This window comes from Callorhinus ursinus, unplaced genomic scaffold (genome assembly GCF_003265705.2).
Source record: "Callorhinus ursinus isolate GAN/ISIS: 27379988/994484 unplaced genomic scaffold, GSC_fseal_2.0 scaffold23, whole genome shotgun sequence".
NCBI lineage: Eukaryota > Metazoa > Chordata > Mammalia > Carnivora > Otariidae > Callorhinus > Callorhinus ursinus.
In genome coordinates, this window is record NW_027397085.1 from 390,520 (window position 1) to 447,755 (window position 57,236).

At 44.8% G+C, this 57,236-nt stretch overlaps 1 protein-coding gene across 2 annotated transcripts; it reads right to left on the bottom strand.

The window, feature by feature from the left end:
- Positions 1-4,141: 4,141 nt before the first annotated feature.
- Positions 4,142-48,866, bottom strand: THBS4 (thrombospondin 4). Of its 2 annotated transcripts, XM_025892537.2 has the most exons (22): positions 48,679-48,866; positions 43,711-43,914; positions 30,066-30,313; positions 27,669-27,777; positions 27,203-27,285; positions 26,819-26,870; positions 26,405-26,607; positions 24,781-24,918; positions 22,405-22,473; positions 20,476-20,628; positions 16,761-16,865; positions 15,877-15,984; positions 15,475-15,634; positions 13,398-13,516; positions 12,472-12,524; positions 9,795-9,988; positions 8,642-8,820; positions 7,967-8,015; positions 7,673-7,869; positions 6,879-7,051; positions 4,990-5,129; positions 4,142-4,460 (listed from the first exon to the last, which is right to left on the bottom strand). In XM_025892537.2, exons 1-22 carry the CDS (start codon positions 48,764-48,766, stop codon positions 4,399-4,401), a joined length of 2,886 nt encoding a protein of 961 aa, XP_025748322.2. In that variant the 5' UTR covers positions 48,767-48,866; the 3' UTR covers positions 4,142-4,398. The 2 variants fall into 2 exon arrangements, with proteins under 2 accessions (XP_025748322.2, XP_073761379.1); XM_073905278.1 differs by lacking the exons at positions 26,405-26,607; positions 26,819-26,870.
- Positions 48,867-57,236: the final 8,370 nt, after the last annotated feature.

A 57,236-nucleotide genomic window follows, 5' to 3' on the forward strand; every position in this document is an offset into this window, starting at 1 on the left:
TATATATATATATATATATATATATAGCACATCTTCTTTATCCATTCATCTGTTGATGGACATCTTGGCTCTTTCCGTAGTTTGGCTATTGTGGACATTGCTGCTATAAACATCGGGGTGCATGTACCCCTTCGGATCCCTACATTTGTATCTTTGTGGTAAATACCCAGTAGTGCAGTTGCTGGGTCGTATGGTAGCTCTATTTTCAACTTTTTGAGGAACCTCCATATTGTTTTCCAGAGTGGCTGCACCAGCTTGCATTCCCACCAACAGTGTAGGAGGGTTCCCCTTTCTCCGCATCCCTGCCAACATCTGTCGTTTCCTGACTTGTTAATTTTAGCCCTTCTGACTGGTGTGAGGTTGTATCTCATTGTTTTGATTTGGATTTCCCTGATGCTGAGCGATGTTGAGCACTTTCTCATGTGTCTCTTGGCCATTTGGATGTCTTCTTTGGAAAAATGTTCATGTTTTCTGCCATTTCTTGATTGGATCATTTGTTCTTTGGGTGTTGAGTTTGATAAGTTCTTTATAGATTTTGGATACTAGCCCTTTATCTGATATGTCATTTGCAAGTGTCTTCTCCCATTCTGTCAGTTGTCTTTTGGTTTTGTTGACTTTCTTTTGCTGTGCAAAAACTTTTTATCTTGTTGAAGTTCCAATAGTTCATTTTTGCCCTTGCTTCCCTTGCCTTTGGCGATATTTCTAGGAAGAAGTTGCTGCAGCTGAGGTCGAAGAGGTTGCTCCCTGTGTTCTCCTTTAGGATTTTGATGGACTCCTGTCTCACATTTAGGTCTTTCAACCAAAATACCATCAATCTTACCCTGCCCACCCCCATCCTCTGGTAAGTACCATTTTACTCTGTTTTTTAGGAGTTTGACTTTTTTCGGTTCCACATATAAGTGATATCATACATAAGTACTTAACTTTCTCTGACTTATTTTGCTTAGAATATCATGCTCAAGGTCCATCGTGTTGTTGCAAATGACAGGATATCCTCCTTTCTCATGGCTGAACAACATTCCATCATGTATATTTACCACATCTTTTTTATCCTTTCATCCATTGATGGGCATTCAGGTTGTTTCCATATCTTGGCCATTGTGAATAATGCTGCAATAAACATGGGGGCACAAGTATCAGGTTGAACTCCCGTTTTCCTTTCCTTTGGGTATATGCCCAGAAGTGGAATTGCTGGATGGTGTGGTAGATCTATTTTTAATTTTTTGAGGAAACTCGATATTGGTTTTCATAGTGATTGGAACAATTTGCTTTCTCACCAACAGTGTAAAAATGTTCCCTTTTCACCAGATCCTCACCAGGCCTTGTTGTTTCTTGTCTTGATGACAGCCATTCTAACAGGTGTGAGGTGATAGCTCCTTATAGCTTTGGTTTGCATTTCCCTGATGCTTGGTGATGTTGCCTATCTTTCCATGCCTATTGGCCATTTTGATGTCCTCTTTGGAAAAATGTCTATTTAGTTCTGTCCATTTTAAAATCAGATTTTTTGTTATTGAGTAGTATGATTCTTTATATATATTGAATATTAACCCCTTATGGATGGTTTGCAAAATTTTTCTCTCATTCTGTAGGTTGTCTTTTCATTTAGTTTCTTTTTCTGTGCAGAAGTTTTTGAGATTGATGTAGTTCCATTGCTGACTTTTGCTTTTGCAGTTTGTGCTCTTGGCATCATATTAAAAAATAATTATCACCGGGGCACCTGTGTGGCTCAGTCGTTAAGTGTCTGCCTTCAGCTCAGGTCATGATCCCAGGGTCCTGGGATCGAGCCCCGCATCAGGCTCCCTGCTCCGCGGGAGGCCTGCTTCTCCCTCTCCCACTGCCCCTGCTTGTGTTCCCTCTCTCGCTGTGTCTCTCTCTGTGAAATAAATAAAATCTTTAAAAAAAAATCATCATCAAGACCAATGTCAAAAAGCTTTTCCTATATTTTTTTTTGGTACTTCTCCATTTAAAAAAAATTATTTATTTTAGAGCGAGAGCGTGTGTAGGGGGGAGAGGGGCAGGAGGAGAGGGGAAGCAGACTCCCTGCTGAGCTCAGAGCCTGTCGTGGGGCTCGATTTCAAGACCCTGAGATCATGATGTGAGCTGAAATCAAGAGTTGGCCCCTTGACCAACTGAGGCACCCAGGTGCGCCCCACTACTTCTCCATTTAAACAAGAAGTTTTCTGAAAGTTTCAGGCTTTCTACACCAGTTCCAAAGATACGGAGGAGGGGTGACTAGACGTGAGACAAGATAGCGTGCCCAGCCAGTTGTGTGCTGGTAAATGTTTGACAGTCAGCTCTCCGGTGCCCTGCTTTGTAGTGTTTGCCGATTTCTGTGGTATAAATATTTCCACCATGGCTAATCTCAAACTATCAACAGCTTGACAACTAGCTCAAAAAGTTCCTCAAAACTCAATGGTTGGCTCTCATGAGCTGGTGAGTGCTGGCTTCAGCACATCACTGGATCTATTTGCTCTCTGTATGTAATGACTTTTGTCTTCCCAACAATGTAATAAGCTCCTTAAGGGATGCAATTAGATTCTTGATCTCCAGCAGGCTGATGGTACTGTCATGGTTATAGACATAAAAATACCGATTAAGGAGACTTTCCTGTGGATATAGTGCTTTCTCAGAACAATGACACAGCGAATAGCAGGGAGACTTGGGGGTAGGGGAGGGCACAGGAAGCCTGGCTCCTCTTTCCACCAGCCTCAGGAAGGCAGTGGAAGAGAGAACATGGGAGCCACAGGATGGTTTCGCTAAGGAAACCAGGCTCACCGAAAGTCAGATCAAGATACTGTAAGAATTCATCTCAGATTCACGTCCAGATCTGGTCAACACACCTTTCCCTTAGAGATTAGTGTATTTCCTGTCCAGGATCTGGTATGTACTTTGATGATGAGAATGGAATCTCTCAAGAAGTGGGTCTGTGGTTTTCATCACAGACTGCCTAGGAAAGTGCCAAAGACTCAGTAAAAGGGCATTAGAATGACTATAAAAGTCTCACCTAACTGTACTGTTGATAAAATGGGTAGAAGAGCTCCTAGAGTCCCTAAGGGCTCAGGAAATAATCACCTTTCACTGAGATACAAAAAGTGAGGAAAAAGGGTAAGATCGAAAGAGGATAATCTCTAACCATGTGAACTTGGCCTTCTGAGGTTTTTCGGGACTGGGAAAGGTTTATAGGTGTAGAACCACAGACTGGATAAAGCCCGTGACTGCAGCATGGCACAGAAATCCTTGGAAGGCAGCTCCTGGAGCAAAATCCCCCTGGGAGACGAAAAGTGTCAGCAGAGGGAACAGTTGGTAGACAGGCCTGAGTTCCGTCCACTCACTGACAATCTCGAGGTAGGAGACCCAGCGTTCTGCGGGACGAGGCAACATCTGTCTCTAGGCTTTACATGTGTGGGCAGATACCTCGAAATCCTCCATATCTCATACTGGTCATGCATATGCCATTGTATTTTCTGCCTCCTGAAATCATGCTCAAATTGTGGCGACTGTGTCTTTCCTTATTTAGGATTTAAGAGACCTCCAGGAATTTGAAACAGAATTCTTGGGGAATTTATAAAAAACTTGCCAGGATCTTTGCCTTACAAATGGAATGGTGAAAAGGCTAGTGTAGAGATGAGGCACATCTCTGCCCTGCACTGATGTGATGTCACGGATACCATCATAGCTGAAGCTGTTTCAGTTGTAGTAGGGCTTATAGGATCCATCTACACTACTGTCCATGTTACTTAAGAGGCAGCCAGCCCGCAAACACGTACTGCATATTTACTGTAGCCAGGTACAATGCTGGGCATGGGGGAGACGATGATAGTTAAGACAGGGTCCTTTAGCTCAATAAGCTTACATTCCACTAGGGGGAGCCAAATCTATTAAATAAGCGTAACAAGACGTTGAAGGTGCGGGTGTGGACGGTGTGTGGTGTGGGAGAGGGGGTCAGAAAGGATTGGACAAATTTGCTCCAGTATTGGTCAGGAAAAGTCGTGTTTTTGAGGCTCCTATGCCAGAAGAGGAAGGCTGCTGATGGCACTGTTAGGCTTTTCTGTGAAGCTAAGCTGGAGTGACCAAAGAGACCTCTGGCCTGAGCCTTCTGCCTCACGCACTTGCTCAATCTCACTGACCCCATCTGAGCAAAAAGGATGTCCCTGCAAGTTCAACATGCATCCCTCAGAGAACGGCACACACACCATCAAAGCCTGAGCCACACGTAAGCAATGTCTGAGTAACGTGCTTTTTAGAAATTATCTCTTCTTTATTGCCCCATTCATATAAAAAGTTTGATATATCTGGACTGGTAAAAGAAAGCCACAGTGTATATGAAAATAGTTGTACGAAGTTAAAAAATATATGGCTTTAGTGCTTGGAAAAGCAGTTACGGATTGCTTCCTTGGTTTAATTCTCCAGGTGATCGAAATTCTGGGTTTGAAACTCTTGGAAGTCCTCTGGGATGGTGTCTGCAAACAAAAACAGGCACGAAGGGGTTAGGAAGGCTCTTTCCCCTGGAATTCTGGTCCGGCTTGTGCTGTGCAAGCGTCCTGTAGGGGTCACTGCCAGCCCGAGCAACAGGCCCCAGAAGGCTCCACAGCCATTTTCTACCTCAGGCTGCTTTGCAAATTGTTGGCTTAAAGCCCAGGAGTGCTCATTCACACAGGCCTAAAGGAAATTAGCAGGCAGAATGGATTTTGAGTGTGATTATGTTTGAGCCATAAGAAAATAAAGGCTGCCCGTAAATTAAATCTGAATTTCTCACTGAACCCCCAAATCCTCAGCCAAGCAGTTAAATTCAATGAGTCTCAATTTCCTCATCTATCAAATAGGGGGAAGAAAAGATCTATAATTTACTTCAGTTACACAGAGATGGTTACATTTTAATGAATATGGGGCTTGAGCTTTGGGCTTCTGGGAGGAAAATGTGCTATAAAAATAAGGTGGTATTATTTAATTCTAGTAATAATATTGTATAGTAACAAGAAGGTATGTTACCATTGCAGCGATACTTGAGGTTGGACCAAATGATGTTTTCTTGGGAGAAGCAGAACACGCCAAGCCGGCCTCCACGCATGGTGGTGTCTATGGTGACCCCGGAGTCAGCCACCAACTCGGAGCCTTCATAAAATCGCACTCTGTAGACAACACAGCCCAAGCTGGTCACCATGAAACTCAAACCAAGGTCAAGGTCAGACCCACTTCTTTGCGGTTTCATGATCCATTTTTCACAGGCCTGGACTGTGCTCTAGCTGTTGCCCCTTCCCTACTAGATTGGGAGCTCCATGTGGTCAGGGACTGTATGTTCACGCCCTCCCATATTCTCTCTCTCCAAAGGCCCAACATGATGTTGGGCACAGAGTCCAACTTGATGGGTACCTGCTGAGGAGTTAAAGAGAAATCACAGTATGACCCAAGACCAAGACCCTTGGTGACCTCACTGTCCTCTGGGTTACCTTGTCTAGACATCATGCTTAAAAACCACTGCTTTTCCTTTGGTCTGAATGATTGATAGACTCTGGTAGAATCTCAGAATAGTGATCCCCATCAGGAGCAGTAGTGCTCTGTAAAGAAGGCTTTTAGAAATTTGTGGGGACATTTCTGGCTGTTTCTCTGGCATTTTATGACAGAAGCCAGGGATACTGAATGGCTTACAAGGCCCTGGAGAGAACAAGAAAAACTTGTCTTGCACCCTATATGCTTTATGGAGTGTTCCTCCAGACACTTGCGTAGGTGAAGAGCCCAATTATAATTATCTGGACCTAGAACTGAACTTCCTTTTACTTGTTTACATTAAGTATTTTTTTTGCACTGTTTTAATATATACTGAATTTTCCGGGGTAAAGTGAGAAATTATGGAGCACTTTGTTTTGCTTAAAAAGAGCTGTTCTCCCTTTTAGACATTAAGTCAGAGGCAGAACAATCTGCATTAGAAGGTCACTGCTTCTATTTCATGTTGTGTTGTGGTGTAGTGGTGTCTAAGCATTTGCGTGATTTTGTTATAAATTACTATTTTTCTATTATAGATGTTAGGGATCAGATTGTATTTTCTATGATTTCATTTTGGGACAGAAAAGGAGGCATTAGGCTTTGCAGGACTGAGAACGTGATCGTCTTACTGTGCGACAACAGTACATTGGACTTAACATCTCACAGAAGAACAAAATGTGAATTAGCTGTCAGGATTTTTTTTCCTGCGAGGCTGCCTTCCTGCCCTGGTCAGGAGACAGCAATTGGTACTCCTTCCTCAATGCATTACATAAACCAGAGTCAGTGTTGTTGATTTGCAAGTTTGAGGACTGACGAAGTAAGTACATGGTCTCAATTTCAAGGATTCAGCCAAAGCCATCCATTGCTCTTGAGAATACTTTTTAGTATTTGTTTTTTTAATAGTCCTAGAGGGAAAGGAGGCAGATTGTATGGGCTCACATGAAGATCAGTTCCTGCCACGTGTGGGAAGACCTGGCAGCCCAGAGACCAAGAGCTCTAGGCACTGCCTTCATAGCGTTTCTAGTCCAGCAGGGAAGAGACTGTGAGGGACTCACCACACTAAGCCGCCATCCAGGGCAGGTGTGGATGGAAGGCTGAGCCGGAGCTCCCCAGTTGAGCCCCTCCATCCTCCAATGCTGAGACCACTTCCCCCCCCCCCCCATCTAGAAGGTCCCTCTATCCCCACCTTGGCCCTAATGTCCAGGTGGTTAGTCTGAGCTTGGGTGTCTCCTTCCCACTTCTTTACTGTGGGCCATAGCCTGACATCTTGGAAGTCCCGGCATGCCCTTGGAGGCCATCCTGGGTCATGACTGCTCGGGACAGCAAAGGCCTTGTGATGCAGAATGCGGGTGGGCTTTGCTTCAGGTGCAGGGTGAGGAGACAGGTCCTCCACATACCTGATGTAGCCCACCTGGGGCCTGTGCTGCAGGAACCAGCGGTAGGATACCTTGTCCTTCCAGCCCACATTCCTCGAGTCCTTCCACAGCAGCCGGACCTGGTCACTGGTGTCCCCAGTGTGCCACAGGGAGTTGCGGAGATGCTCCCCGGGACCGGTCTTAGACTTAACAGCCTGGAAAGGCCATAGGCAAGGTTTTAGAACAGAATGCACAGCCCACCCTTCCTGGGTCCCTGGGGTGGTGACTTCATGGTTACAATCTGGCTGCCTTGGATTTAGATAGCCCATAAACACTTAAATGCCCTTTCTACTGAGGTGACCCTTAATCCTTGAATCCTCAGCACTGGCCGATACCCCGTTAACCCATTCCCTGCTTTTCCAGCTGTAAATCCAGTGCTCCCCACATCTGTCCCATGAATGCTCTGAAGTCTGCCTTTTCTCCCAGCAGGAGGGACAGAGGCAGCATCTTGGCCCTCCTAGGCAGAGCTGGCCCCAGCTCGGTAACAGATGAGCCAGTTTCCAGCATAGTGCACCTGCTGACGTGCCCCCGGAGCTCCCCCAACTGGTGATCCCCACTCGGGCTGATATTCTCCCCGTCAGTCACCCAGAGGTTAGGATGTGGCTTGTACGCAGGAATGAAGGCAAGGCCCTGGGTGGGCTCTGGCGTTCCCTGCCCTGAACTCTAGCACAAACCCCTCAACTTCACATATGAACTAAATGCCCTATGGGAGAACAGGACTTAAAAGGAGGGTAAAGGGCACAGAGGGGAGATGAGTGACTGAGAACAGTGGCTACCTTCAGCTGGATGCCGGGCTCGGCAACAGCCCGGAACGGCGTGGCTTGCCAGTACGTCTGCTCTGTCTGCTTCCACATGACCACGTAGAAGCTGGAGCTGTCTTGGTAACCAAAGATGAAGCCGGCATAGTCGTCGTCTGTCTGGGTGTTCACGTGGAAGGTCCCTTCAAAGTCAACTCCGTTAAACGCCGTGTACCCTGGAGGGATCAGAAGCGGATCAGAGAAGCGGACCAGCCACGTGAGTAGCTGCAAAGACTGGATTCTCGCCACATGGTGTGGAGGCCCTGGACCTACCTACTGCCAGGCCAGGATCACTGTTCATGGTCTGCACAATTTCCATGCCCTGTAGAGAAAGTTGAAGGGGTTAAGGGCCATTGTAGGGGGTGGAGAAGCTCAGAGGAGGTCCCGAGCCTCCGGCGCACTGGGGAGTGGTCAGTGTGTTCTGACCTCCACACAAAGACTGCATTATCTGAGCAACTGCTCTACCCTATTATGTGCTCCAGGAAAGCACAGACTTGTGAGGAAAAAAAGAAAGCGGAATAGAAATAATTTTGCTAGAACTGTAATGAAGGGACTGTTGAATCAGCTTAATTTTGAGAGAACATACACTTCTAATGAATGTGACTTGCTGGGTAAAAAATCCAAGCCTCTCTGTGCCTGCCTTCTGGAGTTTCCCAACCAGGAGGAGGTGGGGGAGAGATCAGGAGCATGGCTCTAGGGCCAGACTGCCTGGGTCCTCATTCCAGCATTCCCAGGCACTCCCTGGGGTGCTCCCATGAGCCAGCACTTCAGATGGATGCGGCTCCGTGTCACGTGTGAACCGGGGCTAGTGGCAGTGCTTTGTCATAGGGCCACTGTGAAGAGTCCGTGCAGTGTGGGATGGTGCACCCTCTCACGGTTACCTGCTTCTCCCAGAAGGGCCTGTGCTGAGAGGCAGAGCTGAGCTGCTGCCAGCCACGTGGCACATACCTGGTTCAGGACCACCCAGTTGGGATCGATCTGGGCGTCCCCTTCAGGGTCCAGGACCACAGTCTGGTAGGCTCTGAAGTCGGTCAGGGTGACCTCTGCATTCTCCGGGCAGACATCAATCCGATCGATGACCTGGTCCTGGTCAAAGTCTGTCTCACAGATGTCTCCCACGCCATCGCCTAAGTGGGGTTCGGGAGGACGAGAGGAGCTGGCTACTGCCCACACACACCACGACTCCTTGCCAGAGACAGGGCTGGGCAAGGAGCCGAAGGGAGCCCATGCTCCACCTCCAGGGCGACGGTTTGCAACCCACGTGGGCAGAGGAGCCCAGAATTAGCCATGGCTGAGGTGGCCCCGGGCCCCACCCTGCAGTCTTCATGGTGAGTTGGTAAGCCCCACTGTATGTGACCAGAAGAATTTCCTGGGGACAGAGTGAAAGGCAACTGTTCAAAACTGATCTTATAAGAAACCCTGCATGTTCTCTGAGGACACTGAGGTTTACCAACTGGTGGATCTTAAGGCTGACCTTACATAAGCACATGTCTGGAGCACTTTCTCTAGAACATATGAAAAACAGGGAAACTACTGTCGCCAGAGTGTCTGTAAGATCATAATTTCTGCTGATCCTGAGGCTGAATCTGGCTCGTGGTATGTTTTGTGCAGCTCACATGGTATTAACATACTTGAATTAAATACTGCAGAGCCGTGGATGGACATGCCTCACTAACTCGCCATGTCCTCACTACTCTGTCTCATTTCTGGCTTTGTGCATGCTTTTCCTTATCGGCCTGGCCCTCGCAGCCCTCTGAGTTTGTGAGCCCATCTAAGCCATTGGCTGCTGTGCCCTTCTCTCTGTCCTGCTCCTCTTCTGTGACTCCTGGTGGAGAGGAGCAAGCAAGATGGTGGAGCAGTTGCCCAAGCCCTTTGAGCAGGAGCATACGGCTGCTTCCCTGTCCCATGTGACCTCATCCCAGAGCTCCTCAGAAGCTGCAAAGCAGCCCCTCTCTGAAGAGTTAGAGAACGGTGTCCACCGGCTGTCTACTGTCCACAGAAGCCGTGGCTGCTCAGAGAAGCTCTGGGAGAGGTGTGCTGCCGTGTGCCCGGCTGAAGGGAGCCTGGGGGTCCCATGCAGCCCTGGGCTGAGCCCACTTACTGTTGCTATCCTCCTGGGCTGGGTTGGGGACCAGCCGACAGTTGTCTGGTCCAGGGGGCACCAGGTCTGGGATGCCATCATTGTCATCATCATCATCACACTCGTCGCCAATCCCATCCTTGTCAGTGTCCAGCTGGGCGCTGTTAATGACAGTGGGGCAGTTGTCGGTGCTGTCCTGGTGCCCATCTCCATCACTGTGGGAGAAAGAAGAGGAGATGTGTGGCACCGGTGAGCAGAGAACAGGGATAAGAAACCGAGTGGGGGTTTGGGAGCTTGTCTTTTGTCAAACCCCTATGTCTTCAGACCATTCTCCTACTTCCTCATCTTGTTGAAACAAGCAGATCATATCCTACTGAAGAAGATGAAGGCTGATTTCTGATTTTGTGACCAGATGCTCCTATCAGTCCCTGGGGACTATAATCAGTCCCCCTCCCTGCCCAACCCGGAAAATGTACAAGGGGAACAAAGGTTGAAGGGCAGTGAGCCAGGCTGGCTCAGCCGCTTACCAGCATGTGACCCCTCTTTGGCTCAGTGTCCTCATCTGTAAAACAGGCATAACAGAGCCTACCTCATAGGGTTGTTACAAAGATTGAATGCTTACGTGATGAGAATTTTGCATATTACATTTGAACATATGATAAAGCATTTCTACGTGCTGGCTCCTACAATGTCTTCCATTCCTCTTCCCATTCCCTGGCCAGCAGACCCAAGAAGGATCAGCTGTGAATGCCACAGGGAGAACGGCGAAGAGACGAGGGCCGCCCCTTCCTGAGAGGGGAGCATGGAGTCTGGGCTCACTCCGGCTCTCAGGCACTTCTCAGAAACCTCATTCTCTCCCCACGTGACAATTCATTTTTTCCAGGCCTAATGGCCACCCAGGGATGAAACTGCCCTGTCCCCAGAGGTTCCCCTGAGTTGATAGAGGCCTCCCATGGCTGCTCTGAATCAGAACGGATGCTCCTTTCACCCCACTCCTCCCGTGGCCTGTCCCAGGCAAGGGGAGGACGGGGGGAGGGAAGCTAGAGACCAGTCCGTGCCCTTCAGATCAGATGGGCCCCAGAGGAAACGAGGCCCACCTGGACAAGCAGAAGGTGACACGGCTCAAAGAGTGGAATGCCTGTGCCTATAGCAGGGCTGTTTTTTAAGTCATACGATTGAGCTATTTCCATTAGCGGCCATTCTACAGCCTTGAACATTTTTATGCAAAAACAAGCAGTTCCTGTCCTCCTCCCCAAGGTTCAAGCTTGTGGGAACTAAAATGGAGCAGAATGAGTCATGTATTTTAGGCAAATATCTAGAGGCTGGGTAGGATATTTTAGAGATTCTTTGGATGGCAGTCTGTGCAAGAGGACCTGCAACAGGGAACATTCTTGATGTCCACCACTTAGCAGGGCTACAGGGTACCGGTCCCACCTTGCATGCAAAAATGGCGACGTCCTATGGCAGACTCTGTTGCTGCCTTGCCTCTCCTCATGTGTGGTAACAGTAACGCAGCTGCGGTTGGCTGCAGGTCACCCAAGGGCCGGCCTTCTGCCGGGAGCTTTACCTATTTTTTCGTTCATTCTTACCCGAAGCTGCAAGGGACATTTCATTCTCTCTATTTTGCAGAGGAAGAAATTGAGAGCGCAATTCAAAAGCCCATTTAAGTTCGCTTGGCTCACGTGGACTCGGCCTCAAGGACACTGAGCACAAGGACCGAGCTGGGGCTTTCTCGGAGCTGTCCTTGCACAGGGTTTGGCTCAAGAACCACTGGCTATAGGGCACCCTCGGAGAGGAGGTCAGGGAGGGAAGCCCTGTTGCTTCCTGCTCTGCCTTCCCGAGTCCCTTCCCTCTCGCATCCCGTCCCGCTGCCTCTCTAAGCCTTCCCGCTGCAGATGAAAGGGGACAGAGCCTTGGACCGCAGGCGCCTCCAGGGCAGAGGTGCGCTTGTCTATGTTCTTGGTGATGTTCCGACAGCATCTGATCCAGCCCCATGTCTTAATATAGGACTACCTCCACGTGGGGCTGGGAGGGTTGACAAAACTCATTTGCCCAGAACACTACCGCCAAGTAACGAACACGGAATGAACAAATTCCAAAGACAATGAAATCACAGTGACCCCTCAGCAAACTGACAGCTTTCTATCTTGGGATAGTGGTGAAGCTTTCCCGAGCCAAAAGAGTATAATAATAAGAGAGCTAAACCTATTGAATGCTTCTGTGTAAGCGAAACCGTAACGTGCACTCTTTGTCAATTAACTCAATCTTCACAACAGACCTATGAGCTACATGCCACTGTCATCCCCATTTTTCCAATGAGACTTCTGGGGCACAGAGACCGGTGACTTGCTTAAGGCTAGCTAGTTTGTAAGTGAAGGGGCTGGGATGTGTATCTATCTAGCTGTGTCATCCAGACTCCAGCTCTGAGGCATGATGCTCTACTGCTTCTCCTGTCATTCAGTCTCACTCGATGGAGTACCTCGTGGCCCCTCCTGACACTGTCACCCGGCTATAGAGAACTTCCAAGGAGGTGTAGTGACCCTGACCAGAGGCAGGGCTGCCGTCCCCCCAGCAGCTCAATCTCTCTCAATCTATTCGGAGACATCCCAAAGCAAGGCAGCAGCAGAGAGCTCTGAAGGCTAAAATTGTCTCTGAATTTTTCATCTGGCCCTAATGCAGCTGGGAAAATGCTCCCTACCTGTCCTGATTGGTGTCACAGGAGTCCCCAACCAGATCGTTATCCACATCAGACTGCAAAGAGAATAGAACATGTTATTGTTTATCGCTGGGCCTTCATGCACAGAATGTTCTGGAGAAGGCAGACCTGGCCCATCATCACTGCATCTCAAGAATTATTTCTCTGGAATTGGGTTGGTACAGAACTGCAAAAGGACAACACCATATTGGTGTAGGCACAATGCTGAATTGTCAAAAAAGCCTTCCGAAATACCAAGCCACATGGCTGGGCTGCCTACACACCAGATGAGCTGATTGGAGAGGGCGCCGGGGCAGGATGGTGGCAGGTGGAGACGTGGAACTCTGGCACAGGTCGGAGGGGAGCCAGCCAAAGGCCTGGGGGCAAGGCAAACTGATTTTGCTTTGCTTCTGCATGTTGGAATTGAGCCAGAATGGGAGTGAGTCACGGAGGGCAACGATGACGCCCCTCTCGCAGGGCTTTAAAAATACATGACACATCCCATCCAGCTATCCAGACAGGAAGGAGGAGTGGGAAGGGAAACAACGTGTCGCTGACTGAACCGCGTCGGAGGCGTCCACACACAGGCTGCGTAGGGTTGGGGGCTAAAAGAACACAAGGCTCCCAATGGTTAGCTGCCACGTTGCACGCTCCTCTCGGCAAAAACAACTGGCTTGGGGCATCCCTAAACTGCTGCTCCTCACCTCACAGGCAGTCTGCAGCCTGTGAGATCTGTCCAGAAGGCCTTAGCATCCCCGTAGCGGCCTTCCTAGAACCTCCAGGCCCGAAGTACGCAGTCCCACCACCTCCGCTCCAGTAGGCATATGGCAACAGCGAGGAGCTGAGCCGGTGTCTTTAAGCACTTGTCATAAAGACTTTTTGCACAGGGGAGCTCAGCCTAGAGTCTGAATACCCTGAATGCTACTCACCTGATTAGGGTTGCTGACATCAGGACAACTGTCACAGGCATCCCCCACGCCATCCGCATCCCTGTCCTGTTGGTTACGATTGGGAACTTTTGGGCAGTTGTCCAGAATGTTCTTTATTCCTACGAGAAGGGAAAGCTTCCCTGAGTCAGGTGAACATCGCAGAGAGGTTTAGAAGACAGACTTCTAGGTGCTAAGAGATCAGGCCTGTACCCAGGCACATGGGGAGACTTGTGCCTGGGCCATCGTCCCAGGGCCACTACATTTCTCCGCAGTTATCTGCAAGTAACACCAGAGGACGGATTGATTCTGGGAGACTTAAAATGAATGGTCACCTGAGGCCTTTATCCATGGAATTTTAAGTTGTCTAAGACGTCAAGGGCTACCACGGCAACCAGACGAGGAGGTCATGAGGGTGAGGTGGGCTGGCCCGGGAGAGGGACCTTGTGGGGGTGTGAAAAAAGACTGGGGTCTGAAGGCAGGTGCGGTGGCGTGCTGAAGCCAGGCCCACTGTGCCCTCTCTTCTCAGCTTTGTCTCATCATGTCCTCTCGTACCAGCAGCTGGTAATCAGTCACGGAGGGAGTGGTATTTCTGTCACGGAAACTGGCAAATGCTACAACTTGGGGCTTTTTTGTTTTGTTGAGCTAGTTTGCCAGCATAACCCTGGATCTGGCCATCAGTCAGGCCTGTAGAAGATGAGGTCATGTTTTAGGGAGTGTAGGTATTCTGGAGTGGGGTGTGTGTGTGTGTGTGTGTGTGTGTGGTGTGTGTGTGTGGTGTGTGTGTGTGTGGTGTGTGTGTGTGTGTGTGGTGTGTGTGTGTGTGGTGTGTATGTGTGTGTGGTGTGTGTGTGTGTGTGGTGTGTGTGTGTGTGTGGTATGTGTGTGGTGTGTGTGTGTGTGTGGTGTGTATGTGTGTGTGGTATGTGTGTGTGTGTGTGTGTGTGTGGTGGCTGGTTGGGTGGAGGGGAGGGTGTACATTTCTGGAAAGATTTTCCTTCAAGGCCCTTGTGATGTGAAATGTTTTTCAGAAACTACCAGATCCAGTCTATACTTTGACGATAGTCATCTATGTGTTATGGAAGCGATACAGAAACAAATGTCCTTCGGAGCGCCCGGGTGGCTCAGTCGGTAAAACGGCTGACTCTTGATTTCGGCTCAGGTCATGATTTCAGGGCCTTGAGATCAAGCCCCGTGTGGAGCTCAGCAGGGAGTCTCCTTGAGATTCTCTCTCTCTCTCTCTCTCTCCCTCCCCCCCATCCCCTGCACTCTCTCATTCTCTTTCAAATAAATAAATCTTAAAAACAAACAAACAAACAAACCCCAAACATGTCCTTCTTCACATCCCCAGAGGCTCCAGCGCTCCGGCTGTGCTCCAGGGGGTGCCATTCCCACCGCCCACACTCGAAGGCCCCTTCTGTGGAGCCAGGAGCAGGGTAATGCAGCTTCCCTGCCTCCACCTTCTTCCCAGAATAGGCAGGACATGGACACGTCTCCCAGGAGATCCCCGATTCTCTGCAGGAGGAGCTAGACCCAGCTGTAGCCTGAGACCCTGCTCAAGGTCCCCCCATTCCACTCTCCACTTCGAGGACTCTCAGGCATGGAAAGGATGCTGGTGGGGGTGGTGGGGAAAGAGACACTTTCTTTGGGAAGACAGAGGCCCTACAAAGACACAGCCCTGACAAGACACTGCTTGAAGTAATTCCTACAAAATTTCTGGCCATGATGTAGAGTTCCAGAAACACCCAGGATTATTAAATAGGGGAGTGGGTTATGGAGTCTCCTTCCACAGAAACAGGTGGGCCAGGGGGCCCTGGGTGGCTCAGTGGGCTAAGTATCTGGCATCCGGCTCTGTACTGGATGTGGAGCCTGCTTAAGACTCTCTCTCCCCCTCTCCCTCTGCCTGTCCCCACCGCTCCGTCTCTAAAAAAGAAGAAACAGGTGGTCCAGACACAGGCCTCGGGGAAACACTCGGTGTGGGAGGCCTTCCGAGCCAACAATTCTATTTCTGCTCCTAACAAACCACAAGGGCAAAAGGACCAATGAGTCCCAAATAAAAGACAAAGCAAGACAAGCCCACCATCTCCATCCATGTCGTCATCACAGGCATCTCCTTTTCCATCCCCATCAGTGTCTTTCTGGTCATTATTCAGGACATTCCGGCAGTTATCACAGGCATCCCCAAAGATATCTTTGTCACTGTTCCTTTGGTCCACGTTGTGAGTCAGGACACAGTTATCCTAAAGGATTGGAAGACCAAACATTTATTCAGACTATCCTGAAGCCCTCCTAGGTGGCCGGTCCCATGCTGGATGCCGGCCAACCTCCGCCCCCATGGGCATGAGCAGTCAGTGCTCGGGGTAAAAAGTCACAATGCCACGGGATCACCGGCACGGAAACGAACACTTCGGATGACTCATATAAATAGGTGACTTCCCGGGCTTTCTTCCACTATCCTGGGCCCTCCCGATGGAGCCAGTACCTGCTCATTGAGGATCCCGTCTCCATCAGCATCCTCGTCACAAGCATCCCCAATGCCATCTCTGTCTGCATCTTCCTGGCCAGAGTTGGGCACATACTTGCAGTTGTCCTGGGGAGAAGAAACAGGGCTCAGAGAAACATCTACATCTGACTCTTTTTCAACTTCATTGATGCATAATTGACAAAACTGTAACATATGTGAAGCGTACGGTATGATTATTTAACATACATTTATATTGTCAGAGGATTCCCACCGTTAACACGTCCAGCTCCTCACATATCCACCTTTTTTTTTCCCCTGAGAACATTTAAGTTCTGCCCTTTCAGTGAATTTCAATTAGACAGTACTATCAACAAAAGTCACATGTTATACATGAGATCTTCAGACCTTATTCATCTGATCCCAGAAAGTCTCTACCCTTTTATCAACTTCTTCCTATTTCCCCCACCCTCATCTACCTCAGTCTTACGTCAGAAAGGATTTCCAACCTCAAGACTGACGGCAGCTGCCTGACTTCATTGTGGATGGCTGTTTTGCGAAGTGTGAGATGTAGCTACTTGAAAAATGCCATTTTCAGTGGAAGCCATAGAATCTCTCCTCCAGAGGGCACCTGGGTGGCTCAGTTGGTTGAGCGACTGCCTTCAGCTCAGGTCATGATCCTGGAGTCCCGGGATCGAATCCCGCATGGGGCTCCCTGCTCGGCGGGGAGTCTGCTTCTCCCTCTGACCCTCCCCCCTCTCACGTGCTCGCTCTCATTCTCGCTCTCTCAAATAAATAAATAAATAAAATCTTTAGAAAAAAGAAAAAAGAATCTCTCCTCCAGAGAAGATAGGGCTCCAGAAAGCCATGGTGGGTGTAGTTTTTCTCCCGTGCGCCCTGTTTACCTTCTTGCAGTTCCTGGCGGAGCACGGCAGTTCTTCGTCAGGGTAACTGTCGATGTCCACGTCCTTCCCGCAGATGTAGCCATCACCAGCCCACCCGACGCCGCACTGTGAAGGCAAAGTGCAGCACACGCTTGAGGAGCTGAGCCTGGGGGGGGGGGGGGGGGCGGCGGGAAGGACTGACAGGGCCTCTGCTCTGAACCTGTGAATCCTTGCTCTCCTGTGCACATCGCCAGAGGGAGGGTCCAGAGCGACACGGCGTTGTTGGGTAGGATTCTAAAACTATTATTTTTTTGAATAGTCTAATGAATCAAAATGTACAAAGAGACATAGAGTGAAAACTTCCCATTCCTGTTCTCTCAGCTCAGGCCATCCATTATTCTTTTTTTTTTTCCTTTAAAGTTTTTATTGTTATGTTAATCACCATACATTACATCATTAGTTTTGGATGTAGTGTTCCATGATTCATTGTTTGTGCATAACAGTGCTCCACGCAGAACGTGCCCTCTTTAATACCCATCACCAGACTAACCCATCCCCCCACCCCCTCCCCTCTAGAACCCTCAGTTTGTTTTTCAGAGTCCATCGTCTCTCATGGTTCGTCTCCCCTCCTTCATTCTTCCCCTCCTTTTTTTTTTCTTAACATATATTGCATTATTTGTTTCAGAGGTACAGGTCTGTGATTCAACAGTCTTGCACAATTCACAGCACTCACCATAGCACATACCCTCCCCAATGTCTATCACCCAGCCACCCCATCCCTCCCACCCCACCCCCACTCCAGCAACCCTCAGTTTGTTTCCTGAGATTAAGAATTCCTCATATCAGTGAGGTCATATGATACATGTCTTTCTCTGATTGACTTATTTCACTCAGCATAACACCTTCCAGTTCCATCCACGTCGTTGCAAATGGCAAGATCTCATTCCTTTTGATGGCTGCATAATATTTCATTGTGTGTGTGTATATATATACCACATCTTCTTTACCATTCATCTGTTGGGCCATCCATTCTTCTATATACTCTAAGAGATAACACTATGCACAGACAAGCAAATACACTTTCTTTTTTCTTTTGACACAACTGAGAGCATATATATCCACTGTTCTGCACTTTATTTAAAAATATTTGTATCATACTTTGGAGCTCTTTCCATATCACTCCATGTAGATTCATGCCATTCTTTTTAATGGTCACAGATGCATCATACATAAAGTGGTATGCGTATGCCTCCATGAATTCAACCAGTCCCCTACTGGTGGGTGTCTGGCTTTTTAAAACATTTTTTTCTATTACAAACAATGCTACAACAAGGAATTCTAGTACATTTGTCCTTCTGCACCTGTACTGGTTTCTCAGTGTGGAATTCCTGGTTCCATAGGTCTTTGTAATTTGGAGTTACTGTTGAAATGTTCTCCACGCGATTGTCTAATTTCCTCTCCCAGCAGAAACAAACGTGTGTGGCTTTTGTGGTACTTTCCTCATCATTCTTGAACTACAGTCCGAGCTCTGAATTTAACAGTCTTCTAGACCAGTTCCCACCAAAAAATAAATAAATAAATAAATAAATAAATAAATAAATAAATAAATAAATAAATAAATAACCTTCCAAGGTGCTTTACCTCTATTCATGCTCTTTTAACAGAAAAAGATGCCCCCGGGTGCAGTGTTGGGTCTGCATGTCCTCTTTGTCTCTGGAAGAGTCTACCCAAGTATTCTGCCACTACCAGCCACTGACTTCACAGCAAGAATAACAGGCAGTAACATTTAGCCTATATCAGACTGTATAACCATTGTCTCCAATCCGTCAGTGATGCTGCAAGGTCACTGTGATCCCTTGTACCAGAGACAACTAGGCTCTTGAGCAAGGATCACTGGCAAACCAGAGAGAAAAGAAATGATTCCCTCCGTGGGGCCTTGGGCATGAGGTGGGACCTGGGAGCCAGGCCCAGGATAGGCACCTGCGGGGGGGCGGGCAGGCAGGACAGCAGGAACACAGAGGAAGAGGTCTGGGAAAGAGGAGGGAACCAGAAATGCAGGGAGAGGGCAGGGAGTCTGAGGAACAGAAGCAGGGCCAAGGGAAAAGAACCTTCCACGAATAAACGTTAAATTTCCTGGCCTTGCTAATCAAAATAAGATGATTGAAGACCAGTGACTTCCTAAGCAGCAGCCTGCCTGTTCTCAATCATCTAGGCTCTCCTTCTGTTCTCAATCATCCAGGCTCTCCTTCTGTAACCAGAAATTTAGAAGGCAGGAGGCCAAAGACGCCCCTCCCGTAAGGGCCCCTATTTCCGCTCAATTGCTTCGGCGGGCCTTCAGAAGGCCTGGAAAGCTCCACTGTGGGGTATGGTCCTTGACTCATTTTAATGAAGAAAAAATTTCCTCTAGGAACAAATACATTTTCAATGAGCCATCTTCTGGCAGATTAAATTATTTTAGTAGTCACACCAAGTATATTAATCCTTTCCCATCTGTCGTTGTGCCTTATTACAAATTCAAAAACATATTAAGAGCCCCATCACCCACCATCCCAGGGAAGTCATTAATTTGTTCACAGCAAATTAGGATTTACACATAGACTTGCCCTCGCCTCTCAGCGGTAACAAACATGCCCAGGCAACAGGAATTAGGAAAGTTGTGGGGTTTTCCCGTCTGACCCGGCTTGCTCCCTCGTCAGGACCTTGTTACGGACTATCTGTGCTGCCAGAGGGAACGGATGCTATTATTACATTTCTTCCTTTCACTCCGTGCTGATTCTTGTCGTTTTCCCTATTTGAAAAGCGAAATGCTCACTATAGGAAGTTTTGCGAGCCTAACGTCGAAGAAGTCTTAAGTTTGAGGTAGAAAGAAGGATCAGGTGATCACTGTGAACCTGCAAATCCCAGAACCCAAAGGGCCCCTGCCGAGGGTCTGGCTTAGTGGGAAGGATGGACAGGATGAGCAGCTGAGTGGCGGCTGTCTCAGCACCTAGAAGCCCGGGGGCCTCTGGGGCCTGGGATCTGGAAGTGGATGGCAGGCATGGGCCGCCTTCTTCACCTACAGCCCACCACACCCCCGCCTGGCATGAGGCTGGTGTTGGCCCAGGACCGTCCCGCTCTCTTGCCCCGCTGCCTCCTCCCCGGATCGGCTGCAAGGTTGGGAACTAGAGAGGAAGAAGAGTGACCGTCCACTGAGCTGTTCCTGAATCCGGGTGCAGACGGACACGGAACAGTGCCGTGCGCCCCTTCCTGCTCACTGCGGGGAGAGGGGGGCCCTCGGAGAGTGTCTGACAGCTTACCCCTTCGCTGCCACCTGCTTCCTGCAGTAGGAGGCCAGACTCTGAGGACCACTAGAAAGGATGGCGGTGTGCTCCTAAGTTACACAAGCAAATAGGGGGGTAGACGGAGGGAGGGAAGGAGGCTCCTTCCCTTCCTGCTGCTCACTTCTTGGCCCTTCGCAGAGGGTGCCCGGGGGCGCAGGCCTCCGCTGCTGATGTACCTGAGGATATGGTGTCAGACCCCCAGCAAGAGGAGAGAAAAGGCAGCTGATGTGAGATGGACTTGTGATTGCTCTCCAGGAGCACAGCGAACCCTGTTACTATTGCATTCTGTGTTTATCTCCACGGGAATGTTTTCATTTTTCTTTTGCTTCCCTACTGGGAAGCAAGTAGAACCCGAGGAGGGGAGGTATTTAAAATGGAAGAGAAAAACATGGTAAAGCAGGTGACAAACAACTCACCACACATGTCACATCCCCCTGCCTCTCCTCGATGCACTGCGCGTTCACACTGCAGGGATTCAGCTCAGGATTTCTGCAGCTTCTTTCGGTTTTGCATCCCCTTGTCTGATCACCCGTGTACCCGGGTTTGCAGGGCCCACAGCGGTAAGAACCCTGCAGGGAGCAAAGATCAGCTGGTGAGCCAGGGGCTCAGAACTGGGAGCAAAGCTACCGTGATCGTGTTTATTTTCACATGTACTCGATGATGCCGAGAGGACATGACACTCGGGGCTGCCTCTCCGAGTATGTGTCCATCTCATAAGACTGTGCAGTACGGAGGAAGACACCACCAGCCTGGAGGCTGCTGCGAGCCACGCATGAGGGAAGAAGGCTGGAACGAACCCCTGTCACTGGCCTGCAGCTCCAGTGTGAGGACACGAGGGGAAAGGGCCGACAGTGCCAGTGAAGCCCTGGGAGGCAGAGTGAGAATTTATTCTGGGGACAAGGGAGGGGGTTTGAGTGAAAAGCCAGTAAGGGGAAGAAAAAGGTTTTTTAACTGTTCTTTGGCTTTTTTTTTTTTTTTTTTTTTTTTTACAATTGAGTGACAGAGAACAGGTGTACAGAGAAATGTCAGTGGCCTTGCTCTGAGAATTCTCGATGAGCGAGGCAGCGATGGGGCAGCCCGGCAAATGAGCTGTCAGCTCCACGGCAACGGCACCGTGAGGGCCAGCCAGGACTCTCCAGTTTTTTTTAAACAGCTTGACTGAGGTCAAATTTACATTTCATGAAAGACAGCCATGTAAAGCCTACAGTTCAATGATTCCGGTCACTAGCAACCTCCTACTTGCCACATCCTAAGGATGCTCTTCGGTGGTCTTTCTTGATCTATCAGCCTCACTGGACTGCTCCGTGGGGCCAGTTCTCGCCTCTTCTCTGCTCCTGCTCTTTCGCCTCTGCCCCTTCTTGAAGTTCTCTGGAGTTATTATATAGAAAGTTATTATATAACTTTCTAGAAAGTTCCACTGTCTAGGTTCCTTCCCCCAGGGTGGTGTAGTGATTCCTGTTAGGTCGGTGTCTCCCAAATCGGTATCTGCTCACTAGGGGAGACAGCCCTGGGGAGAAGCAAAGAAGCAACAATCCCCGCCCGTTCCGAGGCAGCAGAGTGTGTGGATGAGAACACAGGCTCCGCAGCCAGATGGAAGCCTTAGGGGATGAGTGGCCTGGGTCCCATTACTTTTCCGTAGCCTACTGTCTTCAAATGATTTATAGTGCCTAGTGACAGAGTGATTGAGAGGATTCAGATACGTGCCTTGTTATTTATAAAATGTTTTTACATTCAAGACAACTAGGAACCTAGAGATGGAATAACTTCACCAGGGACATCAAGTTGGAGGCCGCCATTCCATCATGGAATCAGTGGCTCTCTTGTGGACGGTTTACTGGGCCATACCTCTATGTTGCAATCAGTGGACAAGAAATTTCAGAAATAAAACCACATTAAATATATATGTTTTAGAACCCCCCCCCCCGCAGGGCTAAGCATTTTCATATAAATGACTTTTGAAAAGATTTCTAAAAATAATGAATACTCTTTGGGGATTGTGTCATCACCAATAAAATGCATATTCTGAACCACATAAACCCAGAAGCTCTTCACATTTTTAAAATACAAGAACAATGTTTTATTCCATACATATTTTTCTGAAAGCCCAACATGGCAACTTTGATTAAAGTCTGGCACTTATAAAATTTTTCTTACATAAAAATTACTTATAAAATTACTCTTATATGGAAAACTATTTTTCAACATAAACTTTTATCTTCATTTGCCAATCAAATATATTGTGCCCATCCGTTGTTCTATGTGTGTTTTGGGGTTATGATTCATAAACACACACTTGTTTTAATCACTGGTCTGCTTTGATAACATCACCCATGAAAAGTACTTACCAAAGTGTTAATACAGATAGAATTGAGAACACATGCTCCATTTCGACACTCATCAATGTCAGTGCAGACCTAGTGCAGAAAAGTTTAGAGATATTCTGTTTAAGCAGAAATGCAAATAAATTTTGCTTTGCGAGCTTTGTGTGAAGGCATGGAATTTCAGGTTCAATGCTAATAGGAACATCACTTTAGCCACCTCGTTGTGTTTGGACTGGTCTGTGCTTAACCCAATTTCAAGGGATAGCTGCAGACTTGGTATTTCAAGTTGTTCAGAAAACACAACCGGTATGGTTAATCTGTTCTACAAACCTTTGTAGAATCTCAGGAAGATTCTTCTCTATCCTGCTTGGTACTCCGTGTACTGCTGTCTGAGGATTCCTAGCTTTCTTCAATTCTGGAGAATTCTCAGCTTCCCTCTGCTCCTACTCTTTCAATCCTTTCTTTGGAACTACAAATTAAGCAACTATTAGACTTTCTCATTCATCTCTTGACTCTTAACCTCTTGTTCATATTTTCCATATCTTTATTTCTCTGTGCTGCATTCTGGATGATTTCCTTAGATCCACCTTCCATTCTATACATTCTCTGATAGCTGTCTTGCCCAGCTATTGGGTTTGTTGGTTTTTTGTTGGTTGGTTGGTTGGTTTTAAGTAGGCTCCCTGCCCAGTGTGGAGCCCAACACAGGCCTTGAACTCATGACCCTGAGATGAACACCTGAGTTGAGGTCAAGAGTCAGATGCTTAACCAACTGAAGCACCCAGATGACCCCCGCCAATCTATTGAGTTTTTAATGTCAATGATTACATTTTTCATAGAAGAAACTTGACTATTTTTCAGAGTTCCCTTTTTTTTTTCACATTGCCCTATTTTTTAGTTATGGTATCTATTCTTTCCTTTTTCTCTTTATCCTTTTGAATTGTTTTATATGTACCATGTTTCCTCATGGTAACTTCTTCATGTAAATCACCATTTTTATTTATGAACCTATCTTTTTTGGCTCTGTTTTCCCATGTTCCACTGGCACTGAGTTTCAGAGTCTCTTCACAAGTGGTATGGCTTTGACATTAGCCAGGGCGCTGAGGATTTTACTGCTCCAGGGATAATTTTTCTGTTAATTTTCTGGCTTGTATTCCCCATTATATGTGTAACATAGATTTGAAACTCTTAACAGTACGCAGTTCAACCCTGGAGCTTTGATTTGTTGTAAGCAATTTTCCTTTTTGTCAACCATGTCTCAGAGATGACATCCAGCTTCCTTGTCGCTTGTGGGGGGCTAGTAGTTTTCTCATCTCCTTCTAATGGGTAGGGTAGCTCTCTGAGGCCCGTGTCTTTCTGAAGGGATGTTATGTCTTTCTCAAGATCCGCATAGATGCTGAAACCCTGGATGCCCACTCCAAGGGCCTACACCCTGCTCCCACCTCCCATGAGCGTGAATTTGTTAAGGTGTAGCGAGTGGCTTCCTTCTACTTCCATTCAGTCTACTATATTGTTGGTAATCTTACTAGCTCACATAAAGCACCGACTATTTCATTCTGTCTATTTTCCTTGGTTTAGTCTTGGAGATTTTGTCTTTAGAATAGAGGAAGGACAACTCTGGGTCATTACTCTAATGGCTTCTTGTCATTCCTGTGTGTCCAGCCTGCCCCCCTTTTCTAGTCTAAAAAAAATGATGCCCTTTAGAATCCTTTGATAGGTGGCTAGAAAATAATGAACTCCTGTCCTTCTTCAAACCTAATAATTTCCCTAAGGTAGTAAAATATATTTATAGACCGACCATTTTTAAGGGCTGAAAACATCAAAAAGAATTTCACAGCCAGTCAGTTAAATAATGGCCAGGATATAGTAGAACATTTGGGAACAAATGGAGACTGTCACAAAGTGCTCAAGTGCTTTATGGCAATTTATAGCTTATATAAGAAGAAGAAGAGGGGTTTCCTCAGGGGATTATTTCTACTCCTGAAATCCTCTCATCTCTGAACTAGCTTCTTATCAGCAACAGTGACTCTATAAAAGTGACCTAATTTTTCAAAGCTTTTGTTTCCCTGATTCTCAAGTTATTCTGTGGGACAAAATGTTCAACGGCTAACAGAAAGGACTTGAAATCACACCACATATTTAATATTACCCCACTCATTGTTTTCCTAGCGACACTCTATCATCCTGATTTAACAGCTTCCTTCCTACTAGACATCATGAACATATATGCTCAGAAAGGAGTCGGAAAGCGTCCTCATTTGCCTACCGTGCACCGTGACATTCCACGTGGCACTTGGCAGTTCAAAGAGGTTATAATGAAAGAGGTGGGAAAAAAACAAAGTTTTTCTGTTTGTAATTCAGATTTAAAAAAAAATGAATAGAAAGACCATCACTTCAGCCCACCTGCTTGTTTGACTTGGCAAAACTGATGCCGACACCCTGTACCACGGGCCCGGTGAAGCCCACTGGGCAGGGCTCACATCGGAAGCCAGGAGCCAAGTTCACACAGCGCACGCCTGGGTAGCAGGGATGGTATTTGCACTGGGAAGGAAACAAAACAAAACAAAACAAACAAACCCCAAAGTCTTTAGCTACACAGGGAAAACACAAACTTTCATTCATCTATTCAGACATGCTTATTTACTTAACTATCCTAGACACACGCAGTATGGGGTTGCCTTTTAGTGGGCTTTGCTGTATCACAGAATAATGGCATGGCCAAGTGAAAAGGTCCTTCATGATCACCAGTCTACCTCCCCATGTCAATTCCCTGATATTCTACCTTGTAATGTAAAAATCACCATGAAGGGGTGGGGGGATGGGTTAGCCTGGTGATGGGTATTAAAGAGGGCACGTACTGAATGGAGCCCTGGGTGTTATACGCAAACAATGAATCATGGGACACTACATCAAAAACTAATGATGTAATGTATGGTGATTAACATAATAAAATAAAAAAAATAAAAATCACCATGAAAGGACACTGCTCCTGGACCACTTGTCAGCTGGCTGTTAGATTAATCCAAACACAATGCTGAACCAACTTCTCAAATGAAGAGATCCAGAGAAGACAAAGCCAAGGTACTTGTGTTTTTGGTAAGATGTGGTCTATCAGGGTCTGTGCCTCCTTTCATGCCCTGTCAAAGCCATGGCTCTTCCAAAGCTCTTGGAGTCTAGGAGACTGTTTTTTTTTTTTTTTTTTTTTTAACCACCTCAGCTAATGTAAAAAACATGACCACTTCCTGCACTTTCAAAAGGAGGAAAATTCCAGCTCACAGACAGAAACCAGATGCAGTTCTGTGAAACACGCACGATGATTCTGCAACTGAGGGATCACTACAGACCATCTTAATTGCTTACTACCCTCCCCTGGCCTGGTGGGAAGGGAAAGGCATATTTCTGATGGTAGCCTTGCTACCTATGTGAACACTGCTTTGGGACTGGACTACCTACTGGCTAACCACGCCCTTGAATCTGTCTCCTGCGGAGGCTTCGCAAGCCGGCCAAACAGCCTGTACTCGCTGTATGTGTCTTTCTGGCTCCATCCTTCAGCACTTCTGATTACTCACAGGTTATAGAACCTCCTTAACAGGGCTTGTTGGTTTGAGAGTCCCCTCTGCATTTCTAATTTAGGAAGGCTGAAGAAATTAGTTGCAAGCCCTGAAATATACCCTAACACAGATCTTCCTCCTCCCACATATGTAGAAGTGTAGAAAAATCAGAACTGTAATGTTGACTGCATACGAGAAATCATCAATGTTGGAGTACAAATGTCAGCACGGTAGCAACGTGGCCCAGGGGAGCAGCTGGAGACACGGAGAGAGGAGATATGATGAACGCAGCCACAATGGTGCGTCATGCCTCCTTCGTCCCCCTGCTCACGGTCCCTCGTGGTCTCTAAGGTTTCAGGAGGGTGTAGTTTTTATGTCACCTGGAGGACACCCCAAGTCATCCCTTAGTCATCCACCTGGCTGTAGGGTGTCCCAGATACTTAGGGAGCCTCTACCCCATCAAGTTGAACTTTTACCTCATCAATATCAGAACAGGTGATCCCATTTCCTGTGTAGCCGTTGGGGCAGGGCCCACATTGGAAGCCATCTCTGGTGTCCATACACCGGACACCGCGGAAACATGAGTTGGAATCACAACGGCGCACTGGGGGTGTTGGGGGTGCTGGGGGTGCCAGGGGCACCAGTGTGTTTGGGGTTGGGGACTGAAAGCTGAGTGGACCTAGAGAAAAACAATAATCCACATACTTAGTGACCACCAGAAAAACAGCTGATACAAAATGAAATTTGGCTTCCCAACGAGCTCTCCCTTCCCTCCAACTCTGTGCCAAACGTCCAGAAACCATAGTCAATGTAGCCTCACCCCAGGTCCTTCATCTATCCTCACATGCCCATACAACTCAGAACGAAGCTGTTATTGGAACAGCACTTACCACAAGCCTGGCACTCAGCTATAGTGTTTCGCAAAAATGAGGTTTCCTTGACCTTTAGAAACGGGAAGGGAAAAACAAGATGGAAAAGGAGGATCTGATACGTAATCCAGGAATGAAAGAATTCACGTGTAGCAATCTAGTAAACACTTCTTAAAGGAGTGCTCAGGTAGCCCTTGAAGGCTCCCTCTCTGCTCGGAGCCATGGTGTGTTTCTCACACACCTGTCCCCCATTTCCAGAGCCCTAAGAGAGACCTCCAGGGTGGTGCACGGGGCCACTGAGGTCTGCCCCCTCGCCCGCCTCCCCACCTCTGCAGTTCCACTAGCTTGTACAGTGAGTTGTTCTGGCAAGACTAGGGTTTTCTGATGCTTTGTCCTCGTCATTACCTGCTGTCTCAGAAGATCCTTCACCTCTCCCAGCAGCTGGTTTAGTTGCGTCATTTGCCCCAAGAACTGCCGATTAAAGTCTCCTGTAGCAATAATAAAAGACAAGGAGCATTCAGCCACGAACAGATGCTCCTACAGTGGCTCAAAAACAAATGATTTCCCAGAGAACCATCATGACAAATACCTAGGGCACAGGAATTTAACTTGGGGTTAATTCATCTAATTCACCTAAAAAATGATAATGATGCCACTGGCTGTTAGCCCAAATTCTTGAGTTATAAAAATAAAAATTGCAATGGCGATATTTCTTGTCCTGGACTTTGGTACAAAAGCCTGATTTCTATAGACACATCCTATCAGGATGCTCTGCCGAAGTCCACCTTTCAGTGATGGGACCCAGGGCCCTTAGGGGGCTGAGGCTTTATCTGGATTGATGGAGGCGTGCCAACTGCCCAAGAGCCCACACCTGTGCTTGTGGTGGCCAGTGGCTCACTCTGCTGCAGGAAGCAGTCTTGCAGGCTGGCCACCTGGAACAGCGAGCCTCTCACCACCAGCTTCAGCTCTTCCAAGAAGTCCTGGAAGAAATCACATTCATACCACACATTGCTGACACTGCTCAAAAGCCAATGTGCTTGCATACTCACCCAATTTTCCCAACAGACTAAGTAGCCCTGTATCCTTGGACTCTGACATCTTACATAATTTTGTGGGTTTGATTTCTTTCTAAAACCTGCCAGCTCTATCCTTTTGACTGAAGCAAATATGGAAGGAGCCAATAGCCTAGGAACATGTTAGCATCCAGCTTGGCCTGAGGGTTCATCAAGGTAGATCTGAGAAGAGGAAAGGCTTTGAGTTTCATGGTTAAACAAGTTATTCTGTGGCAGGAGCCTGTTAAGAATTGTCTGGAATTTGTTTATGGAGTTTAGACCGTAATAAATAAAATACTGATCTCAATTTTAAACACTATTGTTTTTAGGATGTCTTAACTCCAGGTTTTAGCAAAGTCCCTGACCATCTTGGGCTAGGAGAATGAATAAACAGTATCTACTATGGTTATTAGGTAGCTGGAATCATATTTTTGCATTATGGGTTGATATCAATCATTCATTGTTAGTCACAACATCAATTTCCTCACCCCTTTATTTTATAACTTTTGATTGTACCATTATATATTCATGACAGAAAAAGTTTATGTTAATTGCTAATGTAAAGTCATCATCCTTATTTTAAAAATGAGGATGCTAAGGATTTTCAGAGGAATTCTACTTTTTAATTTAGCTAAGTTATGACATATACAACACGTGTTATATAACGGATATTGTTCTGGACATCCGGCTATGAGCTCTATGGAGGCAGGGCCATGACTATTTTGTCCACTATGCTTTATCCCTAATGCCTAGAATATACCTATTTGTTAATTCACTGAATAAATGAAGTGACTATGAAGATAGAGCACTGTAGTCTCTGACAGTCTAAGGATTTAGAACTTTTGAAAAAATTCTGATAAGTATAGTTTCTGACGACCTTGTCGTGGCTGACTCCTGGCTTTTAGAAATTGACTTATTTGGTGGTAGACACTAATTTCTGAAATGGCAGTGATATAATTTATATCATTCTGATTCTTTGGGCTACTTTGGGGATTCAGAAATAAAGTTATGCATCTCTCTCTATTCACTACTCTTTTTCTATGTAAATCTATGCTTAGTATAAACATCTTCTCTCTTTTTCTGCAAAAAGCAAAACAAAATCCTTGGATTTTAGCTTTCTTGCAATTTCTGCTTGAAGATGCTTCCTATTTTCCAAGCACAAAATTCTAGTATCAGATTCATAGTTTTTATATTATTATGTAAAACTTCTCAGCATTCCTAGTTGTAATGATTATTATTATTTACACCCAGCCTCTTTGTACAAAGGGTTCAGAGCAGCTTGTAACTCAAGCACATATAATAAAATAATAAAATAGAAATGCAAAATGAGGATTGAGGCACAGAAAAATAACATTATGGGCCATAACAGATGAACACAGTTACTGATTTTGGCATTGACTTCCACGTCAGATAAAATTCGGGAACTATGACCAGTAATAGTTATAATTAATGGAAAGGACAAAGAATGCTAGTTCTTTATAGGAAACAAACTACTTCCTAACACAAAATTTTAAAAGAAATACATGTGGCAATTTCTACAGTAGGTATCATGATATAATAAAAAATACCATCAACATGGCATAAAACAGATGACAGAGGTGATGGAACTATTAAGGCCTCATGGAACTAAGTTGGCAATAAGGTCCTTTTTTGTTAGGGACGCTCTAAAAAGACCTGTGAAAATGTTGTTCCTAAGTGCTTGGCAGTTTCCAATCATTCTTTATCACTTTTGTTAAAAATAATATCATTATAGAAAAATTAAAAGTAGATCCTATTGTCCTAAGATTTTGTTTTTGTTTTTTGTTTGTTTTAAATAATCTCCATGCCCAACGTGGGGCTCGAACTCACGACCCCACTCTCAAGAGTCACATGCTCTACCAACTGAGCCAGACAGGCACCCACTAAGATTGCTTTTTAAAAATTTTTGCTAATCCTTTCCAACTCCACAATTATATCCAAAAAGTCTTCACCTAGCAACTAAAGCAGACGCTTTCAATTTTAGCTTCCCATTAGTATTAGTATTTTAAAAAATACCTATGCCTAGGCACCACTTCAATAGATTCTGATTCAATTTGTCCTGAGGGTGGGCCCTCTAGCGATAGTTTGAGTTCCTCAGGTGATTCTAATTACACAGCCAGCCCCACTCCTGCCCTCTGCATTCCCTGAGCCAGGGCAACCCATCTTTCCACGTTGGAGAATGGTTTGTGGGTGCCTACCTGTGCCTTCCTCTGGAAAGTCCTCAGTTCAACGGACTCAGGACTCTGGGAGGGGCTGGAAAAGGCTCTGGGGAGATTGTGCACAGAATCCACTTGGGTACAGTCCAGGTAGAGCTCTACAGAGCCAGCCCCTCGCTGAAAGTTGGTCAGTCTCAGGAGGACCCTGTGCCGCCTGCCATCAGCCAGCTGTAAGTTGTTGAAAACCACCAAATGAATCTTCCCATCGTTCTTCAGGTAACGGAGGATGGCTGGAACCAAGCACATATCAGTGAATGATGAGATAAAGAGCGTCAGGGGGCAAGTATCTGCTGAACAGCCTCCAGGTCACAAGGCTGGGTTACTGGAAAGAATCCAAGTAAGCTGGAACCAGAAATATTCAACATCTTAAGTGCCAGGCGTTGTTCTTTTTTTTTTTTTGACAGAGAGAGACACACACAGAGAGAGGGAACATAAGCAGGGGGAGTGGGAGAGGGAGAAGCAGGTTTCCTGCTGAGCAGGGAGCTTGATGCAGGCCTAGATCCCAGGACCCTGGGATCATGACCTGAGCCACCCAGGCATCCCGACCAGGTGTTGTTCTAATGGCACTGGCAAGCCACTCTGTTACTGCGGATGTTTTGTGCTCATGGAAATACAGACAGTAAGTAGCAAATCTGAAAATAAACAATTTCAGACAGTGATAAGTAAAATGAGGAAGGAGAACTCATCAAAAGTCAACTGAAATCCAAGTAAGCTCCTCAACGCATAAATTAATTTACTAAACATTTACTGAGCACTACACTGTGGGTCTGGATGCTGCCCTGAGTTGCTTTCAATATTTAATTTCTATTTGTTGCAACATTAGCAAACTGGAATAACTTCCAGATGACAAAAGTGAAGCTCAGGGAAGTGAAGGCACTTGCTCAAGGACACTGTAAGTGGCAGGCCTAGAATTTGAAACGGAATGTGGTTTAGTCCATGACTAAAAGAATGTGACGTGGGTGGCTCAGTTGCTTAGGCGACTGCCTTCGGCTCAGGTCATGATCCTGGAGTCCCGGGATTGAGTCCCGCGTCGGGCTCCCTGCTCAGCGGGGAGTCTGCTTCTCCCTCTGACCCTCCTCCCTCTCATGCTCTCTCTCTACCACTCTCTCTCTCTCTCTCAATAAATAAAAATCTTAAAAAAAAATGTGACGTATGGATAGGCCTTTGTGAGCATATACTGCATGAAGTATAATCCGTCATACTGTCTTCAGTTTAATGATGCTCAGAGAGCCAAAGACGTCCATGGTTGCAAAAGGAGGGCTAGAGGGGGATCCGCTACCTCATTTTCTCTTTTTTTTTTTTTTTTTTTTCTATGCAGGTAGCTATCTATTCACTTATCTTGTTAGGCTTAAGCACTTCCACTTTTTGTTAAATAAAAACTTATACACACTTTAGGATTCTGGTTTTCTGTCTGGTTTTACTCCATTATTGCCTTGAATTTATTGAGCCCTGAGCTAAAATCTGTTCCTGGCTGCTGAGCCTCTGGGAGTAAAGCCCACTGGGTGAGGTTTGCTATAAAGATGAAAGTGAATTGCTTCCCAGGGCTTACTGAGCCTACCAAGAACACCTCCAGATCCATTCAAAGGTACCACTGTCAAACCCAAGTTCATTACCAGCAGTCATTTCAGAAATATGTAAGAAACATTTGGCACAACACGTATGTATAAAAAGAGAGGGCAGGCTGGCTACTTAAATTATGATGTAATCATGAAATGGAATACTGTGGAAAAGGTGCATATTAAAAACACAGAAATGTTCCCAGTATTTTGTTGAGTGAAAAAAGGGTTGAGTCACAGTGTAATTTCATACAGAAAAAAATATACAGAAAATTAGAAGGAAATATGTCAACATTAATACGGTCATTGTTGGTTACTTGGATGATGTGTTTTTCCTCTTGCTCATCTTCATTGTCTAATTTTTGCACAAGAAACACGCATTACTTATATAACACACACACACAAAAAAAGAAATGAATTACACACATATACCCAGACTGTGCTTCTGTCAAGCTGTAGGATTTGTAGCCAGTAACTTGGACTACCTTTCCTCAGGTACCTTTTCTGTAGAGTATAAATGCCAACTTGGTGCTGCCTCATGGAGTAATCAGCCTGTTTATGTTGCAGTACTACCAGAGAAAATAATCACTGCTGTGAAACTTTAGAGTTTATTTGAAGGCTTCCTCCAAATATATTACACTTTCTAGGTGGGTATTCCCACTGCTTCTCAAATCTGACTGGGTCTGCTTTTCCATTTGACCATGGCTGGAGAGGGCCAGATGGCCTTAGGTCCTGTGATGTAGAGAGGCTAGGAGGAGTAAGGAGATCTTCTTTTATGCTTACGTGGTCACCACCGCTTGCTTACCAAGAGAAAAGAATTGGTAAGACCTGGCAAGACAGACTGACTAGGAAAACTTTCTATGACTATAATATGATACTAGGTTTCCTGAAGTAAAGTACTGGTAAGATGTAAATAAATGTGGTATGAAAAGAAAGAATAAGAAGGAAGAAAAGAGACAGGAGTAGAAATTCTTGAGATATTTTAAATATGGGATACCACAGAATTTTTACCCCTCTACTTAATATTGTTGAGAATTTAAATAGCAACTGCATAGCTGGAAACTGGAGGCATATATGGTACCCAAAAGGGGGGAAATTGACCAAAACATATGCACTAATTCAACTCTTTAAAGATTTTATTTATTTGAGAGAGAGAGAAGGGGGGAGCAGAGGGAGAGAGACAAACAGATGTGAGGTTGAGACCCCAAGACCATGACCTGAGCCAATACCAAGAGTCAGACACTTAACCAACTGAGCCACCCAGGTACCCCACTAATTCAACTTTTTTAAATTTTATTTTATTATGTTAATCACCATACATTACATCATTAGTTTTTGATGTAGTGTTCCATATTCATTGTTTGCGTATAACACCCAGTGCTCCATGCAGTACGTGCCCTCCTTAATACCCATCACCAGGCTAACCCATCCCCCACCCCCTCCCCTCTAGAACCCTCAGTGTTTCTCAGAGTCCATAGTCTCTCATGGTTCATCTCCCCCACCGATTTCCTCCCCCTTCATTTCTCCCTTCATACTTTTTTTTTAAAAGATTTTATTTATTTATTTGAGACAGAGAGAACGAGAGAGAGAGAGAGAGAGAGATCGCACATGAGAGGGGGGAGGGTCAGAGGGAGAAGCAGACTCCCTGCCGAGCAGGGAGCTCGATGCGGGACTCGATCCAGGGACTCCAGGATCATGACCTGAGCCGAAGGCAATTGCTTAACCAACTGAGCCACCCAGGTGCCCTTTTTTTTTTTTTTTTAAACATATAATGTATTATCTCAGAGGTACAGGTCTGTGATAAAACAGTCTTACACAATTCACAGTGCTCACCATAGCACATACCCTCCCCAATGTCCATCACCCAGCCACCCCACCCCTCCCACCCCCCATCACTCCAGCAACCCTCAGTTTGTTTCCTGAGATTAAGAATTCCTCATATCACGGAGATGATATGATACATGTCTTTCTCTGACTGACTTATTTTGCTCAGCATAATACCCTCCAGTTCCATCCATGTCATTGCAAAAGGCAAGATTTCATCCCTTTTGATGGCTGCATAATATTCCATTGTGTGTGTGTGTGTGTGTGTGTGTGTGTGTGTGTGTGTATACACACACCACATCTTATTTATCCATTCATCTGTCGATGGACATCTTGACTCTTTCCATAGTTTGGCTATTGTGGACATTGCTGCTATAAACATCAGGGTGCACATACCCCTTCGGATCCCTACATTTGTATCTTTGGGGTAAATACCCAGTAGTGCAATTGCTGGGTCGTAGGGCAGCTCTATTTTCAACTTTTTGAGGAACCTCTAGACTGTTTTCCAGAGTGGCTGCACCAGCTTGCATTCCCACCAACAGGGTTGGTGTAGGAGGGTTCCCCTTTCTCCGCATCCCCGCCAACACCTGTCGTTTCCTGACTTGTTAATTTTAGCCATTCTGACTGGTGTGAGGTGGTATCTCATTGAGGTTTTGATTTGGATTTCCCTGATGCTGAGCGACGTTGAGCACTTTTTCTGTGTCTGTTGGCCATTTGGATGTCTTCTTTGCAAGAATGTCTGTTCATGTCTTTTGCCCATTTCTTGATTGGATCATTTGTTCTTTGGGTGTTGAGTTTGGTAAGTTCTTTCTAGATTTTGGATACTAGCCCTTTATCTGATATGTCATTTGCAAATATCTTCTCCCATTCTGTCGGTTGTCTTTTGGTTTTGTTGACTTTCTTTTGCTGTGCAAAAGCTTTTTATCTTGATGAAGTCCCAATAGTTCATTTTTGCCCTTGCTTCCTTTGCCTTTGGCAATGTTTCTAGGAAGAAGTTGCTGCAGCTGAGGTCTAAGAGGTTGCTGCCTGTGTTCTCCTTTAGGATTTTGATGGACTCCTGTCTCACATTTAGGTCTTTCAACCATTTTGAGTCTATTTTTGTGTGTGGTGTAAGGAAATGGTCCAGTTTTATTCTTCTGCATGTGGCTGTCCAATTTAAACTCTTATTTCTTTATTGTTTTCAACAGTTTTATAAATACCTGGAATTTTTACAGGCCCATGAAAATACCACTGGGACCACCAAACTTCAGTTAGGGTCACAGACACGTATAGTCAACATCTCCTTATTCTCCTTACAGCCACAATCTAGCCTCCTCATATTAACAGTTGAAGAGGATACCCATAGTGGCTTAAAACAAATGGCCTTGGTTTTCTTCCCCAAACTGCTATTTCTGTGGAATTCAAAGGAAACACTTTCATGGGCATCTTGCCTGCTTTTTAATAGGCCTTCCAGGGCATGTGGGCCATGATTTATTTTCATAACTGAATCACTAAGTTTAATTTTATAAATAGTACCCAGTGGAGTACTTTACACATAACAGGTGCACATTAAACATTGTGCACATGAACTTTCAATGAATAATAAAATGATTGCATTGAAAGCATTTCATATATAAATTAAAAAGTTTAGAGAGTGGCAATTCAACATCTGTTGCAGGTAGCAAATGCTCCTATTGTGTTCATGCTGTCATTTAAGGGCATTCTATACTTCTGCCTTGCTTTGTGTTGCAATGCAACACGAAATGACAAATTCCTCATGCTCCTAGATCTTGTGACAATAGCAAGAGAAAAAAAAAAGGAAAAGAAGAATTATGGAAACTTCCATCTTCACAATGTCTGTTAGCAGAAAAATTATCAAGTGCTTTGACATTTACCATTCTTCATATTTGATCCAGTAATTCTCATTCCTCTTATGGCTTCCATTTTTCATTTTTCTGTTTTATTGCAAACTCCTTACTTCAGTGCCTCAATACTTATTTTATCTTCAGAGCAGTAAGACTACCCCAGAGGGCAGACAGGCACCTGCTCAGGAAGCTCAATGTTTTCACATCAGTCATAGTGAGTCCAGAAACAGTCTAAAGCTCATAGACACACAGCAGAGGGAGCACAACAGAAGGGAAGTACCCACAGAGCTAATAACACAATCATTTCCTCCTCAGGCATGAGTGCAAAGCCAGCCCCCCTGAAGCTGGAAGGAGCTGTCTTCTCCTGGGTCCACCACACCTCTGCCCATCACCACGCACTGCACTCGGGGAAACAGTCAATGGGCACGACTTTGTTTCTTCAGCAGCGGCTTGCTGAGTTCTCATAATCCCTCTTCACTCACCACTAGCTAAAACCAGCTTGTTGGCACTATGGATCCAGTTCTCCTAGGGCCAGTACAAAGACCCGTGCGCATCTGATTACAACCAAAGGTTACGGGTCTCCCCATGGCATGTCCCACCTCTACTCTGCTCTGTCGCTGGGTGTGGCCCCAGATTCCTGACTCACCTTCCTGCTGAAGCTTTCTTGCTGTTTTTCTGGACTGACAGCTTAACCTTATAGGACTCTTCTGACCAAGTTATTGCCTTCTCAAAGCCACACACTAGCAAGCAAATGAAATCTTTTAATAGCTATCTAGTCGTTCCTAAATAACACCTAAACTCCTCATCCCAGGACTAGCTGCCACCTTCCCCCGGCCTTCCTTCCCCTCCGTGCTGATGCCCAGCCGAGCTGAACAACCTGTCTTACATTTTTACCTGTCTCTAGCTTTCTCTGGCTTCCCTCCTCCTTCCCTCTGTGGAGAATGTTCTCTTCTCCATCCCTCTTTCCTGACCCAGCACTGTTACACGTCTGAAGCCAACATCCAGCTCCAATGCACCCTCCTCCCTGAAGTCTTCCTTCTTCCCCATGCCCGGCAATTTTTCTCATTCCTGTTCCCATAATACTTGCTCGGGACTTTTCTAGCTCTACCTTCCCAGGATGCAGAATCCAGTCATGGCCCAGATACCTAATAGCTATGTGACCCTGGGCCTGTTCATTTGGCTAAGTGTCCATTTCTTAAACTATTAAATGGAGCTAATAAGACTTGCCCTTTCTGTCTCATTTTTTCAGTGGTGGTCAAATAAAATGTAAAAACTATAAACTGCTATACAACTGTAGGTATTACTATATTTATTTGTGTTTATTTCTTATCTTCTCTATTAGAACATAAGTGCTTGGGACTAGGATTCTATTTCTTATTGATTTTCTCATATACCATAGCATCTGACAACACCAAATACAACTACTTATTGAATGAAAAATAGATAAAATAGAGTAGTCCTGTATCTACTCTGATTTTTTTTTTAACCCACAATCTCTTAAACAATGTTGGGGGGGGCAGTTTCTATTGGTTTATTTTTACCAATCCTTTCCTTCTAAACTTCACATCTTTGTACACTGGACAATCTGGGGCCTGATTTTATGGCTCCATATCCATGCCTGGATACCAGCCTGACACCAGAACCACAGAGCCTAGCCTGATTCCAGACCGTCTCTGTGACCGGCGGGAGATGAAAGAGCAAACCCAAGCAATGAAGATTTGAAATATTGCTTTCTTGGAAAAGAATTCTCAAAAGGTGCTGTTTAAAAAGTGGACTTGGTAGTCAAAAATATTATGATGTACTGAATGTCAAAGTGATGAAGCAGGGTGGCAGCTTTCAAGGACTGGAAATGATAATATTTTGTCTGCTTGGGCAAAAGAGTTCAGAGTGATCTGGCCTGCAGGCAGCAAATGTGCCAAGGTAGTCCAGGGCTTTCTGCTTTGCTTGGCAAATGGCTTTGCTCTTTGGCACTTTTAAATATATGATGAAAGCCATTGCTGTCAACCTTTCCTCTTCTTTTTAAATAATTGTACATTTCAAAAAAGCCTTCTTGCCATTAATGTCTCTTGTGATGGATATTCTTGTTTGCCTTCGCTTATTTATCTTTAGGCCCTATACACTGGGTCTTTGTAACTTTAATGCTTTGGAAAGACATATAAAAGGTAAATCATCAAACTGCTTTTCCTGAAAATACTCTGGGTGACTCCCAGGTGTGATGGATGCAGTCTGGAAGTTCTGAAATCTTCTTACAGCAGTTTGAACAAATGTAAAGTACACAGAGTATACACCCCCCCACCCCCCGGCCGTGCAAAGAAACCATCCAGGGAAAGGAAGCACAGCAATGATGTTAAACATCTGCAGAGGGCTTTATATTTTGAGAAGTTATGAGATTCATTATGTACTCAATTATCTGGTGGATGACAAAGCTGTGATTGTGTACAAAATCCCAAGGTCAGGTTGTAGGAGAGTTGCAAAGCAATTCCTTAAGCGCCCATGGAACCTCTCTGGCCTTAGCAGAACCACAGAATATGAGCACTGTAAGTCATCTAGCTCAACATCTCACTTCACAAATCCTTTCAATGAAAGTATAGCCTCTACCAGCACATTTCCAGGAACAAGGAACTAATTACTTTGCAGAGAAACCCATTTCACTTTTGGATTGCTCTCTAAGATTTTCCAAATACAGAGCCAATTCCCTCTGATTTCCACCAATGGGTCCTAATTGTATTCTTCAGAGCTATAGACAGATTTGGTCTTATCCTTCATCTAAATGCTATTCTTCAAATATTTTACGGCAACTTTCATCTCTCTCGTCTTCTATCTGGTTCCTTTATTTCTCCAGATCCTTTAACATTTTGATTTTGTGATGTTGTAAAAAATGGGGTCTAGAGGGCTACTGTTTTGGTGACTCTCCTTAAGGCAATCTTGGACTTGAGAGTGTCCCTGTGAAATGTGTCCAGGATGAGACACAACATTTTAGGTGTGGCCTGGACAGTTAACATTAAGGTAGGATGCATTAGCTCCCTTAATCTGGCCACATAAATGCATTAATGAAGCCTAAAATTTAAGGAGATTTTAAAAGACTGTTACATCACTGTATCTTTTCATTTATTCATTCAGCAAACATTTCTAAATAGCTACTAGACGTCAGGCTTTGTGTTAAACAATACTTGGTTCTTAATGTTGCTGACTAGAACTTTTAGGATAGGTGTCCCGTATCCTGTACTTTGGCAATTTACTTTTCACTTCTAGATGATGGATTTACATTTATTCCCGTTAAATTTCACCTGACTGATTGTAGCATATGTGTCAGACTGGTAGGACCTTGTTAATCTTGATGATGGCATCCCATATGTTCAACTGTCTTTTCCAGCTATGTGCCATTTGCCAACATGATAAAATACTATTTATATGTTCACTTAAGTCACTGGTATGTTCAATGGTTCAATACCCAAGATAGAGCCTTGTCAAAAACTCTAGATGCTTTGCTGTAAAACAACTTACCAACCCCTAACAGTACTATTTATCTAGCTTGTTCTTTTTTATATCCAGAAAGATATAATGAGTGACTTCAAAAAATTCTTTTTTGATGTGAAGATACATTATGCTCATAGCATCTTTTTGATCTATCAGTTTAGAATCTTTACTTTAAAAAAAGTTTAGCATGACTTCTTTTTAGTGAACCCATTTACCTTCACATAATCCCAGCTTTCTTTCCCAGGTAATCCCCAAATACAAGGATAATAATATCACCCTCCAGGAGTTTGTCCTAAAGTTCACTAAAATTCTTTCATTTTCTGTATATGACCACTTTAAAATTGAGCTAATTCAAGGGCACCTCACAAGAATACTGTGAAGATTAAAGAAAGAAATGAGTGTCGAGCCTTCAGCACAGTCCTGGTACATTAAAAGGGCTCCATAAATATTAATGTCTGATGCACCTCATTTTCCACCTTCAGTACCAGGTTCAGAATTCTAATTTTGAAACTCTTCTCTCTCTCTCACTCTCTCTCTCATGCTGTGTTTCTCTTTAGCCCACAGGCTTCTCTGTGAACCATTATTCTAATTATTTGACACGTCCTATCCTTAGGCTAAGAAGCTTGACTGTCTGCAGTCATTCCTGCAAATTCTTGGGGTTTCCTTCATTACCACAGCACCACCACAGTGGCAGTCAAATTAAGACTAAAGAAGCAGTTCTTCTTGTTTGCTTTCTCCTTTTTTTTTTTTTTTAAAGATTTTTATTTATTTATTTGAGAGAGAGGGAGAGAACATGAGCGGGGAAGGGGCAGAGGGAGAGGGAGAAACAGACTCCTGGCTGAGCAGGGAGCCTGATGCGGAGCTCGATCCCAGGACCCTGGGATCACGACCCGAGCCGAAGGCAGCCGCTTAACCGACTGAGCCACCCAGGTGCCCCTTGTTTGCTTTTTCTGAAAGGTGAAGGCCTTATCAAGGCAAGCCAAGAGTTCACCAAATCATCTTCAGAAGACAGTTGCCAAAAAAGTAGAGATCTTTCTCTCTCCCTCGTCTTTCTTTGCACCCATCTTATAGAAGCTTATGGCAGAACCTCAAATTTTTATTGAGCTTTGCAGTCTAAAAAAAATTATACTTTATATAATTCAGTTCTTGCAATCAACCTGTGAAGTAGCTATTATCACCCCCACTGTAGAGACAGTAAACCAGGGCTAAGCAATTTAGAGACACAGCTGTTAAGATTTTTAACTGTGACTTGAACTCAAAATACTAACTGGAAAGTTGCCCTATGCTAGATACAAGAAAAGCATCAACCAGATCTTCTGTCCAGCCAGGTGGTCTCTGTAGAACGCTTATTTCTATCAAAATTGTATCACCTATATTACTAACAATATGATAGAACATTGATACCAGAAATACTGTATTTCCTTTATAACTCCATCCAAATGGTCTTCAAAATTCATCGATTCATTAATGAATTTGAGCCAGACCTACTATGTGCTGGACACTGTGCACTTCCAGAATTTACACAATACTGCGTGTCTTCTTTAACAAACAAGGCTACTTTTCTCAGCCTCCATTTATTCAATTTGCTCATGAGCTACTTCTATGTATGAGGCACTGTGCTAGGTGCTGCAACAGACACAAACGTGAGCGAAGGGAGGCTCAGTGCCTGTTTTGAGGGAGCTCACAACCTACTGGAGAGAGGACCTAGAGGTAATTCAAGTACAAGGTAAACTAAGATTAGTACATTTTACAGAAGCACGAAATCCCATAATAAAAGAGGTCAGAAGGAATAGGAGATGGGAACTGTAGATGGTGTAGGAATGTACCAGTGGGGAGCAGAGGGCGAGGGTACAAGGATGGAGAAGGACAGACAGCATGGGTGGGCCCAGGGAATGGTGACTAGTCCATCCAGCTGAAGCACAGGCTACATGGAGGGTTGGAAGGAGGGATAAATTGGAGAGGCGGGTTAGGGGTCATGCAGCAGAAAATCCTGACTGCCCAGCAAGGACCCTTGTACCTTAATCAGTTTGGAATAGGAAGACACTAAATGTCTCTGCTGTCAGGCATAACTTGTTCCAAGTGATGCTTATAACTGTAACGTGCAGCCACAGGAAGGATGACTTGGGAGTGTGAGAGCAGAAGCAGAGAGCTCGGCAGCAAACTTGTGCCACGCAGTCCTCAGGAGTGCATCTAGGACCCTAGGTAATGATTGGGACTCACCTTCTGGGAAGAGGATTCTCCCCCAGCCCCCTCAAATTATGTCAGGCCTGCATGGTCACCATCGAATACCTCAACGGGGAGTCACAACCACATGCCCCGTCTCTTCCGGGGAGCTAATGGACCCAGTGAGTTCTCCCTGTTCCCATCAGAATGGGCTGCTGCTCTTTTCTAGAACCTTCAGATTCACCAGTGTTGGCAAATCTCTGTACTTTTTCCTAGTGTTCCAGTGAAACTTCTCTAGGTCAAATTCTTCAACTCTCCAAACTCTGATATAAATTGCTCTTTGTTTTCTGAAAATTTTCATTTCTGGATTCTGTTAGAAAATATTTATAAAAAGAATTCTAAAAGCTATTTATCTTCTCTAATAGATTGGAGGGTGGAGAGGTGTTCATCAACATGGAGATTAGCTGGTGTTTACAGCTCAATCACATGACTGGTGGTTGTCCAAAGGAAACACACAAACACCATGGCCTCTCCACCTTCCCATCTAGCGTTACCTCTGCCCATGTAGAGCAAACAGAAAATCAGTTCCGGGAAGTTGCTGCCTTGTGTTTCCAGGAAACATGGATTTTCCACAATGGGCTCATGCATACTGGCCAATTTCGAAACGGAGGGGGAGAGTCAGTGAGGGTGAACAGCTGGACGCAGCATTTTTCACTCTACAGAGGACCCCTTGGCCACCAAGCTGGGTGAGCTAAATGAAAAATCTTTTTTTTTAAGATTTTTATTTATTCATTTGCAGGAGAGACAGAGAGAGAACAAGCAGGGGGAGAGGCAGAGGGAGAGGGAGAAGCAGACTCCCTGCTGAGCAAGGAGCCCGATGCGGGACTCGATCCCAGGACCCTGGGATCATGACCTGAGCCGAAGGCAGACGCTCAACCATCTGAGCCACCCAGGCACCCCATGAAAAATCTTTCAATGCCTCTAAAATACACAGTTCTGTGAGAAGCTATTGATCTTTGGATGAAGAAGGGTGGTTTTTAGAGATCACAAACTGAATAGCCTGATTAGTAGAGCATGAGCCGTTCCTTCAGTGATGGGAGGCATGGGGCTGTCTGATTCAAGGCAGGGAGGTAAGTGAAGTCACCTCCCATCAGAGCTACGGATGGGGCAAAGGGCGCAGGAATGGTTAGACCATCTGCTAAGCCATGTCCCTAGACTCCCTTCACTACTGGAGACCTCACCCCAGCTCCTGAGAGGCCTGAGGGACAGATGGAGTGCATGTGAGTGGGGTGGGGGGTAAGGGGTGGTTGGAACATGACATAAAAGGGGTTAAAATCCCTTTCCTTCTTGCTTTCAACTCTGGAGTCTTATGAAAGCTAAGAATGAGGAATTTCTTTCAGCTCCTAATATCTGAAAATGTAAGTGCTCAATCACAACTGGAATCTGATAGAGAGTCTGGAGCACTACAAGTAAAACAAACTGAAATAAATATGAAATCTCGCCAGAAGGACCAGTCCTTTTTTTTCTTTTATTAAAAGCATATGGCAGGGGCGCCTGGGTGGCTCAGTCGTTACGCGTCTGCCTTCGGCTCAGGTCATGATACCAGGGTCCTGGGATCGAGCCCCACATCGGGCTCCCTGCTCAGCGGGAAGCCTGCTTCTCCCTCTGCCGCTCCCCCTGCTTGTGTTCCCTCTCTCGCTGTGTCGCTGTCAAATAAATAAATAAAATCTTAAAAAAAAAAACACATGTGGCAGCAGGAACACGTATCTGTCACATTCCTCCATAAGCAGGAACAGGTGTTGTCCCCGGGGCACGGGTGGAGGGGAAGGAGATGAAAAAAGAGTGACCTTATTCTTTGCGAGCCACTTCTTAGTATTTGTAGTAACTCATTGTGACAGTGAAACATTTGACAGCAAAGCAAGCAAACAGGTGTCAGACCTGTGTAAGTTGGCACAAGCCAGGTGGGAAAGAGAGCTGTTCACTGAGTTCTACTGACTGAGGCAGATTCTCTCCCTCAAGTCCAGGAGAGTGCTTGCAGAGCTGGGAGTGAGGTCTGCTAAGCCACATGTGTGTCCAACGGAACATAAGAATGGTGTGGGTGGCTGTTACAGGATGCATGTTTGTGTCCCCCCCGCCCCAATTCATCTGTTGAAGCCCCAGCCTTCCATGTGGTGGTATTAGGAAGTGGGTCTTTGGGACGTAATTAGGTTTAAGTTAGGTCATGAGGGTGGGACCCTCATGATGGCATTAGTATCTTTATAAGGAAAGGAAGCCAGAGAGCTCCCGCTCTCCACTCACACACAGCGAGGAAAGGCCATGTGAGGACAGAGCAGGAAGGTGGCAGCACCCAGGCTTTCTCCAGAAACAAAATCTGCTGGCACCTTGATCTTGGACTTCTCAGCCTCCAGTACTATGAGAAATAAAGGTCTTTTGTTTGAGCCACCCAGTCTGTAGTATTTGCTGTAACAGCCCAATCTAAGACGGTGGCCTAATGGTCCTGGGTCCTGTTCCTTCCCGAACTGGATCCCGAATAACTGGAGGATGGGCATTTTGGCCATAAGCAATTCTTCTTCTCGTGCCATATATCAACTTGCCCTTCCCCTACAGCTCAATGTACAATAAGAAGAACTTGGTATTGAAAACTGAAATGAATGGTGGATGAGAATAAAATTGTAGGAGGGAACCATTTAAGACAAGTAGACCCCAGATGCTAGAATAGGAAAAGCAGATTCTTAAGAAAATGATTTCTGCAAATGTGCTTACCTTTGTTCAAGCGTCCCATCACAGTGAATTCGAAGTATTTGCTGTTGTCCGTTGACGAGTAAAGGCCAAAGATGGTGGCTGAACTTTTAGTGTGCAGCTTGAAGGTGGAGATCACATAGACCTCGTTCAGGGTGGGGTCAGTCAGGATCGGCTGCAGAACAGCTGGGTTCAGCCTCTGGCTAGAGGATGGGAGAAGGTCAAAGACTGGAGAGAACAGAGAAAAGGGGATAATCAGTGAAAGAAGTTTGAGACAAACATGTTTATTTTGAGGGGGCACAGTTTGACAGTAAGCCCTAAGTAATGTCAACTGTTGACATTGATGATAACACTGTTATCATTTTCCACATGGCTAAAATTGCCCGTTCTTCCTTATCACTCTTATAGTGGCTGGACATTTGAATCAGAAAAAGTACAACACAATTTTCCTCACCAGGTCATGGCCCCCAAGAGAAGACTAAATTTGCAAACCCTAAATTGCATTTGGCCAAAGAATGGCTCTGAAAATGGCCACTAGGAAAAGCACTACCGACCTAGAGTACAAAGGGGACAGGTGAGAGCACACAAGTCACTGTTTCTCTTATGTCCCCAAGCAGTGGATATCTGCCTTAGGGTCCCTCATGCAGCCCATGGACCAGAGCCGATTGTACTTTCTTGGTCAGTGTAAATGATACAGGGAATGCAGCAGAAAGCATGGATGGGGTGGGACACAGTGTGCCATAAAAATGATTCGCTGCCTCTGTGAGACCCAAGTGTTCCCTTTATGCATTTAGAGTTCTCCACTATTTCTCTGCTAAAAATCTTGATGCAGGGGTGCCTGGCTGGCTCAGTCACTAGAGTATGCAACTCTTGATCTTGGCATTGTGAGTTCAAGCCCCATGTTGGGTGTAGGGCTTACTTAAAGAAAAATTCTGATATAAAAACAAAACAACGGGCTTTCTCTTTCTGAGAAAGACCACCTCTATCTGACTGATAGAGGTGGTCTACAAAAACTGTAATCCGCATTTGTATTTATATAAATTGCTTTTGATTAAGCCAGCAGTACTTTCAAGCTTTGTAATATTTGTGCAAGGTGTAAGAGTGTACATCCAGAGTTATTTTAAAGGCAAAGGCCAAATGGGTAATACTCACTAGAAGTTACTTAGTATTTCTGTTGGTTTATACAAATATCGTTTGAACAATTCCACGGCCTGCATGAACGTTAGCCTCTAAAATTGCCTAATAATTTTTTTAAGATTTTATTTATTTATTTATTCAACAGAGAAAGTGAGAGAGTACGAGCAGTGGGGAGTAGTAGAGGGAGAGAGGGAGAAGCAGGCTTCCCACTGAGCAGGGAGCCCGACGTGGGGCTCGATCCCAGGACCCTGAGATCATGACCTGAGCCGAAGGCAGACACTTAACCATCTGAGCCACCCAGGCGCCCCTGTCTAATAATTTTTTAAAGATTTTATTTTTTTATTTATTTGAGAGAGAGAGAGAGCCCAAGCAGGGGGAGCAGCAGGCAGAGGGAGAAGCAGGCTCCCCGCTAAGCAAGGAGCCCGATGTGTGGCTCGATCCCAGGACCCTGAGATCATGACCTGATCCGAAGGCAGATGCTTAACCAACTGAGCCACCCAGGTGCCCCTGCAAAGATTTGAAAGACAACACAACAGAATGTTAACAGGAACAGTAGCTATCTCTGGGTTGTGTAATTATACATTTATTTACTTTTCTTTTGCCTATCCAATTTTTTATTTTTAACAATGAACAGGTGTTGCTTTTGCAGTAGGAAAAAAATAAAAGTTATAAAACAAAGAGGCAAAAACCTAGTTACTCAAGAATATCTATTCTTTAAAAGACAACCTGTCTTTATACCAGATCCGTATTGTTTCTTTCGCATGCACTTAGGGTCTTACAAAATAATGAATTTGGTACTAAAATTCATATATATATATATATATATATATATATATATATATATATATATATAAAGCAGAAAATCTATTATGTTCCTTCTAGCACTCCACATTCCCATAAAACTTGAATACTCCTGCCTACTGTACTTCAAAGGGGAAACAGAATTTTTTAATTTCCAAAGAACTGGAAGCTTTACATTTCCACCAGTAAGAGCAAAGGGCAATCAGACAATACGTCTAGAAGTTCTATTTAGGACAAAGCATCGGCAGATGTGAGTTTAAGGTATGTGAATTGCACTCAAAACTAAACTCTTACTATCCCTGATTCTTGATCTATGATTATGTTCATAATCTAGCTCAAGCTAAATTTACTCTATTTCAGTCTGCAAGGTTCATCTAATCCATTGGCTTCTCTCTCAAGGGGTCAGAGTTGGGATTAGTTAGTAATGAGTTTGGAGAGTGTTTTGAAAAGGAAATGAGACAACAATTTTCCATTAATGTTATTACATTTTCGTAATAGTGCCAGGATCTAAGCACTAATTAACTCAATAAAAGAATCTATCAGAAACTTGACTTAATCTGATAATCTACGGCAACTAAATTAACCGGTAATTTAGGTAGTATAGCCTGATTTTAAGTCCCATAAAACAGGCAGCTCTAAGAAGCAGCAAAATCCATACCTGTAGCACACCATGAAGTTGTGTGTTCAAATGTCAAGAATTCATGTAACACAAAATATTATACCCATAAATTCAAAACTGCCAAATAATGTCTGTAATCAGAAAACTTTTGAATTATGTTAAAAAGATTCCTTCTAACATCAAAAAGCAAAGGCAACAAAAGCAAAAATAAACAAGTGGGACTCCATCAAACAAAAAAGCTTCTGCACAACAGAAGAAACCATCAACAAAAGGAAAAGATAACCTAGAGAATGAGAGAAAATACTTACAAATCCTATGTGATAAGGGATTAATATCCAAAATATATAAAGAACTCACACAACTCAATAGCAAAATAACCCAAACAATCCGATTTTTAAGTTGGCAGAAGATCTGAACAGACATCTATCCAAGGAAGACATACAGGTGGCTAACAGGCACATGAGAAGGTGGTCAACATCAGTAATCATCAGGGAAGTGCAAATTAAAACCACAATGAGTAATCACCACATACCTGTTAGAATGGCTATTATTAAAGAAATAGTAAGCGTTGGTGAGGATGTGGAGAAAAGGGACCTCTTGTGCACTGTTGGTGGGAATGTAAATTGGTGCAGCCACTACGGAAAACAGTGTGGAGGGTACTTGAAAAAATAAGAATAGAACTACGTATGATTCAGCAATTCCACCGCTGGGTAGTTATAAAAAAAACAAAACAAACAAACCCAAGCCCCAAAACACTAATTCAAAAAGATATATGCAGGTTCATGTTCACTGCAGCATTATTTACAATAGCCAAGAGATGGAAACAACCCAAGTGCCCATTAATAATGAATGGATAAAGAAGATGTGGTATATGTATATAATGGAATATTATTTAGCCATAAAAAAGAATGAAATCTCACCATTTGCGATAACATGGATGGACCTTGAGGGCATTATGCTAAGTGAAATACATGAGACACAGAAAGACAAATACTGCATGATCTCACTTTATATGTGGAACCTTAAACAACCACCCAAGCTTATAGATAGAGAACAGAATGGGGGGCGGATGGGTGAAAGGTGTCAAGAGGTACAAACTTCCAGTTATGAAATAAATAAGTCCTGGAATATTATGTACAGCATGGTGACTATAGTTAATAATATGGTATTGGGTATTTGGAAGTTGCTAAGAGAGAAGATCTCTAAAGTTCTCATCACAAGAAATTAATTTTTTGTAATGCTGTATGGTGACAGATGTTAACTAGATTTATCGTGGTGATCATGTCACAGTGTATACAATTACGGAATCATTGTTGTCCAACTTCCTAGAAGAGCAGTCACAATAATATAGATTACAGCATTTCAAATAGTTCAAGGCAAACTAAATGCAGAACATTACCCGCTGAAATCACTATTTTGGTTTCCTGGTCTAAAATTAAAAGGAGTTATGTGGTGAAATGCAAAGTTTAAATGGGTGATTACTGCAATGGGAGGGGAAGGACTTTGAGAATTCCCTCACAGGCATTCTTCACTTGGGCTTTGTGAGGAGTAACAACTTTTACTTGGACCTGTGTGACTCTCCCAGCTTTATTTCATTAGTAATACATCAACAGGTGAAGGTCATCACTGGATGGCCAGTTAGAGCGCTAAGATCTTTTCTTGCTTAAATAATTTCTTCCTTTTGGCCTTTGCCAAAAAAAAAAAAAAAAAAAATCAGTCTAAGCTCGTGTTCTGCCCAACGGTTATTTTCACCCCATCTCAATTAGGGGTTTGAAGATTACTCGGGTGTCTTTTTAACGTATATATCGATTTTTTTTTTTTTTAAACCTCTGTAAGAGAAACACCGACTTCTCAGTCCTTCCTGCTCCATTTATCTCGGGAATCAAGAGATCACGCCAACTCCCAAAGGAGGCTTTGGGGTCCAAACAAAGAACAGAAAACAGGGAGTGGTGGGGCAAATAGAGTAATGCTGTGCCCTTCTGGGGGATGACGGTCTCAGACTTTCTGGGGGAACATCACTCCAGCCGCGTCGGAGAATTTAGGGAGCCAAGCGTGAGGGGATGGCCCGCCAGAGAGAACCGCAGGGAACAGAACCTGGATTTCACCCCACTCCAGGCAGGACCTGTTAGAGGTCTAGAGCCGTGTGGTAAGCTCTGAAATGAACCCCACTTCTTCGCATAGACTGAAAAGTTTCGCTTCCCCTAAGCTGTTGTTTAGGGAACTGGTCTCATCGCTGGATAATGGACTCAGAAAATGCTATACTCTAATCACCATTTCCAATTGCAAAATGCTGTGACTCGGGCCCCAGAGGGACAGAGAAGTGCCAGGGGCCAAGTAGCGCGCGCGGAGTTGGTCCCTCCTGTCGTTCAAGCGGAGCGGGAAGGAGGGACCCGGGGACCGTCGCCCCTCGCCCCGGCGCGCGCGAGCCCACTTACCCTGGGGGGTGGCTTGGGCGCCGGCCCCCAGCCACGGCTGCAGGGCCAGGTGCAGCAGGAGGAAGACGGCTCCGCGCGGGGCCAGCATGTTGGCTCTTCCTGCAGCCGCGGGCGCTCCCGAGCGACGGCAGCCTGGCCGTGCCTCGGTGTCCCCAGCGGCGCGCTGTCCCTCCGTCGGGCCCCGCGGGCGGCGCAGGTTAAGGGAGCGCGAGGCGTGTGCAGGGCGCGGCGTCCGGGGCTGCCGTCGGGGGCAGTGCTCGCGTCCAGCCGCCGCGCGGAGCTGGGTGCGCTAGCAGCTGGCTGGGCGGCCGCCGCCCGGCTCTTTATGGTCTGGCCGGCCGGGGCCGGGGGAGGGCCGAGACCGGGGCGGCCCCCTTGGCGGGCAAGCCCGTTCGCTGGGAAGAGAGGGGGCGGCCGGAGCGGGGAGCGTGGGCGGCGGAGGGAAAGGCCTGAGTGCGGGGTGGGGGAGCCGACCCGGCTGAGCGGGACCTGGGCTGGGCGCAGTCGCCGGCTTCTGACCGGCGAGGGGCTTTGGGAGAGCCGGGAAGCCAGGGCTGCGATAGGCACACAGGACGGGGTAGAGATGGAGGAGAAGAAGGGAGCGAAAGGAGGAAGAAAGTGCCACTGTCCCGCTGGCGTTAGGCACCATCAGTTCCCCCACCTCCTGTATGGCTTTTGTTTTCTAAAAAGAACAGCGTTTGGAGAGGCTTTTTAACACCCGTCGTAGGTTCCCCTTGCGAAGGAACCCTGAAGGTTGTCCCGGAACGCCTGCTTCCTAAAGTGGTCCAGAGAGCAGTTGATTTCTTTTATTTCTTCAAGCTTTTCTCGAGTACTTCAAATGTTGAATATTTTTCCCATCAAGTTTCGAGACATGAACAGTGAACGTTTGAAAGTTTTGAGTTTTTAATGGAAATAAAATGCATCCCAAGGAATCGATCCAGATAGGATGGTGGTGCTTTATGGAGAATCTATTTTCAGTCTAGTTTCCAAACACTCTGCCTGCCCACTTCTGTTCCGTCTTCCCCAAGGATTCCATGTGACAGTTTAAAGGTAGGGGAGTAGGAAACATACTGAAAGAGAGGGAAGGAACATAAGGAATCAGTCTTTCTCCCAGGTGAAGCCCCCTAGAAATAACGTGGATTAACTAGAAGAAAAAATATTTCCGAACAATGGCAAAACGTTTCCCTGTTGAGAAATCTTGAGTATTGGAGAAGATCCAGCAAAGCATTTCTATCCTTATCTTCAAGTCTCAAAGAATTTCATTTTGAAGTTTAATCTGCCACAAGCTGGAAGATTAACTCATCATCTTATTTTCAAACTGTACTAGAATAACCCCTCAGTAATTATGATTCCGGTCATAGCTAGTGACCTGGAGATTTGTGAGCCTATCTTAAGATATCTCTTCTATTCGCGGTCTGCCTTAGTTCCAGGCTTCATATAATGTCCCATTCCACTAACCCCGCTTCCGTGGAATTGGTCACCATTTATCTACATATGAGAGTGCACTGTAGGGACAAAGTGTACATGTTTCTGGCAGTGTGACTGTAAGCTCATGAGATGACTGAAGAATCTTCAGATCTTCAAGCTGTGTCCCCACGATGGCCTGAGTTAGAGGGAGCTCCAGGTTCCCAACTTCTGCTTTAAGCAGAACTTCAGAGTCAGCAGGACTAAACTGTAAGTTATCTGGAGGCAGATCTTATTTTTTTAGTCATCTTTGTTTAGTCATCTTTGCTAGGTAACCCCAAGTTCTTAGAAAATTCCCAGCAAAATAACTTGCCCAGGGATGCACACAATAAGTTTTGGTTGAAACGGAATGACTACTAAATGTAATGGATCAACAAGAGAACCCAGTGACTTTCTGCTAACATAGCACACTTACAATCTAATTTTGCTTTTAAAGAGCCTGAATTTTTATGAAGCCATTCACTGGAGAATCTTAGTCAGCTTTTTTCTTTATGTCTTCAAAACCAAGAGGAAATTTGATGACAGTGATTATAATACAATCCATTAAATTGGCTATGAAATCTATGATAAAGGAGATAAAAGAGTTAATCAGTGTCTTTTCTGTGCTATCTCATTAAAATATCTGTTGTTGCTCTTATTACACTGAATTTTAATTTATTTTAATAATGTATTATTTAATTTTTCCCCAATATCAGACTGTGACCTCCTTAGCACTCTCTCATTTATTTTTGTAGCCCCAATTCCTAGTGCCTAGCATGTACAATGAGTAGTTCATTGAATTGACTGTCCTTCTCTCAGCACTGTCAAGTAAGGATAAGAGGTCGTGATATGTTAGTAATCCATTTGTGCAGTAAGTTGCAAAAATTGTCCCAATTCTTTGCTCTTCCATCTACACATCTTTTGCTTTCCCACTATGCTTCTAGGCTTGGCCAGGTAATTTCCTTGGCCGATAGATTTTAGAAAAAAATGCCACATTCAGAAGCTTAAAACGTATTTGTGTGCTGGGGCTTGCTTATTCTTTCATTTCTGCCTTTGCCGTGATAGAATGGCTGTGCTAGCTTGTTGGAGGAGGAGAGACATGGAGCGGAGCTGAGTCATCACAGTCATTCTGGGCATAGCCACCTGAGTTCAGCTGACAGTTGTTTCAGACAGGTGAATGAATCCAGGCAAGATCAGCAGAGCTGTCTAACCAACTCCAGATATGGAAACAATAAAAAATTATTTTGTATGTCATTAAGATTTTAGGATTGTTATGTAATATTATTGAGGCAATAGTAACTGATAAACTAGGTGTCCTTCCATTTATAACTGTTTTATACAGAGTATAACTCCATTTTTTATGTTTGCTTACAGCGTTCAAGCTCTGCCACTCCCCTTCTCATTGGCCCCACATCTGAGCAAGCTGATAAGAAAGATTTGGTGCTCCTTCCTCGGGTGCTGCCAGAAAGTTCCAACTGTGCAAGCCCTAGACCATGCCCAGGAGACCTCACCCCAGCCCCACCCCCAACCACCATGAAATACCCCAAACAATGTCCTTTCCCTGCTCTCTCAAGCCATCTTCACACCAGTTTGGGAGCCCATCCTAGTCTTGCCAGAAAGCCTCAGTATGTGGGTCAGAAACTTTTTCAAACCCTCTTGCTGCATGTGTGGCATCGTCATCAATCTCAACATCCAAACCTCATTTTGGGTGTGGGGCTCCCCATCCTACTCCCGCTTCTTATGTTCCGTAGAAGTGGGAGAAGTTACTCATATTACATACTGCTATTTGACACAAATAAGTAGAAGTTTTACACGTATTTATCAATTGATATTTGAATAAGATTATCATGAGTTATGTTAAGTTTTCTACTTGAATTCTTGAAGGGAGTGGAAATGGAAAATAATTATTAACATTTAAAGATGGTTTAAAGGGAATATGGCTTATACTCTAATGTGTGATAACATCTATGCCACAGCACTGGGAAATGTAGACTTTGGGCTGCTCTGCAGTTGAATGTTAATAACATGGAAGGTACTTGATTAACTGACAGGATAATAGCTTCTCTAGGAACTAGTTAGCACAAATAAGGGCCTGTAAATTAAGTAGGGGGCTTTTGATTAGTGTGCAGTTAAAAGTAAAAAGGTTTGTTTTTTTTTTTTTCCAGAACTTAAAAGACAGCAATTTAGGCACTGAAGATTAGTGAAGCAAAAAACAAATGCGTAAAATCACTCATTTCCAATCTCACTAAGGGTCTAAGTAGACTATTAAAAAAACCCTCTCATTAAGCTTCTTTAATATACTTTACTAAGTACTGTGTAAAAATTCCTTAGAAAAATGCAGTTGTGTGGACCATTACTACAAATAACTATATCCACCCTACTTGAAGTCCAGAGAGTTTTGACAACTAGCATTTCTTTCTTCCTTCCTTCCTTCCTTCCTTCCTTCCTTCCTTCCTTCCTTCCTTCCTTCCTTCCTTCCTTCCTTTCTTTCTTTCTTTCTTTCTTTCTTTCTTTCTTTCTTTCTTTCTTTCTTTCTTTCTTTCTTTTTTAGATGTATTTATTTATTGGAAAGAAAGGGAGAGAGAGAGAGTGCACATGGGGGTGGGGGGTTGGTGGAGAAGAGGCAGAGGGATAGGGAAAGAGAATCTCAAGCAGACTCCATGCTCAGCAGGGCTGGATCCTACAACCCTGATCTCATGACCTGAGCCAAAACCAAGAGTCTGATGCTTAACCAACTGCGCCACCCAAGCACCCTGTGACTAGCATTTCTTAAAGTAACTTCTCTCCTTCATTAAACAATACATTAATCCATCCACATGGTAGTTCCTTCAGTGTCAAGTGATAATAATGATTATTGTGCCAGGACAATACCAAATTTAGTGCCAGTTGTCTAAATATATTTGTGAAGAAAATACGATAAAAGTGCAATAAAATGATAGGATATAAAGCAAATATGCAAAAAATGCTAAAATTCTATTCATTTGGATGTAAGGAGTTTAGAATTAGGGATAATTTGCTTTGAATTGAAGTTCATCGGTGGAAAAAAAAGGTTTGTAAGCAGACAAATAGTATCACTTGAATTCTTGGGTACATGTTTAACCTAACTAAAAGAACAAATGTGTGGAAGATTTTAGTTAACTATCAACAGGAAAACTGGTACTGCTAATTACAAATGAGCCTTAATGAGTTCATAAAGACGTTGGACTAGATACATACAATTTTTCCAACTCCAAATTCTTTTTTTGTTGTTGTTAAGATTTTACTTATTTGAGAGAGAGAGAAAGAGAGAGAGAGCATGAGTGGGGTGAGGGGCAGAGGGAGAAACGGGCTCTCTGCTGAGCAGGGGTCTGGATACAGGGCTCAATCCTGGGACCCTGGGATCATGACCTGAGCCAGAGGTGCACACTTAACCGACTTAGCCACCCAGGTGCCCTTCCGACTCCAAATTCTAAAATTATGTGGGTGTTGCTATCCAATCAGTGACAAAAGTGTTGAGTTAGAAAGAATATTTGCCTATTGGGTATGAAATCTTAATTAGAGAGAGTTTCTTCTCATTAATGTGATCAGTTAAACAACAAATAATTACTATGTGTCCATCACTTAATTCACTTAAAAAACATCTACTGAGAGTCTTCTAGAATGTACCCAGCACATCGTGTTAGACGATGGGCATACAAAGATGAATAAAACACAGTTCTTATTCTCCAACTCATAGTCCACTCAGAACAGCAGATGATATAAAAAATATGATAAGGGCTATAATAGACAGGTGCCCTAAGAAATAAGGAAATACTCAAGAGAAAGTAACTCATAGTTAGAATTAGAAAAGTCTTCCTGGAAGAGCTGACTTTTCATTTGGGTCATGAAGGATGCGAAGGAATTCTATATGTGACAAAAAGCTTTTGGACTTTCCTCATGGTTGCAAGATGGCTGCTGCAGCTCCAAACATCATATCTTTACATGACATCATCCAAAGATAGGAAGCAAGGAGATGAGGCTTCTGCTCTTGTCTCTCTTCCTTTTGCTGTCACTCTCTCTTTCTCTCTCTTTGTCTAGGAATGGATCACAGACATACCCATGTCTTGTCTACCAGCAGAGGTGGGAAGTGATGACTGGTGTCCAGCTTCTATTGTGAGAATAGACTGTACCAGGAAGGAAGAAAAAGAGTAGTGTGCTCACTACAGTGCTGGGTGCTTACAGGGGGGTCTTTGGCAAATGGCCTTTATTCTCTTGTGAGGTTCATAGTGCAAAAAAACAAGTAAAGCTAGAGGAGAAGTGATGTACTGGTAAATCAGAGTAGGAGGGAGGCTGTGGGGAAAAAGTAACCAACATAGGGAAAAGTGGAAGGGCAAAAAAAAAAAAAAAGACAAAATAATTTCAATTACGATGGGTCTAATGCAAAGAATACTCTTAATATATGAGAAGTTCTAGACCAGAAATTGGCACACTGGCCCACAGTGGTCCATTGTCTATTTCTGTGGGCTCAGCAAGCTAAGAAGAGTTTTTACATTTTTTAAAGGATAGGAAAAAAATAAGAGTATTATTTCTGACATGTGAAAATTATGTAAAATTTAAGCTATAAATAAAGTTTTATTGGAACACAGCCATGTTCACTCATCTGTGGCTTCTTTTGTTATACAACTGCAAGGCTGAGCAGTTGCAACAGAGTGTATATGGCCTGCAAAAGCCTCAAGTCTTTACTCCCTGGCCCTCTACAGAAAAAGTTACCAAGCTCTGTTTTAGACCATATGTTATCTGAATCCTATCCATTAAGTTAGGCTTAATTATGAAGCAGAGACAAATAAAAAAAAAAAGGGGGTGGTGTGGGGTGGGAAGGAAGAAGAAGCAAATATTAGTGGACTCCTGTTGCTGATACCCCATTCCTTACTCTACTATCTTCTGCTCAGACGTAGGAGTTGAGGGGCACAGGGCATGAGTTACATCTTGCCTAATACCACCAACTAAAAAATATTAAATCTGTTCCTCTCCTTCCTCTTTCTAGGTATAGTATTTTCCCAGTGGCATTAAAATGGACCAGCTTTATATCAGTTTCAGAAGAAATGAGAGGGAGTTGGCCACTGACCTGAAAAAATGTGTAATGAAAATGTGATTCCTCTTATGGGAGATGTGAACAGCAAACGTATTTTATTATTCCCTTTGAACATCAACTTTCATTGGTATATAGCTTGTGTTCCATCCTACGTGTCATTTAAAAATGAAATTCTGACTTGAGTAATTCTCAGAATGAGGTTTCCTTATGGGGTTCTGGCACGTCCCTTCACAGAAGTCATTCTGAGCGTGGATCTAATTGCTAGTGATGATTATTCTGACTGCTGCATTGAAAAATTGACCAGCAGGAGAGGAAAATAGACCTGACGAATTCAGTGAAGTAAAAGTTGTGCCAGAAAACACCAGAAGTGAGCAAAAGTAGCAGAGGAACTGGGGAACAAGAAAAGAGAAGGAGGGCCTGGGAAGGAAAGGCCCGAAGGCCGCAAAGCATCCCTCAAGGACAAGCTTATTGTGTCTGCGGGTGTTAAACGCTGATTCCTTTTAAAATACCTGTCAGAGAGTCGCAGGCCCCTTGTAATACCTTCCTCTTTCATCATCCCATCTCCGTCCCTTTCCCCCCACCCCTGACTTGAGAGCTCATTTCCGGTGCCCTGGGGGGCGGGGTGGCGTGGGGAGCTAGGGGTTTCCAAGGCAGCTCCCTGAAGTCGGCGGCTTCAGGCCAGTACTTGGAGGACTATCGTTCCTCTTATCTTGGTCACAGCAGCAATCTTTCAACACTGTCTGCTGTCCCCAAGTCAAGCAGCTGAAATCAGAGGCCTGCAGGCTTGCCTTAGTACACTCTATCAGGGCTTTTCCTGTGACATCATGACTAATTTTTTTCACCTTCATCTGCATAACACAACTCATACATGGTCCTGTGTGCGTGTCCGGGCGTGCGTACCTGTGCATGTATACGCAGAAGCACACACATACGCTTCATCCTTGCCTTTTGTCTGTGGAAGAGCCTTAGTACCCCACGGAATATAGTGATCAGCTTTAAATATCTCATAAGTAGCTCAGATATTTGATCTCAATGAAGTGTGATAGGTAGGATGGTTATAACTCCCACTGTACAGACTAAAAACTAAAGGTCTGGGAGGTTGAACAAGCTTCCCAAGGAAATGCCAGAGCTTGGACCCACACTCAGGTCTCTGACCCCAGGCCCAGCACCCTTCTACTCTGCTGCACTGCCTTAGGGAGAATGAATATCTGACCAACACATAAAACCCTGCTGCCTAGGCAGATTAAGTGAAATGAAGCCATAAGAATGAATTTCTTGTGATTAATTTAATTTTATACGAAAATGCTCTATTATCTGAAACCAAATCTCAGTTTTCCAGTATTTACTTTTTCTTTCTTTACACTTTTTAAAGACCATTGCCAAAATGGTGTGGTCGGCAGCACAGTGTATTATGACCTCGCCCTGGCCTGTGAAGGAATGCTATGTCTAATCTGGGGAAGTGGCCTGGAGGAGCGACGCCCGCCTCAGACACTTATTAGGGGTAGGGCTTTGGGAATTCCCTTAGGCTCCTGTTGTGGGAGGGGTGGGGTTTCCGGTTCTTCAGCAGGAAATGTGAATGACACCAACCTCATGAGTGGTATGAGAGGCAGCTCTAGGATGGCACCTGACATACTGTGGCTTTCAATCAGTAGTGGTTGTTTATTCCTAGGCTGGGGCTCTGACTCTGGAGATCTGAAGCTGACATCCCAGACGTGTGAATTTGAAACATTTCTGAGCAGAGTCGGTGCAAATGAGAAGAGGTAGTGACCTGGTTAGGACTGCAGCAGGCTCTATGGCCACACTGCCTGGTTTTGTTCCTGACTCCATCACTGTGTGCCCTTGTGCAGCCATTCAGTGGCTTTGTCTCTGAGACTGGAGTGTCACCCTAAGATAGATATGCTAATGGTACCTGCCGTAAGGTGAACGGAGATGCCAGTAGTACTTTTTAGGTGAAAGAATAAACATTTGACCTAGTGCCTGGCACAGAGTTTTTTCATTATTATCTTTTCTTTTCCTTTCTTCCTTCCTTCCTTCCTTCCTTCCTTCCTTCCTTCCTTCCTTCCTT

Bases quoted from the DNA above. Each gene is read 5' to 3' on its own strand.
- THBS4 (XM_025892537.2), bottom strand. From the start codon at position 48,766: ATGCTGGCCCCGCGCGGAGCCGTCTTCCTCCTGCTGCACCTGGCCCTG. The intron at 30,314-43,710 runs GTAAGCACATTT...GCTTGGTTCCAG, and splicing joins GATGGGACGCTTGAACAAAG to CCATCCTCCGTTACCTGAAG. The intron at 5,130-6,878 runs GTATGTGGAGGA...TGTTGTCTACAG, and splicing joins CCCCAGGTGGGCTACATCAG to AGTGCGATTTTATGAAGGCT.